The following is a 72,089-nucleotide window of genomic DNA, read 5'->3' as shown; positions in this document are numbered from 1 at the left end:
AGTGTTTAATTAAAAAAAAAAAAAAAAAAAAAAAGGTCTTAGTCAGTTGGTTTTCCTTTATTAATGGTATCAAGACAGTTATTCATTACCCTACTTTCTAGAGACCCAATGGTGAAAGTGGCCTCCCAAAGCAAAGATGATGGAGGCTGGGATTCCAAGAAATGGAACTAACTGAGAAAAAAGGTTGCAAAGCACAGCAAGACTTCTGCTACACTCAGTCCAGACTGCTGCTCACAGCTTCCACAGAACACTGAGCAAAGATAGGGAAATGGAGCTGTACATTTCAGGCAGAGAACAGGAGCAAAAGTTCTGCAGAGCTTGCAAGGATACTATAGATTACTGGAGTGATCAATGGTTTCCAATATGCAAAGCACATCATATCTCTCTGATCTCAATAAATTTAGGGTCTATGATAAATAATGGGTAACTAACTTTGAGATTCACTGAGAGATAGTTTGAGTTGGAGAAAATTTATGTGAATCCAGCAGTAATGGGACTAGAATATTCAGGGAACAAAATGATGAAGGTTGTATAAATAAATAAATAAATAAGACCTTGTGACGTGATTGTGACACCACTATTCAAGGCCAAAAATAGAAAGAAAGAAAAAAAAAGTATGAGAGGAAAAGATGAGGTTTTTGAAATAATTTTAAAATGTAGGGCTTCCTGGTTTTGTCAAATGAATTTAAGACTCTAGTAGAAAAGCTAAGGACCTTGATTATCAAATTGCTTAGGCCGTTTTGGATGATCTTATTCTCAGCACTCATCCTATTAATATTGGGTCTATATTTCCTTTTTCTATTTCTTAACACAGCCTATATCCCCAACGAATTTACCAGAGAAAAAATTTTTAAAGATATAGCAGTATATCAATCAAATTTGTTGGATCTCCTGAATTCACATTTAAAAAATAGTCCTTATGTGTGCACATCTCATGTGTCATTAGTTGATTTTAATACATTATCACTAGCAAGTTCTTCTAGAAGCCATATTTCTGTACTGCTGGTAAACAATGTTTAAAAAAGAAAAAAAAAAAGAAAAAAGCTGAACCAGAAATAGAAAAGGTTAGTCCTCTATTATTCTCTCATCATAGAAAGCATGGGTGCAATTCTTTTTTAATAGCAGAATAAACAGTATAGTGATAATGCTTTCACACTAATAAATAGGTCACCAATGTAAAATAGAAATGTTTCTGATAGTTATTGCCTGGAATGCAGAATCTGAAAAATACGTACAATCTCTAGAAAATGTTGCCTTGTATTTAAAAAAGGAGGCTATCATTTTAACATTTCTCTTAACTTTGCTAAAAATAATAACCATGAAAGAAAGCCTTTTCCCCTACTAACGGGGATGCCAAATGGAAAAAAATAACTAAAGAACCACAGTGACCCCTAGTGGAAAGAAGCAGAACTGTTCTTCATGCACAGTAAGTAGTGAACTACACGGAGCATTCCTGGGCAAAATCATTCTCTACAAATCAAATAGAAAGAAAACAATAGTATTGTTGACTTCAAAAATTAATTCACTATTTATGCATGGATCCAATTTTCTTTGTTACTAGCAGTTTTATATTTTTAGGCGATAGTGCATGTAGTTGTGATCATGCCATACGTATGATTTTGAACACTGAAGTACATTTAATATGACAACTCAGGCATTTCCTTGTTATCCAAAAATCTTCATAAACATCCTTTGTGATGTACCATGATTTATTTAACCCTTTCATTTTTCTAAGAAACTTTGAAATAATTAAAAATATTTTAAAAGAATCACGAATTTGTAAAGGAATCCAAGTAGGATTAGCAAAGCTTTTCAAGATAAGGGAAGTCCTCAGGCAACTGCTTCAAGAAACCCATAGAGATGATTTGTAATCAAAATATCAATTATTCAATGATCCCTACTATATTCAAACTGTTAATGTTAGATACACACTGGGAAGAACCCAACAAAAGAAGGGATGCTGGAGGGATAAGATCAAGGTGACTAAAAGACACATGCATACAAACAATGCAAGGCAGTGCATTGAAGTAGAAATAAATAACACAATGATCCAGGAGATCAGAAAGGTGAAAGCAGCCAGCCTTCCAGAAAAGCAATCAGGAGAGCCGTCAAAGAGATGGACAGCTGAGGAGAAGAGAGAAGATATATTCAAGATACAGTGAATAACAGAAGCAAAATTACACAGGCAGGAGCTCAGCTTGAACAGTTTTCCCAAGGGATGGATAGGAGATGGTTCCAACATAGAACTTAGAAGGAGCACTTCTTGTAACACAAAGGGAAGTGGGGCGGGGGCGGGAGGAGAGGGTGTGCTGAGTATCATTCCTTATCCCAGGCACCAGGTCAGGAGGTTTACCTGCTCATCTCACTTACTGATCCTAGAACTTTGCAATTATGGATGTCATTGACCTCATTTTAATATGATGAAGCTGAAAGTCACAAAGGGAATGATCCTTGGTCAATAGGTAGAAAAAACAAGATTTGGACTCAATCAGCTGTCCTATGTGGACCATATTTTCTAACGTGATCAAGTTTCATCCTTTGCCATCATGTTTAATCTACTCATTTACTTAGAAAAAGAAAACTCTTTTATCATGGAAAGAATGGTAGTGCACTCCAACCAAGATTCTGTATTGGTGATCACAAATGTAAAAAATGCAAGGAGTTCCCGTCGTGGCACAGTGGTTAACGAATCCGACTAGGAACCATGAGGTCGCGGGTTCGGTCCCTGCCCTTGCTCAGTGGGTTAACGATCTGGCGTTGCTGTGAGCTGTGGTGTAGGTTGCAGACGCAGCTCGGATCCTGCGTTGCTGTGGCTCTGGCGTAGGCCAGTGGCTACAGCTCCAATTGGACCCCTAGCCTGGGAACCTCCATATGCCACGGGAGCGGCCCAAGAAATAGCAAAAAAAAAAAGACAAAAAAAAATATGCAGCTTCTGAATAAATTATGATTGCAATTAAATAGCCTAAACTCTTTTCAACTCCTCACACCACAACTTTGTGTGTACAATTTGTGAAGGCTGGAAACTACAATACTGAAAGCAAGGACGCTAAAATCCTTTGTAAAATTGCAGGGAGGGTGGTCTCTCTGTTTCCCTCCTAAAGCAGAGGGATGGAAAGAGTGACATGAGACCAGGAACAGCAAAGCTGTCTCCTGGGATGGCATTTGGTTGTGTTGGACCTGCTCGCACAGAGCCACAGACCCCGATGATATTCCTCTACAGAAGAGAACTACCACTAATAGCACCTCTACCAATAGCCATGTACCCTTCACATAGGTTACCCATTGAATGCTCATACCCAGCTACTCAGGGTCACAGAGTACTGAAAAGCTGTGACCATGCAGTTCAGGTGCTCAGAGTTCTCACATTCAAAACTTAAAGTCCAACAACACAAGGTTGGTTCAAATAAACTTGAGCTCTTTACTTGTATTTCTCAAATATTTTGAGGGAGTATGTAGGTCACAGCAACACTCTTAAAATTCCCCTTTTCTCTTTTTTTACTTCTCTTACCAACAACTATTCCAGAACTTCTCATCTTGAAAATTCTCACAAAACAATCATTTTTCCAAATTAAAAACTTCGCTTCCAAATAGCCAAAGATATCCTGAGCAAGAAAAATGGAGCTAGAGGAGTCAGGATCCCTGATTTCAGACTATACTACAAAGCTACAGTCATCAAAACAATATGGTACTGGCACAAAAACAGAAATATAGATCAATGGAACAGGAGAGGAAGCTCAGAAATAAACTCACCCATCTATGGTCAACTAACCTACAACAAAGGACGAAAGAATATACAATGGAGAAAAAACAGTCTCTTCAATAAGTGGTGCTGGGAAAACTGGACAGCTACATGTAAAAGAATGAAATTAGAATACTCTCTAACACCATACAGAAAAATAAACTCAAAATGGATTAATGACCTAAACATAATCTAGATATTATAAAACTCTTAGAGGAAAACATAGGCAGAACACTCTCTGACATAAACTATAGTAATATCTTCTAAGATCCACCTCCTAGAATAATGAAAATAAAAATAAACAAATGGGACCTAATTAAATGGAAAAGTTTTTGCACAGGAAAGTTCTGCCCATTAACAAAACTAAAAAAAAAAAAAAAAAAAAAAAAAAAAACCCACAGAATGGGAGAAAATATTTGTAAATGAAGCAACAGACAAGGGATTCATCTCCAAAATATATAAATGACTTATGCAGCTCAATATCAAGAAAACCCAAACAAAAAATGGTCAGAAGATCTAAATAGACATTTCTCCAAAGAAGACATATAGATGGTCAAAAAGCACATGAAAAGATGTTCAACATTGCTAATTATTAGAGAAATGAAAACCAAAACCACTATGAGGGACCACTTTACACTAACCAGAATGGCCATCATCAAAAACTCTACAAATGATAAATGCTGAAGAGGGTGTGAAGAAAACCAAACCCTCCTACACTCTTGGTGGGAATGTAAATTGGTTCAACCATTATGGAAAACAGTACAGAAGTTCCTCAAAAAATTAAAAACAGAACTATCATATGATCTATCAGTCCAATTCTTGGGCATTTATCTGTATAAAACCCACAATTTGGAAAGACACATGCACCCCAATGTTCAGTGTAACACTATTTACAATTGCCAAGACATGGAAGCAACCTAAATGTCCATCAACAGAGAAATAGATAAAGATGTGGTACGTACATACAATGGAATATTACTCAGCCATAAGAAAGTATGGGGAGTTCCCATTATGGCTCAGTGGGTCACAAGCCCAACTCGTATCCATAAGGATGCAGGTTGATCCCTGGCCTCACTCAGTGGGTTAAGGATACAGCATTGCTGTGAGCTGTGGTATAGGTCACAGACAGGGCTTGGATCCCACATTGCTGTGGCTGTGGTGTAGGCCCTGCAGCTATAGCTCTGATTTGACCCCTAACCTGGGAACTTCTGTATGCTACAGGTATAGCCCTAAAAAACAAAAAAAAAGGGGGGGGGAGGATGAAATAATGCCACTTGCTGCAACATGGATGGACCTAGAAATTGTCATACTAAGTGAAGTTAATCAGGCAGTGAGACAACCATCATATGATATTTATGTCTTATCTTTAAAAAGTATACAAATAAATCTATATGCAGAATAGAAACAGACTCACACTTTGAAAAACTTATGATTACCAAAGCGGACAAGTATAGGTGGGAGAAGGACAGACAGGGGGTTTGGGACTGGCATATGCACACTGAGGTATACAGCATCACTGGCCAGCGGGAACCTGCTGTATAACACAGGAAACTCTTCACAATATTCTGTGATTTTCTATGTGCGGAAAGAATCTGAAAGAGAACGGATGTGTATACATGTATAACTGAATCACTTTGTTGTACAGCAGAAATTATCACAACACTGTAAATCAACTATACTTGAATAAAACTTTAAAAATGAAAAAAAAAATTATGTTTCAAAGACACTGTTAAGAGGATAAAAACACAAGCCATGGACTGGGAGAAATGCATCCACTGGGAGGAAATACTTGCCAAGCACATAAAACATAAAGGACTTTTATCCAAAATATATAAAGAACACTTAAAATCCAACAATAAGAAAACAAACAACCCAACTAAAAAGGAGGCTAAAAATCTGAAGACATCTCACCAAAAAGATATTCAGATGGAAAATAAGCATATGAAAAGATGTTCAACACTAAATTGCAAATTTAGCTGCAAATTAAAATAAAAATTTACCACTACACATCTTTTTGAATGACTAAAATCCAAAACACTGACAACAACAAATGCTAATGAGGTTATGGGGCACCAGAAACTTTCAATCATCACTGGAGAGAATACAAAATGGTATGACCACTTTGGAAGACAGTTTGGCAGTTTTTTTATAAAACTAAACACTCTTATGATAACATCCCACTCCTTGATGTTTATCCAAATGAGTCAAAAACTTGCATCCACAGGGGAAAAAAAAAAAATCGGGCACACTGGGCTATAGCAGCTTTATTCATAATTGCCAAAAATTAATGGCAACTTGATCATCAATAGATGAATGAATAAAAAAACTGTGGTACATCAGTAGAATTGAACATTATTCAGCAATAAAAAGAAACGAGCTGAGTTCCTGATGTGGTTCAGGGGGTTAAGAATCTGACTGCAGTGGCTTGGGTCACTGCAGAGGTATGGGTTCAATCACCAGGCCAGTACATTGGGTTAAAGTTTCCTGCATTGCCACAGCTGCAACATAGGTCACAGCTGTGGCTGAGATTCAACCCCTGGCCTGGGAATGTCCACATGCCACAGGTGCAGCCATAAAATTTAAAAAGAAAAAGAAATGACCTATCAAATCACAAAAAGACATAGAGGAAACATTGCTGGGTGCAAAAAGGCCAATCTGAAAAGACTACAGACTATATGATTCTGACTACATAACATCCTGGAAAAGGTAAAATTATAAATACAGTAAAAAGATCAAAAGTTTCCAAGGAGTGGTAGGCAGAGAAGAAGGACAAATAGTCGGAGCACAGTGGATTTTTAGGGCAGCGAAACTATTCTGTGTGATACTGTGATGGTGGATACGTGACATTACGTATTTGGCAAAACCCATAGAACTTTGCAAAACAAAGTATGAACTCTAATGTAAACTATGAATCTTAGTTAATAATAGATTATCAGTAATGGGTTCATCAATTGTTACAAACATGCCACACTAAAGCAAGAAGTTAATTATAGGAGAAACTCAGGGAAGGGGGTAGAGTATTTGGGAACTCTCTACCTTGTGAAACAGAGCAGAATCCTATAGTCCTTCCCACCCCATGTCCTTCATCTGCCTTTCGTCTGTAGAAAAATTTTAGTCAAAGAATAATTTTAACCAGAAAAGTGAGAAAATGCAAAAGCAATTGTAAACACTCAAGACCAAATAATAACAGTTTAGTCATTAAACAAAGTTAAGGACCTTTAGTTTCTCCTCAAGGGCCACAGATCATATTCTAAGCCATATCCTTTGCACCATTTTATAGCTACTGAAACCCCCACCAGGTAGAAGAAGTTAACTACATGATAACCAGACCATAGTCATGGCATAAGCTGCCATAATTCCAAGAACTGGCCTCAAAAAAAATGGGTACAAATCAACCCTGGAACTGAGGATTAACTGTACTTAAAATAATCAAGATGGGACTGATCACTGCATGACCAATTTCAAGATGACTGTCAAAGCTGACTGGGCTATTTCTGCCTGTAGCCCTCTCCCTTCACCTATACACCTCTGAAACTCTCTTTTAAAAGTTCTTCTCCCCTGGTTGTCAGTCGGGAAGTTGGCCTTTGGACATGAGTCTACCCTCTCCCCCATCTGCCAAACTCCAAAATAAAACACTTTCCTTTCCACCAACCTTGCCTCTCAAGTATCAACTCTTGAGCAGCAAGTATCTGATTCCTACTTTTGATAACACTTTTTGCTTATTTTTTTCTATAAGCCTAAAACTTCCCTATAAAGTACAGTCCATAAATGTTTTTTTAAATTATTTTCCTCACCACATAGAAGTGGCCACTGGGACTACACCACCAAAGCCTTAACGGTTGTTGTGGGTGCCAGCGGGCCAGTTGACCAGGAAAGATGCATCCTTCTCCTCACCCACATGGTTTTTGACCCTCTTTCTTTCTTCTTAGTCATCATTTTGTTTACTTGGGATTAAAGCAGAGCCCTGTGCTGTGTGCGATGCCCTGTGAGAGGCCCAGAACACAGATGGCTCACTCGTCACCTTCAGGTCATCACCACTTTCCTATGGAGTGACCTCCTAGGACCTCAGGGTCCAGGTCTCTCCAGACCTTTGTGAGTCTTCTTCAAAAGGCTCCACTGGAAAAGGCCTACTTTGGGAATCCCCAAAAGCAGTCCATATAAAGTACAATTGGCCCTCCATTTCTATGGATCCAACCAACCACGCATCAAAAGTATTCATTAAAAAAATTCCAGAAACCTCCAAAAAAGCAAAACTTGAATTTGCCAGCATCTGCAACCATTTACATAGCATGCATATTGTATTTACGGCTATTTACGGAGCATTTACATTATATTAGATATTGTAAGTAATCTGGAGATGATGTAAAGTGTATGGGAGGATGTGCATAGGTTATACACTATAAATGGCAAACATTACGCCATATCATATAAGGGACTCAAGCATCTGTGGATTTGGGTATCACTGTGGGGAGGCAGGGTCCTAAAATCAATGCCCCACACGTACTAAGCGACAACTATACTCAGGATTTTCTGAAACAGGACAGAACTAAAAATAAGCTATATAATAAAATCCTCCCCCAAAAAATCTCTGTAGGAGACTCGCAAGTTAATTTTAACTAACAGAGGGTTCCAAGCCCCAAACCAATATATAGTCATCGGTCATCCACAGTTGAGTTCAAAAGTAACATCTCTTAGGGAAAGAACTCACCTTTTGGTTTTAAGAGTTAAATGTGCAAATAACCTCCTGCTCTGGGTCCCTTATTTTTCAAAGGTCAATTTTTTTTCCTAAAGCTCTAAACACACTTACTCCTCTTGACTTATTATTGTCAATCTGCCAAATCACTCCGGAGTGTTTATAATGCAGTACATACATTTTTAGTTTATCATTTTGCCATCTGTTCATGGAACTATCAACACCAGCACATGCATATACATTGTCCTCTAGTTTTCTACTACAGAAGCAGTAAACACCAGCAGAAGTTTGGCAACTATTAGCAGCAGATGACCTTTTCTCTGATACGCACAGAATACTGCCCAGACAGAACGCACTGGATTAGACAGGAGGCCAAATCAATGGATACAATCCACAGAGAAAGCCATTTTTCTCATACAACCTCAATTAAAATAAATATGTAAAGATGTACAACTAGAATATTTTTAAAAGACATCTTTCCTGAAAGAAATATAGCCATGATACTTCACAGTGATTTCTACAGATTTACAATATTTAGCATGGACATATGCCCTTCATAATTTTCAAATTGTTGACATAGAAGATTTATTTACTTTCACCAGTAAGGAAGAATACAAAATTTACTTAATGTTTCCTGAGTGCCTGTTTTGAGATGATTGCTCATTATATCCTCCTTGTAAACATATGGAGAATATTACAATCCCCTTAAAATATGGCAACTCTACCAGAGAGTGTTCTGTGATAACCCCAATTTAGATTTACATTTCTCTAGGTTTTGATCTTTCACATTATTAAAGATTCATCCCTTTTGCTATTGATTTGATTGAAATTTCATCTGAACTTTTCCGAATTAAAAGCAAAAGTTGATCTAAATAGGGTTGAACAGCATACATTTGTGTGACTGCTGACCTCACTGGCCCAAGAAATAAACCAATTGAGGAGAAATGGTTAGTTCTATGTTTATTGAATCTTGACGAAATTTAAGAAAATTATTACTTCTCTCACAAAATATCACATAAAAATTGGAATATGATGTCTTTATAGAGTAACTGTTCATTTCTTAGGTTAGTTCATTCAGCCCAATAATGTCTGGTCCTAATGAGACCTGCCATGGGGATTTGAACACCAAATGGACCAGCTTGCTTTGCACTAAGAAAAGCTCTCTTGTTTGCTCCCACTAAGCCTCTCAAACATGTATCATTTTTGTTGCCATGGATACCAGAAAAGAAGTATAGGTGGATCTGCAAAAATCCATAATCACTAATCACTTCTGGAAAAATCAACCAGAACTTCAGGTCATACTGAGAAATGATCCACAGCATCATTTTGAATAGAAACAAACATACCTTTCTCCTACACTGAAGTAAAAATTCTGAAAGCTAAAGCTCACTGTGAGATGTCAGGCTCTGCCTTACCCACTGTGTATGCATATTTGTGGAAGAGAGTAATGTCAATCAATACCATAACTATCATCATTTTCAGTTCTAAATCCAACTGGAAGAGAATTATTGCAAAGCATACTTTTTTTTTTCTAATGTACTAGGATCCTATCTTGATTTTAGCCACAGAAACAAAAGACAAAATTATAACATTAGGAGATTCTCTTTATAATCATGCAGGGAAATATTTCTGCCAAAAGTCCTACAGTGTAAAGACAAAAGCAGGTGATTAATATGAAGGCATGATTTACTGAAAATCTGAACATCATTAAATTAATATATATTTTTAAGGCCCAGCCATGAGCCAAGCACTGAAGCTATTAAAGGAAATTCAAAACCTGTCATTTTCAAAAAGCTTACATTCTTCTTAGGAAAATGAGGCATGCATACCAAAATACCCTGTGAACAACAGAGATAATCATTTTCTGGAAAAGATGGCCTGGAAAAGGACTATGGGGATGAAAAAACAGAAAGCTCTTTGTAGGATGACATAATCAAAGAAAAGCTTCCTGGAGATGAGCTAGACATTTGATTTGGTGGTAAGTAAAAGGACAGGTAGTCCCGGTCAAAGAAAGATGCTTACTTTTGTTAGGATGCTGAGGGAAGCCTTTCTGATTAAATAATATTTGAACTGAGACTTAAATTATGATGGGTCAACCTGCAGGCATCAGACAGAGGGAACAGGAAGAGTATATGACCATAGGAGAAAAATAGTTCATGTTAATTTTCAAAGATAGAAAGGAGGCCAGTGTGGTAGGTGCACAGTCACAGAAGAGAGTGGTATGGATGAAGTCAGAAAAGCAGGTAGGGACTGATCCAGTCAACTCTCTTCCACCATGATAAGAGACTCACCTTTTATTTCAATTACAATAGAAAATCAGTGAACTCTTTTAGATTTGGGCAAAGGATTCAGACAGGCAAGTTAAATGATGTCATTTATATCTGTAAAAGATCACCATGAAAAACTGATTGTGGAGGGAAGGGCAAGAACAGAAGCAGGGAGATGGTTAGGAGGGTCCTGTAGCAGTGATACAGGCTGGGACCAGAGAGGTGGCAACAAGAGTGAGCAAAGCAAAATGCCTACAAACAAAAAAAACCTATAGGACTTGCTCATGATTGTGAAGCAAGAGGAGAGAGGACAGAAAGACAGGACATAAGGATGACACGTACGCTTTTTGCTTGTGCAATTTTGATAGTAGTGAAACCTCTTACTGAATTGAGGAAGACTTGGGGCGGGGGAGGAATTTGGTCGAGGGTAGAGTAAATCAAAAGTTCTTTATTAGATATGTTGTTTTTTTTATGCCTATCCTATATCTGTATCACTCCTACATAGGAATTACCTTCAAAACCTTGAAAGCAAAGGCCTAACCACTAAGGTGTTTATTTTTTTTATATAGCAAAGAACCCAGGGAAGGGTTGGCAGTTCAGTATTGAGATAGCTACTCAAAGCCCCCTTTCCTTTCCTGCACAAGTACCAAAATAAGAAATAACTCGTTCTTGTGGTTGCCCCATGATTACAATATATGTTTTAAATGCTACTTATGGTCTGTGATTCAGGCAGGAATAAGAAAGAAACAAAATGAGGAAGGATATGTGTCTATATCAAGACTGAAAATTTCCCAGACATCTCCATCTCTTTGATTGACATCTCCCATGACTACCCATAGCTGCAAGGGACTCTGAAAAATGTAGTTCTTAGCTGAAACACTGTCATTCCAATCAATACTGGGGACTATTGGGGAACGTGGATACTGGAAAGGTAGTCGGGGGTGTGAGCCACAATATCCAAGTGCAAACTGAAAGAAGAATGCTAGTTATACAAGTGTGGAGTCCAGGAAATAGAGATATCAAAAATAGTCATCAACCTATAGAGGATATTTAACCCAACAGAACTGAGTAAAATTAGTTAGGTAGAAAGTTAAGAAAGAGAAGAGGACTCTAGGCTCGGCCTGAAAACCTTTCAACATTCTGAAGTTCAGTAAAGGAGGTGGCAAAGAAGACTGAAAGGAGCAGTCAGAAAGACAGAAGGAAAACAGAAGAATGTGCTGAACACTGCTGAGAGGTCATGTTAGAGAAGTAAGAGGATGGGCCACTGAATTTAGCAACATGGAAATTGTTGGTAACCAAGAAAAGAGTAGTTTCCGCAGAGTCATGAATTCAAAGACCAGATTGGACTGGGTTGAAGAATGACTAGAAAGCAAGAAAAGGGGACTGAGTAGAGACAAGTGTCCCAAGCAGTTTTTCTATTTAAAAAAAAAACAAAAAACAAAAAACCCCAAAGAGATAAAGCAGCAATAGAGGGTATGTAACTTCAGGAGAGGTTGTGAGGATTTCTGTTAGCTTGCTTGCTTTTTTGCTTGCTTTGTAAATGGGAGATGCTAGACTATGTTTCTCTGCTGTTGGAAGACCTTGAATTCCAAGTTGAGTGGTTGGGATTTAATTTTGGAAATATTGCAAGTTTTTAAGCCAGGAAATGACATGATGAAGTCAACGTTTTAGAAAGATTCATCTGCAAAGAGCTGCCCATAAATTGTGTAAAATTGAAAAAGTATACATAGCCATGAAAAATGCTGGATGTCACCCAAAGGGAGCCGACTAATGCAACAGAAAATGGCTTTAAAGAGGCTCCCGAGGTAAGTCAGCTGTGAGTCTTTCAATGGCTAAAGAATGAGCCCCAGAAGGGGCATTCAAAATTGATGCCTCTCCAAACAGCAAAATTTCAGCTTAAAGTCTGTCTCTGAGTGACTGCCATAAAAACTCCAAACACTGTAAAATATCTGAGGAGAAAATATTGAAGTCATCACTAAAATCTGCTAAATATTAAATGGATGAATGTGTTGGATCAGCACTTATTTTTGTTCTTATAATTTATAGAGCTGTGTAAATGTATATGGTACTTTATAGAACATAAAGCACAAAAGACAGAATTCCTGTCCTGTGAAGTTTACACTCTCTTTCAGACATAAACTAAAATACTGGATGATGACCATCAAATATTTTTTTGAGCCAAAGTGATAAAAGACATCAGCACAGCCAACACAACAAATAGATGTTTTATTTTTTTTTCTTTCTTTTTTAGGGCCACACCTGAGGCATATGGAAGTTCCCAGGCTAGGGACTGAATCAGAGTTGCAGCTGCCAGCCTACACCACAGCCACAGCAATGCCAGATCCAAGCCGCACCTGTGACCTACACCACAACTCACAGCAATGCAGGATCCCCGACCCATTGAGCAAGGCCAGGGATTGAACCCGTGTCCTCATGGATACTAGTCAAGTTGGTTACCACTGAGCCACGATGGGAAACCCCAGAGAGATGTTTTCTACATCCCATTGGACAACTCCAGTAAAAAACCTTGTTGGAGACCATGGCCATGTACCGATTTCTTTTTGCCTGTGTTGCATACGTATTCCGAAATTTTTGGAAAAGAAAATGTGTTATTTGCATGGCTCCTCTCTGATACTTCTCCGATAACAATCAGGATTTCTATGATATAGAGTCCCATATCATAGAATAAGAATATTAGACACAGGGAGGCCATAGCAATCAAGAGGCCCAATCAACTCACTTTTGAGATAGAGCTGACAGCCAACAAGGTGAAGGTGAAGTCATTTACACAAGGTCATTCCACTAATTAGCAGATCCGGAACTTGAACGTGAGAACAATGCACAGTCTAGGAGGCTTTCTCCTTTCCCTTCTGAAGCAAATCAGCCCCAAGAAGTTCCATTTGTTTATTTCTCCGTTGATTTTCAGGAAAATCATGTGGCTCTTTTATCATGTTTCCTTTGAAATTCACCTGCATTACACTGTACTTTAGCAAAAGCATCAGGGAAGGAGATTAGGAGCTGCTTTCTAAGGTCCAAATCCCAGACTCTGACAGCCCAGAACCAAAAATTGGCCATATTTAACATAGAGCCATCTCTGACAGAAGGCTTTTTCTCTTTCTTGAGTCTATTTTAATAGCTTTTGTCCCCTCTACAAGCCAGCTAGTGACCATTCTCAGCAGTTATATGTTAATCTACCTGAAAATGCAGAAAAAACTTGCCATTTGTGGAATTTAGGCACCTATAACAACAGCCTACAGAAAACAGCATATAATACGTGGTAGATTAATTGACTGTGAAATTACAGTTTAAGCAACAAAGCTTTTTAAAGTGTTAGGAATGTAAAGAAGCATGTAAACAAACTGATTTTCATTACTTGTTGAAGTAAAACAGTCTGCCTTTTCCCTGTGCCTTCTTTCTTCCCTTCTCTTTATAAATGTCTTACAAGCACTTACTCTGGGATCGTTTCATTTATAAAGCCTTCCTAAACAGCACTCCTTGAAAAGGGAGATTTATTTGTAGAGGTGCTGAATGATTCTTCGCTAAAGTGATCTGCAGTGGTTTCTGTGGATGTTAAAAGCTAATAAAGCACTGTACAAATCAAAGGTATTATATTAATGTTATTATGATGAATAAGAAAGGTGAATAGTCATTATTGATGGGCAGCTTAGTGACTGCCCAGCACTTTACAACTACAAAGGGCAAAAGAGAAAATTAATCCAGCCCAATTCATCTTGAAAACAAAGAAAATGAGGGCTAATAAGGGGAAGTGATACGTCCAGGAGCCCACAAATAGTTAGAGACTGAGCTGGAGACAGAATCTTTAAAGTGTAAAAAATGAGAAAACCACATCCCCAAGGAATTTGTCTTGTGTGATACCCTCACATCTTGGCATGATACCTGCCACTAAACCATACCTGTCAGATCCCTTGGTCTTGCCCAAGAGCAGCCTATGGGTCAATTACTGAAGCCTGTGGGTCAGGTCATTTACTCCTGAAGGTCCAGGACTAAAACTAACCACGAAGAATGGTCAGTCATTATTAGACCCACATTCCCCAAAGCTAAATGTGGGAGAAATGAGGCAACGGTTCTGGAAAAGGAATGCTATTAGAGTATTCTATGACATTTAGCCTATGATCACAGAAATACAGAGAACATAAATGCATTGTTAGATTTTTTTTTTAAATGCTCAATTTTCAAAATGTTCTTTTTTTTCCATTTTATCAGGATTCTACAGCATGCCCAATTTGGTTTTTCTATTTCCAAACTCCATATTGGTGCCCTACATGATAATTATTTGATAGGTACCAGTATAATGATTGTGCACAGTCCATTTGATGAACAGTTTATTTCTGATTGGCTTTACTATCATCTGTTGCCTCTTTTGTATCATCCAGAAAAGGTTAGAGGATGCCAAAATTTTCAACAAAACTGGTGGAATTTTTGTATTGAGAATAAAGAATGCATCACAAATTTAATGTCAAACTATGAAAGATTTACCTCCCTCATTTTAGATTTTTCAAAATATTTTCAACTCTGTGGAGGCTAGTTACAGAGATGGAATTGGGCTCCTAATTCACAGGAACTCATGTAGGATCAAGAAGCCATCAGTGTGTGACTTCCAGTTCTCTTGTGGATGTACGCTAATTGAGAGAGACAGAGCAGGCAATTATAAAGCTCAGGAGGAAGTGATCAGGGAAGGAAGAGGTGGAAGGTAGGGTGTCTCCTGCCTGCCTACCTTATTCATACAATGAACAGTGCAAATGCCCAATACACATGGATCCATTCTCTTTGCATAAAACTCTTACTTTCTGGACTAAGACCTCTTCATTCCAGAGGCACTTTGTTTCCCATTCCAACTATTGACCAGCTTTTCAGGGCTGTCATCATCCCAAGGAGATCACCCAAGTCAGAGACAATCTTACCATGAGGAAGAGGCAGAAAGAAGAAACTGCTCCTTGTGGGTTGTTTTCTCACCTAGGCCCTTGGTCAACAAATTCCACAGAAAGATTTGCTTTTCTCATAGCAGCAGGGTACTTCTCCTAAACAGTTTATACAAACCAGCATGAGAACCCTCATAACGGCAGAAATTATGTTTCTGGTCTCAAAATGAAATCTCTGAATTTGGAAGGGAAGGGAAATGATAAAGCTCAACCTTAAAATGTTTCAACTAGATCAAGTAACAATAATGGTCATTTATTCATTTGCTCAGCAAATACTTAACCGTCTCCCTCAAGACAGATATAATGTAGGCACTGGAGATACAACAGTAAACAAACAGTCCAAGAAAGTGAGCAAATATATAGTATGTAAGAAGGTGATAAATACTACAGAGAAAAAGGACATAAGGCAAGGGAGAGAGGGACCTGGGATGGTGGGCCAGTTTGCAATTTTAAATACGGTTTCCAAGGAAAGCCATACTGAAAAGGTGACATTTGAGTCAAGGCCTGTAGGAGGTAGTGAGTGAACTAGACAACTCTCTGGGACAACAGCAAGAGTAAGAGCAAGTTCAACGGCCCTAAGACAGGAGCATATCTAATATGTTGGAAGAAATGCAAAGGAAGCCAGTGTGGTTGGAATGGATAAAAGGAGAGAACATTAGTAGCTATCAAGGACAGAGAGAGAAACTGTAGGGTGTTAGAAATCCAAGCAAGGACTTCTACTCTGAGGGTCATGCTCTGACTTACATTTTAAAAGGTTTATATTTTTGACTGCTGTGTTGAAAACAGACTGAGTGGGGGTTGGGGCATGGAGGTAAAGGTAGGGAGACCAGTTAGGAATCTATTAAGGAATGTGGCTCAGACCAGGGAGGTAGCAGTAGTGATGGAAAGAACGATGGATTGTGGATGTATCAGCATATGGAGCCAAAAAGATTGGCAGATAAATTGGATGTAGAATGTGAAAGAAAGGAGTCAAAGAGCTGAGATTTTGAACCTAAATAGCTGGAAGGGTGAACTGAAATGCAAAATACTAAGAGAAGAAAGTTTGGGATGGATGATCAGAAGTTCTGTTTGGGGAGTTCCCATCGTGGTGCAGTGGTTAACGAATCCGACTAAGAACCATGAGGTTGCAGGTTCGATCCCTGGCCTCCCTCAGTGGGTTAAGGATTCGGTGTTGCCGTGAGCTGTGGTGTGGGTTGCAGACGAGGCTTGGTTGCTGTGAACTGTGGTGTAGGTCGAAGACGCAGCTCGGATCTGGTGTTGGCGTAGGCCGACGGCTACAGCTCTGATTAGACCGCTGGCTGGGAACCTCCATATGCCTCAGGTGCAGACCTAAAGGGACAAAAAGACAAAAAAAAAAAAAAAAAAAGTTCTGTTTGGGACGTTCTGAATTTGAGTTGCTTCTCAAACATCCAAATGAAGATGCTGGGTGTAAGGATCTGGATATGCAGGTCTAGAACTGGGAGAAGAGATCCAAGCTAGAGATAGAAAAGTCAGTCACTAATAAGTTTCTCCACCCACCGACCCCATTTCCATAGTGTTTCTTCATGTTCAGAACTAGATTATTTCTTCACACCCTTTGACTCAAGGGGACTCTACTTCTACAGAATTTAGTCATTCAGTGTTTGTCCTTCTGCATAAATGTCTTATTTCACTACTCAAATAAGTAACGGGAAAAAGAAGTTATTACTGTTCTAATATTTCTAGAATTGGAGCTTTTAAGTTTTTCTCCATTGGTCACTAAAAAACCTTGAAGGAGACTCTTTGAAAATAAAAAGAAAATAAGGAACTCTGTAGTAGAAATATTATAGAAGATAATTTGTGCCTTCCTTCATGGTAGTTTTGTGAGATATTCTGAACACTTCATTGCTATGATACTGGGAACATTCAGTCGGTCATTTTTTTCTTACATTTTTATTAGAAGTTGCCTATGGACTCAGTTTGCTCAATATAAAAATGTTATGTTTCCTGGAGTTCCCATCGTGACTCAGTGGTTAACGGATCTGACTAGGAACCATGAGGTTGTGGGTTCAATCCCTGGCCTTGCTCAGTGGGTTAAGGATCTGGTGTTGCCATGAGCTGTGGTGTAGGTTACAGACTCAGCTCAGATCTGGCATTGCTGTAGCTCTGGTGCAGGCCAGCGGCTACAGCTCCAATTCGACCCCTAGCCCGGGAACCTCCATGTGCCACAGGAGCAGCCCTAGAAAAGGCAAAAAGACCAAAAAAAAAAAAAAAAAAAATTATGTTTCCTTTGACTAGTTTCTAAAATTTGAGGATGCATTATTGCTATGCTGGCATTTCAAGATCAGTGAAGTCTTGCCCTGGTCACCTCAGATACACACTTGCCTCCCTTTAGGAATGTGATAATCCAGAAATCTTTCCATCTCTCCTCTAAAGAGCTCCTAAATCTACCTGTGATAAAATTGTAAGAAGGAGAATCTCTCCACCCCAGACTGAGATATTATTAAGAAGTCAATAAACTACTATTAAAACCACTATTTTCTACTGATTTTTTCAAAACCTGAGGTTTCTGTCTGTCTTAGATTGAGTACACACAGCACACCACACAGCTCAGAAAATGGCCACACTGTTCAAAAGCTAGAATCTTCTCCTGGACGTAGAGTCAGAAGGTGTCTATTCTGGCCAAAATAATGCCCTTTTCTTGGTTTATATCTTGAAACTTCTTCTATATTCCCCACCTCATTTAATTAAAAACTTAAGTAGACATATTTAATTGGGTCCCTTTCTTTCAAAGCTCACTCAAAAAATACCCCTACACATAAGCAAAATACATCTTTCTAACGTACCCTGATTTATTTTTTATTTAGGACTTCAAAATGACTCCTAGAGCAGAGTTCAGAGTTCTTTTTCTGTAAAGAGCCAGGCAGTAAACATTTTAGGCTTTATGAGCCATAAGCTCTGTCACAACTACACAGCTCTGCCATTTTAGCACAAAAACCCAGCTATAGATTCTATAAAAATAAATAGATATGGCTGTATTCCAACAAAATATCATCTACAAAACAGGTAGTAGGCTGGATTTGGCCTGCAGGCCATAGTTTATTGACCCCCTCCTCTAGAACTTAGGTCTGAGCCTATCTTATTCTTTATTTCCACAAATACAAAATTCTAACTCTTCCAAAAACATATACTGTTTTGGATAAATTAAATTTACAGATGAGCGACTAATAAATAATAAACACCAGTAAAATAATTTATAGTGAATGTAATAGTTCTACTAATAACCTACTATGGGTCCAAAAAAATCATTCATTCAAATAATACAGAGTATCCAACAAGAAACCTCATTCAAAAAACAACAAAAACAAAAACAAAAAAACTTATCTTTATGGTATCATTTGCCAGAACAACAAAACACCACTGCCACTCTTGAAACAGGTTCCCAAATGTTAGGAATTTACCTACATGCTACGGTTTCTACTTTTGTTCAATTGCAACATCCTCAGCCAGTAAAAAGAGATGCCAGAAATCATATTTGAAGATCTTAAAACATATATTCATAGTTTAGTGACCATAGGTAAGGACTTAAAACACCAGTGAGTGCTTCTGATTATAATCCTAAAATCCCTAGAACAAAAGAATCACAAGAATGGACCAGGGTATCAAATTCTCTAAGAGTGTGTGATTCTTGAATGAGCCATTCTAAGTCTTCCCTACTGAAACACTACCTAGGTAACAATGCTCATTTATTTGAGGGTAATAGAGGCTATGGCAACCAAGCTCCAAGACAGCCTCCAAGGACCACCCCCCTTCTTCCTGGTGTAGTCTGTCCTCCACATTGTTTCAGAGTTGGTCTGTGTGACCAACAAAATCAAGCACAAATGACACCATGTAACTTCCAAAATCAGATTCTAAAAGGCACTGCAGCTTCTATCTTGGTTGCTCTGTCTTGCTCAACTCTCTTAAATCACTTGCTCAGTGTGGCCCCCGCCATATCATGGTGAGGAACTGAGCCTCTTGCCAACATCCACACAAATGGGCTTGACTAGCTCATCAGAAGACTGCAGACTGGTCAATAGCTTGACTACAACCTCATGAAAGACTCAGAGCCAGAAGCAGTTAAAAAAGTATGTGAGATAATAAATATTTGTTGTTTTAATATGCTAAGTAATGGAGTAATTAGTTACATGGCAATAGATAACTGAAGGCTAACACATACCTAATATGTAAACTGGTATACACAAAAACAGATTGTGATTCTTTTTCAGTCAGTGTAGAAAAAGACTGATAATATTCAAAAGCAGACAAGAAATAAAGTCTTTTCAGGTGTTACAACAGACCCTAAAAGGTGGCTCATACTGATGAGATCCAGCCATCTGATCTGTGAATCTGAGTTCAAGTGACCAAAATGTAAGGCAATACTTCCTGCTCAGACCCGGCCCTGAAATTCCATCTTCCTTCCTTCTACATAGGTCAATGTGCAGATTTTATTCATTCTTTGTGGCCCAGCTCAATTCCTTCCCAATACTTTTTAAACCAAATCAGCACCAACATGGCTCTGTCTTTTCTCAACATCTATTGCATCTGATTCTATACCACAGAGTTTATGACTGTTAACAAGGAATTAGTTTAATCTCCCTAAATACTTTGAGAACAGAGTATGGTTTTTATAAGAATTCTCTACTTCTCATCTCACCTCCATCCTTATCTCCTGATATTATTCACTTATTAGCAACAAGTCCCTCTCTCACGACCACTTTAGTAATTCTAGGGCATGTTCTATTGTAGATATTATATATGATATTCAACATCAATTTTCAGTCTCATCCACGGTCCCCCCTGGATCCTCGGCCACAGAGGCTGAAAACTACAATTCCAAGACTCCTTTGCAGGTGTGACTCTGGATATAATTTAGGTTCTGCTGGTAACATGCACTTGTGTGAGATCTGGAAAGTACAACAGATGTAGAATACTTTTTTTTTTCCCAGTTGTGATTGCCAACATGAGCATTGGTAGCCCACCAGATTTCAGGCTGTAAGGGGTTACAAAGGAAGTGACTATTGCAGTAGCAGCAGTGTTCTGGCCTCAGGTCACAGCTCAGTCTTGGTCAAAAAGTCCAGAGGCAGCCCCTGCCTCCAGGCATTCCAAACATTTTGTACGCACCAAATTCCTTGTAGTAAATCTCTTTCAGGACAAGATATCTTAAAGGTTTCTATTGCCTGTATTAAACCCTAACTGATATACACAGCATGCAGCTTTTTTTTTTTTTTTTTTTTTTTTAAGATTTGCTGACCATCTGGGTTTTTTGTTTGTTTGTTTGTTTGTTTTATTTTTGGTCTTTTTAGGGCTGCACCCACGGCATATGTAGATTCTCAGGGTATGGATCAAATCAGAGCTGTAGCCACCAGCCTCCCCCAGAGCCACAGCAACACAGGATCTGAGCTTTGTCTGCGACCCACCACAGCTCATGGCAATGCTGGATCCTTAACCCACTGAGCAAGGCCAGGGATTGAACCTGCGTGCTTATGGATGCTAGTCAGGTTTGTTAAACATTTTTTTAATTTTTTTTCATTCATCCACTCAACTAGCCATGGACATTTTCTGAATGAACCAATAAATGGAGAAGAAAAGAATGTCTCAAAGGAAAGATAATGATTTTTGTTTTTTGATAATATGCTTGTGCATTTTGCAGGTGGTGATAACCAACAGACAGTGGACTCTAGGGCTGCAATGAAAGTGAGAAGTCCAAAGCTTCTTTCAGTACTTTGATTGGTGTTAGTGAAATGTCAGGCGAAAGGACACAGCTCTGACTGTTTGTTGATTACCTTAATTGAGTCTGAACAGGAACAAATGCACTCATTACTTTTAGTAAAAGCAACGAGCAATGGTGAAGAAGAGGATGTGAGGGTTAACCCTAACTTTCTGTTTTCAATGCTTTTCAATGGGAAAAAAACCACAGGTTTATTACCATAAAATCTTCAACAGCATTTCAGTATAGTACGTTAAGGTCAATTTAAAACAGAAGAATTATTTTCAAGGCCTCTGCTTGCTTCAGCAAAGTTCAAGAAGGGGAAAAAAAAAAAAAAAGGATTAGCAGAACTTCCTCAAACAGTGCTTTTAAAAACTTGGGCCATCCAAATCACTCCAGCAAAGCCCTTCTGAACTCCAAGGAGGCATGTTAGTTTTCAATCAAATTTATGATAGAATGGAATTACATTTTTAAATATGGTGTGTATACTTGATACTACAGTAGAGCCTCAACTATGATCGAAGTATATGGGACATTTATGCCTATTTTTTACAGCATTTGGATCAGACTTTTATTATTTTAAATGATTATAAATGTGTATGGTAGCTGTAGCTTCATCATATTGTTAATAATGTTAATAGTGCTGGGGCGCCCAGAGCTTTGTAAAGCACATGCCCAAATACCACGTTTCTCTATGTGAAAATATGATTTTCTTCATATATTGTAATGCACTGCAGGAAGACTTAGGCACCACCTCCACTTTCTGGCACATCTCCCATAGGACTTTGAACAGTCTGGGGTACAAAGAAGGGACCTAACATTTTCTTGCTGCTTGACGAAATGCTTCAGTGTGTGTACATCAGTAAAAACACTCTGCATCTGAAAAACACAGGATTCTTGACTTGATAATGTGCCCCTCTCACAACCGTTGTTCATTCGTGTCCTTCTATAAATCAGAGGTTCCCTGACCCTCAGGATAGTCCCTGGTGAACTAGAGGATACTAAAATTATGAGCCTGGTAGAGATTAAAATGGCTTCCCCAGCTAATCTCCTCTTTCTCCAGCTGCCTCTCTTCTACCTGAACCTTGTGTCACTGCTCTCTGAGCCTGTGTGCAAACCCATAATCAGGTCTCAGGTGTCACTGTCTCAGTGGCACCTGCCTCCATTACCAGTCATGCATTAAGGACCTACCATATGCCAAGCTTTGGTAAGGCACTAGAGCACATGGCTAAGAGGACAGACAGGCTATGAAGCTAAGCTACTTGGGTGTTCACATCCAGCTCTGCCTGTTGCTGTGTGGCATAGAATAAGTTACTTAACTTCTCTGGGCCTGGGTTTCATCATTGATATCATGGAGATTAAGTAGTACTTCCCTCACAAGGGTATTTAAGGATTAAAAGAGCCAATACATTTTTTTTTTTTTTTTTTTTTTTTAGGGCCACACCTGTGGCATATGGAAGTTCCCAGGCGAGGGGTCAAATTGGAGGGGCAGCTGCCAGCCTATGCCACAGCCGCAGTAATGTGGGATCCGAGCCATGTCTGCAACCTATACCACAGCTCATGAGTGAGGCCAGGGGTCAAACCCATATTCCCATGAATACTAGTAGGGTTTGTTACTGCTGAGCCGCGACAGCTACTCCCAAGCTAATATATGTTTTTTAAGGATAGCACCTGGTGCACAGAAAATGCACAGTAAACAGTACTAGTCTTGGGGATAAAAAATTGATCAATCCTTCCTTCAGGGAAATCACATCTACTAAGAAAGAAAGATGGCCATCCTACAGCACAGGTGCTGGGACAAAGGGAAGCAGAGACAGCAAAATGTTTAAATTAGACTGAACGTATGGGTAGACTTCCTACAGAAGTCAGTATTTGAGCTAAGCTCTGACCAAAAAAAAAAGTACAGAGAAGACATTCTAGCCAGAGGCAACAACATCACAAAGGCCTGGAGGCAGAGGGCTAAAAAACGCCAGAGGAAAGACCAGAGCTTCAGTGCAGCTGGAGAAGCTGAAGCCAGAGGGGCTGATAATGACAGACCTTACACACCACCCTAAGGGATGTGAACTTTAAAAATAAAGGCAGAGGCAGCACTGAATAACTTGCATTTTGAAAAGATCATTATGGCCTTAGGATAGAAATTAAAGATGTGTCAGGCAGCTCCAAATTTCAAGATCTGCAGAAAAGGGTAGGAAACAACCAGTCAATCCACTTTCTCATTATCAGTTGTCATTGCAACCCAGGAAGGCTTTGTCAAGCATCTGCTCTTTGCTCTCTCACTAAGCCAACCTTAGTACCCTTAATGAAGTTTACTCAAAATAATAACTTTAAAATTACACAAGGACTCTAGATTCCATTGTGAATGCTATAAAGAGATCTTCAGACCATCTGTATTTGATCAGCTCTACTAGAAAATTAGTAATAAGTCAGCCTCCATTGTTCTATTAAATTTCCCTTCATTCATGAAGTGACTCTGCCCAAAGATCCAGATGAGAATCATAACTCTATTTTTAACTTCCTATTCTTCCCAAGTGAAAACAGGTTAATTATATTTCAGAAGTAACCTTTTCCTTCCTTTAGATTGGTAATGGTGTCAAATAATTTCATAATGGATAATAAAATTCCCATTAGTGTTATGAATTATATTAGTATGAATCTTTTCCAAAGTCTTAAAATGTTTTAGCTGATATTTTAACTGTCTTAAAATTATAGTATAAAGTACTTTCTTTTAATTCTCTTATGGTTCAATTTCAGCTCACCCCAAACTGGTGATTTGTTAACTACTGCACTGTATTCAAGTTTTCTCTCTTACAGAAAGTATTTAATAATTCTTTAGCTGATGTGCGTATTACTTTTGTTCCTGTATATTCAAATCTCTAGATTGCAAAAAAAAAAAAAAAAAAAAAAAGACTTAATTGTCCAAGGAGGCTCCTTACAACACAGAATACTCTGTGAATGCCTTTTAGGGCAGTGAATGTTAGATGGTGAAAAGAATTGCTCCCAGAACAAGCAAGAGAATTTAAATGTCCTTTGCTGTGTAATTGTTTCTGTTCTCCCACTACAAAACATAACAAAATATAATCACAGGAGTGATGTTCCATCACCTTTGCCATAAACTATTGGTCAGAAGAAAGTCACAGATTAAAGTCACAATCAAGAGGAAGGAGTTCAAGGGCACGACTAATCAGGGTTCACTTTAAGGATGTATCTGACACATAGGTGCTTGAACTACTACTTTCTTGTATAGGGTACATCCTACCTTTTCATCAAAACAGGACAGAGAGAATACAAATAATGTCATTGCAATTTTATTTGTTATTTGAGATTTTAAAAACGCAGTCATTAACACAGCACCTGAATATCATTTAAAAAGAAAAAAAAATTAGTACAATTAACACACTTCCTCCTGTATTTTGAGACACCCTGCTAAGGTTTTGAGACATACTGCTGAGGTTTAAAAATAATCGTGAAGACATGGCTTTGGCATTTTTCAGAAAAGCAAACAGGATTTTCAGAGTACAGCAGCACTTGCCTCCTGCATATCTTACTCAAGTCAGGCTGGTGGCATTTGGCTCATGAATTCACTGGTTTCTATTGTGTCTACAATTCTACTTCCTCAGTATGCTTGCATTTTCTGTACAAATATACTAGAGGAGGTTCTCAAAGGGGTTAAGCGTCTCAGTGATGAGGCAATGCAGCCCTTATCAAGAAATCCCTGGTAAGATTTTCTTGGTTAAATTCAACCATGGGCCACAGCAGGGGAGAAAGAAAAAAAGAGGAATTTGTTCTTCACAATGTAATTTTCCAGCGTAATTGCTAAATTTCTTAGGAATATTGGCAAGGTGACAATGGCATGTTGGACCAGTTCTGCTCTGGATATACCACAACTGAAATCCTTAAGAAGTTTTCATATCAGAACTGAAAGCCATTCATAGGGCATAGTGTTGATCCTCATTACTTTTGGCTTTGCCAAATGCAATTCAGGGTGAGAAGGGATTGCCAGAGGTCTTATTTTGCAGCTTTTAACATAGGTTCAAAAAAATCAATGCTTAATTTTCACTAGCGCACAAAAAACAATAACTCAGTATTCCTTTACTCTTGCCACCACTCCTTTTCACTCCTAACATTACCACTGGACACATGACCCAGTTAAAGAAATACTCAGAATTACCTGGGAAATCTATACAACGACTTGAGGCAACTGAATAAAACCAAAATAGAACCCCCCAAACATTTACTTCTATTAAAAACTAGAGTTGAAACAACTTTTTGCTTTAATAATATAGATTTTTTTTTAATTGGGAGTAGAAACAGTCCATATATTTTTTGGACAATTATCTTAACTATCTCTATTACTTCACATGTGTAATCAATGGCAACAAGAAAAATGAGCAATATTCCAAAAGGTGAACGTCTCTCCTCCTCCCTTCATTCACTCAATATCAACAAGTCTGCACGGTTCTCTGCTGGGCACTTTAGAAACTACAATAGTGAGTTGTAGAGGTCCCTAGCCCTGCATGTTTATGTAGCAGGATTTACAAAATATGTACTCAATTCTAATTATACTAAATTACATAAAAAGTGGACCAATAACATAATTCCACTGAACCATGTAGATCAACATTTACACATGCACTGTTGGTTTTCAGAAGAAAGACTGAACAAGAGTTAAAGGCATATTCTCTTCATTTATTTATCTCATTTATTTCTTCAGGATGTATATATTATGAGAGACCAATTGTATGTACTATCTTTACTGAAGAATAAATGATAAAATTTTTATTTTACTAAAAAAAGTTGTTCACAAAGGCTGACTTCAGAATGCAGAGTCTATCAAATTATTTACTGCCTATTTATTTTCATCCTCTATTTTGAACTTTTTAAAAAACTAAAAATAGAATCTTTTTTTTGGTCTTTTTTTTTTAAGGGCTGCACCCACGGCATAGTTCCCAGGCTAGGGGTTGAATCGGAGCTAAAGCTGTCAGCCTGCACCACAGCTGCAGCAATGCAGGATCCGAGCTGTGTCTGTGTCCTACACCACAGCTCACAGCAATACCAGATCCTTAACCCATTAAGAGAGGCCAGGGATCAAACCCATGCCCTCATGAATACTAGTCGGATTCATTACCACTGAGCCACAACAGGACTGCAAATCTAATAAAAGAATCTTGCTTTCAAATAGGACTCAATAGTCACCGTAGTCTTTAAAAACAGATAGAGGGCAAAGTCAGACTCCTGCATTCAACTGTCAGATAAAGCTGAGGCAGGCTGGTTCCTTAATTTCATGAACCTGTACATTGGGTGGTGGGAAGTGGGGCATCAAAGAAGGCGCAGGAGTGGGTTGTGAAGAGGCATCACCTTGGAGCACAATACACTGGAGATGAATCTTTTTGTGCAACCTTGGACCCTTCCTTAACTTCTCTTGGACTCAGCTTACTTTCATCTGTATTTACCTATCTCAGAGTTAAGTATCATATGGGATAATGTATTTGAAGCACTCTGCACATAGAGGGGCTTTAAAACTGGCTGCTATTTCTTCACCAATAAATTGAGGGTAATAAAATACCCACCTCAAACATTGTTGTGGAATTGCATTGTTAAATGCCAGAGGACATGCACAAGCACAGTGCCTGATGTTCAATAGATATCAAGAGACAAGAGATATTTACTAAAGGTAATGAGTGACTGACTGACTGAGTGACTGAGTGACTGAGTGTGTGTGTTCATGTACATGTTTGCCAAAGTGAATATTGAAAGAATTAACTATTACGCTGGGAAATGCACAAAATAAAAAGGCTGGTTTTGCCACATGTCCCACAGTCTGTATGGTTGATATAACCTAGTAAGATTCTACTTCATTACCATTGTAAACAATGCCCTGGGAAGCTATGAAGTAGCTGCCATCTAGGAGCTAAGTCTGCTTTCGATTTTTCACTGTTAACAAGCATCTTCCTCTTGACTTCACCATCACACTTTGGCTCTCTCCCTCTCTGTGGGATCCAGGCTTGTCCACTTTGGCTCTTAATCTCCTCAGGTAGTTTTCACTCCCTAAACCTTTCTGAATAACCCAAATTTAAAATAATGCATAAACATTTGTTCATTTGAATAAGCTCTGAGAACTACTGTAACTTCTTTGACATTGGTTTAGGATATTTTGAAACTATTAACAGGTCAGATCACCCTTCCAAAGGCCTCATCTTGAGGGGGTAGCATTCCTCATTAGCAACAAGTATTCTTCCCTCAAGAACATAAATTTTATAGCTGATTGTCAGTGTACTGATGAAATGACCTATCAGTAATGTCAATTTCTTGAAGTATAGACCTGAGATCTGCATTTAATGATTGTAAAAGACTAGAATATCTAATATTTTTCTCTTCTGATATGTAATAAAATATACCCTAATTTATAGAGCTCTGAATGCTACTTCTCTTTGCTTTGGTTCATCCATCAGCAGATACTTAAGCTCATATTGTAAGTATACCCACTATCAAGTATTTGTGTCTATGGATAAGAGAATTTTCTGATCCTCTTTTATTATTATTTTATTGCAAGAACTGTCCAAACTAATTTATGATCTGAAAATAATCTCCTGCCTTTGTATTAGAGAATATATAGATTCTGCTGCATGTTCCACAGGTCAAAAATAGCAATGTCTTTAGTAAGGCAGAAATTCATTTCTTTACAGACAAAGGTGCTGGAGGGCTGGTAGGGCTGCCAAGCTTTGCAGTCATCAAAAGACCCAGAGTCCTTTCTATTACCCCACTGAGCCCTGCCTAGGCTTCTACTCTCATTCACATGGTTCAGGGAAGCTCATCAATCCACCTTCTCAACAGCAGGATAAAGAAAGGGAATGGGAGGAAGAGGCACCCTCCCTTTCTTCAAGAATAAAATAATAAAAAATAAATAAATAAATAAATAAAAGTAAAAAAATCATGTACTCCCCCCCCCAAAAAAAAGAATGATTTCCAGAAGTCATACACATCACTGCTCCTCACATCTCATTGGTCACTGCTGAGTCATGTGGTCACACCTAGCTGAAGGGGAGGTTTGGGAATAGTTATTGTTTCAGGATCCAGAGCCACAGCCAAAAACCAGTGGTTTTATTATAGAAAAATAAAGGAAGGTGAATACTGAATCATAATTTTAGTCTCTCTCAAGACACTTTTAGGAATCTGGTGCTCATGGAAATTAACAATATTATAATAATTATTATTAATAATATACTATTTGTCTTTATTTTAGTACTTCTGAAGTAGCATTTACCTAGAGTGGGGTTATTTAGGAAACGTAGAAGAAGCCAGATTTGTCTGCTTCAGCCTAGGAAGCTTTTCAGAAGAAAGTTTTTACTGATTCAATATTAACACCATGCATTTGTATATATTAACTTCATGAGATGTAACCACTCCTTGCAATAGATAAAGCAGCTTTTCAAGACATAAGTATGATCCAATTGAGAAGCAAGCCTGTGTCTCACCTCTCTTTTTTAAATTTTTGCCTCTGTCCCTGAACATATCTGACAAGGTACAAATGGCACCATTCAGATGAGAACGGAGGTGGACAAAGGGATGACTGGAGGTATATTTCAAAATCCCACTTAAACCTTCTTCTGGTGAAAATTTGCAAGGAAAAGCTGTTCTGACTATGATATATAATCCTTTTTTGGCAAACACTTTAAGAATTAAACAGATTAAACATTTACCCTCTTTAATCTCTTATCAAAAGGAAACTGACAACAGGTCTTAGGCATAGCCAAATTAGGTTTCAACCAGGCAGTGCACAATTCCTGGAATGTTTTTCTTCATCATGACAAAGCCTGGGTTGTCTTGAAGTGACCTCCCAGGCTGTGAATGCTAGAATGTGAGCACCACTATCTGGAGTCTTTAAATTTACGGCCTGAAGGAAAGGGAGTGGTTCTCACCAATAATAGCTACTTCTCATCAAACCAGGTGACACCAGAGAAAGAACATACTTGGAAAATAAAACCAAGGTTCTAAGAGTTTATGTCATCTTGTCAGTCCTGCATCCTCTGCCCACTTTTCAGAAACTAGATGCACAAAAGATGACAATATTGAAAAGCAGCAAAGAATCAAAAATTTGTCTTTTTCCCAAAGAAACAGTCTTTGAAAGCCCATCTCATTTTAGTATATAATGATTTTCGTGCTTTCTTTTACTGCTCTTGGTTTGAGGAGGGTTTTTGTTGTTGTTGTTTGCCTTTTTAGGGCCGCATCCATAGCATGTGGAGGTTCCCAGACTAGGGGTCAAATCGGAGCTGTAGCTGCTGCCCTACACCACACCCATAGCAATGCAGGATCTGAGCCACATCTGCAACACCACAGCTCATGGCAACACCAGACCCTTAACCCACTGAGAGAGGCCAGGGTCGAACCTGCATCCTCATGGATGCTAGTCAAATTCATTTCCACTGAGCCACAAGGGGAACTCCTTTTTTTTTTTTTTTTTTTTTAATATATAAAAGAAATTCTTTTGTTTTCTTGATGTTTTGTCGCTAAAATCCATTTCAGCCATTTCAGGGTATGGTAAACTCACTAAATACTGAAAAAATTTAACAATGAATTACCGCAGTGTTCCATCTTTAACAGCTGAGATGACTGGTACTAAGCCTTGTGCTTATTGTGGGAAAATTGATTCCTTCCTGGATCTTCCTAAAGAAAAACCAGCTCAGCTACTGTAGAAATGCAGCTCCCCATGTACCCCAAGTGGTAAGTCATCTCAGTAAAGCAGGATGTCACAACATCCATTGTTTTTATCCACATGAAGGTCATTTGAAGCTAAGGAAATTACATACTAGAATCTGACTCATCTTCAGAGCAAAAAAGAGAATGTCAATTAAGCAACTGATTTTATTTTATATAACAATATTTGAAATACAGACATGTTGGGTAAAAATCTTATAAAAGGTTGTGTTTTCAAATGTTTTATAGGCTACAAAAATGTTTTGGTCTTTGACTCCAAAATATATGATACATTTTCAACTGGCAACCCAAGGAAAGGAAATAAAAACTGCTTTGGTCTAATTTAATTTAATGATTTACCCTGTAAATACTAAGATGAGTGTGGAAAAGGTGGTGGTGGAGACAATGTGAACATGCTGACGGTGGAAAGATACTGGTTTTTAAATAAATGAGTTGTCTTTGATTTTTTTTTTAATTTGGAAGTTAGGAAAGAGAAGATGAACCAGAAGCAGGGCAGTAGGCCTAGGTTACTTTGAAAATTCATAGGACTCAAATTTTGCATTAGAAACAATTCACAGAGGTAGTAAGCCTAGCCAGAATACGGTCTTTTGAGGGCCAGGACATGATATTTCTATGAGAAAAGTAGATGAAATAGCATGTATACAACAAGATACTAGAAATATCACAAATGAATCTGTGCTAGAATTTTATTTACTAAATGTGTGATCTTGGGCAAGCTACTTGACCTCTCTAGGATTCAGTTTCCAGTCAGCAAATGGGGATAATAATACCTACACTCAAGGGTTGTTGTATGGCTCAAAACAATTAATAAATGTAAAATACTTAGCCCAGAGTAAGCACTGAACAAATATCAATCCCCTCTCCTCCCCTCCCCTATCTTTCTTCTAGCATTCTCATTTTTTCTCCAATCAGGTAAGACTATTTTGATACAAAGATTAAATGTCTTAGAAACACTAATCAAGTATATTGAGTAATCCCACAAATTAATTCAATATAAGACCCATCTTCAAATGTATAACCCTTTGAAAGCCACAGACACATAAGACCTAATAAGTTAAAAGAATAAGACTTTTGCAGAGACGGGCCTCATGCACACCTAAAAATTTGATTGTCTTTGTTCTATTCTATTCAGTACATCGCCTCCATCATTTGTTCAACCAACACCTGCTCTCAGGAAGAAAAATTGATTAGATATTATTTCTTAATAACATATGAAGCTTCAGTCAGAGTTACTAATTTGGAATTAAAAAAGCAATTTTGGGTGTAAGTAACACTTCTATTCTATTCCTCTCCAAGAGAAGAGTGCCTCATCTAATAACCTGTGTCTCTGAGATAAATGAATGCATTAAAGCTCTTAACATCCCTTGATGGACTACAAATGGTCACAATACAGAACAATATTTGAACAGTAATGATTTGTGCTTTCTTCTTAAGTGCAAGCTGATTGCAAAGGCTCCTAGACCACATGAAGTAAATAGCTAAAGGGTCATGAATCCTAATAGCTTCCAAATCAGAAAGATCTGCAACTTATATGCCCTGACTGGAGTGTGAATAGAATGTATAAATATTAATAGGTCTGGCAGAGCCTCTGCAGACAAGCTGTCTAAAATTTCACAGTAGAAAGATTGAAGTTGCAGTGTACGGAGCAGACATGAGGCTCCCACCTGGAAATGAACTGTCAGCATGTGTGTAAATACATTTTTCCTGAAGCGATATTTAACACTCGGTGCTACCCTGACACCCAATATCACTATGCATTGATATTTAACTCCAGTCGATTATTTAAGATTATGAACATGCAGACCAGGTTCATCTCCAGAAACACTAAGACCGAATACCTTGTCTTAGTTTGGGAGTCTCAAAATACAACACAGAAAACACTAAATCCCTGGAATACTCCAAAACGATACCCAGCTCCATCGCCCAATGCCTCTTGGTGCACACCTGGGTTCTCTAACATCCTATTCTCAGTGAACAGGACACATGGGCACTGATTGGTCTGATCAAGACAGAGAGATTTCAGCTTTGCGTTATGAATAATACAGTGAATAGCAATTAATAAACCTTAGTTTAAAAAAAATGATACCGTAAGGAAGAAAATTGGTTTTAAAGTAAAGTTTTTGTTTTTTCTAACCTGTGGCATCCTGGAAAGCATAAGACTTATAAACAGAACCAGATATGCAAATCCTACTTTGTTATTCTAGATGAAAGGAAAGAAAGAACAAAAGCATGATAGTCTTAGGAGCAGTGAAGAAAATTTGGTCAAATTAGAAAACAATCCACAATTTCCATTACTTCAAAATTTATGAGGGAAACAAAAATGCATGGGGATGTTAATTGTTTGTATTGGTTTAAGGATGTTTCCTTTATATTTTCATGAATGGAATAAAATACTGATTTTAAATGTTTCTGACGTTTATCTTGGACAAAAGCAAAGCCAAAAATCTTCCCCCTTCCTCCAAAAAAATGGTATTGATAATTACTTGCCCTCAAATGAGAGAGACAATGAAGCCCTCAAGAAAAAGCAAATACTCATTAGAATTAAAGATTCATATATTTGCTTCCTTTTAAAGATGTATCAAAAATTTATCATCACCAACTTGGGACTCTCAAAAGAAACTGCTTGAGATTTGTTAGATTTTTCACACCAACCAGGCTGCGCAGCCAGATCAACAAGCCTTACCTACCACCTTTTCACACAAAGACAACTTAAAATAATTGATTATTACCCCAAAGTAATTCGAGCTAAAAGCAAAATCTGAATCCAAACAGTAGTCTTAGTGTTACAATCACTATCATCCCCAACTACACTGGCAAGGAAGGTACCATGAGCTGCCATCACTGGGTCAGTTATGTGCTGCCTTTCCTGCAGGGGGAGGTCCTGGAAAACTGGACATACATCAAATTCGATCCTTCTGCTAAGTTTCAAACATTCTGCTTTAATCTCCAATAGATCTTCCAATGTGAATTATTCCCAACACTTCAATTCTAAATTCCTCTGTCTTTTCCCTTCCTCCTCTAGGCTCTCTAATAAATTATGTGAGAACACAAAGAACACAATTTTAAAACTATCATAAAACTAAATAATCCTTTAGTAAAAATCAGCCCTCAATTATCTGCTTGCTACATCTGGAATTTTTTTAAGCTGCTACGTATTTGTGTGAACATTTAGAAAAGACTGGAATTTCATTAGCAATTTTCAATTTCCCAAGAAAACTCCAACACAACTAAAAAGTGAGAGTTGTTCTGTGGAAATGCGACACCAAGTACAATGCTGGGTAACCCATATTCAGCAGTCAGAGTCCTGGCATGATTAGCACCTCAGTTATCCCTAAAATTACAGATTTGTAAGATTAGATCTGTATTCCAGAGCTGTCTACCTTCAGCCTGCAGCCTTCAGATAAAAGATCAGTCCTTAGAAGTCACCGCGAAAGGCTTTATGTGTCAATTATAGCTGTCCAGGGTTGTAACGTCCTTCTGGCTTTTTATATCCCCAGTCAAACTTTATTTTTGAAATACCTGTCTTTATCCCCCTAACTTCTGAAACTTGCCCCTTTCTATTTGAGAGATGTGTAGGGCACAAGTGTCATTTTTATCCCCAGGTTTAGATTTCTTAACTATACAAAGACAACTTTGGGGGTTTTTGAGGGGGTGGGTTTTTTTTTTTTTTGGTTTTGGGGTTTTTTTTTTTGCTTTTTAGGGCTACACCAGCGGCATATGGAGGTTCCTGGGCTAGGGGTCTAATCACAGCTATAGCCGCCGGCCTACACCACAGCCACAGCCACACCAGATCCAAGCCTCATCTGCGACCCGCACTGCAGCTCACAGCATGCCAGATCCTTAACCTACTGAGCGAGGCCAGGGATTGAACCCACAACCTCATAGTTCCTAGTTGGATTCGTTTCCGCTGCACCATGACAGGAACGCTGACAACTTTAATTTCAACTTTATATGTGGCCTCTTTCAATGTGTATTGATACCCTTTTCCCAGATATTGCTAGAATGAAAATTTGTAGATAATATTACACTCGATTTCTTAAAAATATAAAAATCAGTGGTCCAGCAGCACAGAATTGCATTTCTGAAATTTGTGATTGTGGGTCTGTATATCCCAAACAAAGCTTTTCTCATCCTGGGGCACTTTCAAAGCCCGTAGAGAAACACCCTCAGCTGAATCACAGTTGTCAGTTACCCTAAATACTCCTTTTGTAGTTGGTCTTCTCAGCATTGCCCAAAGCAGTACTTTTGCAGAGGGGGGATGAATTACTAACTGGCTGTGATGCATACTGAAAGCATTAAGCACTAACAAGCCCACAAGTTTACCACACAATGAAAATGGTTTAGAAACACTGAACTAGGTGAAAAGCCTACCCTACATGATTGAGCTGAATCTTTGCATATGGAGCCATACAAGGGTCCGCTCAAGTAATGACAGCTGACAAGCTCTACTACTCTGCTTTTCTCTTTACCTGTTTTAAATTGGCCAGAACTCAGAGGAAGGTCTTCTGTACACCCCAAGATATTTTGGAGTTAGGATAGAATTGTGTACCCAGGTGTAGGCAAAGGGCTTTCACAACTCCCCCAGATCAGCAGAGACTCTGGCATTACCTTTGTAGCTGACAATTCTCCTTACAGAACTCCAGAACTGGTACAAAAGTGACCTTACTGAAAACTGATAATAATTGTACATCTCAACATTTTCAGAACCTACTTCAACCAGAGAGCTTCCAAAAGCACTGTGCCACTTTTTATTTTTCAAAATATACATATTAAAATACCTTTTACAGAGTGCTTTCAAGCATAATGTTCAAGCAGAGAAATACACTGGTTTCTCAGAATAAGTCATTAAAATAGTCCTTAAATGTCTAGGTAATGCTACATGGCCTATATTTACATATAAATTAGACCCAGCACATCAAACAAAAATGTCGTGACTTTTAGATAATATCATTAAATTCTGCACAAAAACTTTATATTCTTAATAATTAACATGCCTGAATCTGCATTTACTCCAGTAAGTCATTTTTCAACCAGTTTTGCTTATTTTTTATGAAATATGTCCCCTCATCCTAGGATCTTAAGATATTTTCGCCATATTAAGGTACTTTTGTTATTGTTGCTGTTAAGATACATAAATGGTTTCTTCACCACAAACATGTTCAGAAGAAAGTTCAGTGACTTGCCAACATTAACTAGCGTAGCATCAGACACTGATAAGCACAAGACAGCTCAGTTCATCTCTATTTTACAAAGAAGGAAATTAATGATCAGAGAGAAAAAAATGCTTACTCTACCATCACCCAGCTAAGAAAGAGAACTCCCAGTTTACTCAATTTAGTCAGGCAAAATAGCCAAAAATATGGAAATACAAAAATGTAATACTTATTTCTAAAAGAAACTTGGAATTCTGAACTTTGTCAAAATCAAAGTCACTCATACTAGGTGTGAATAAATGTAGTAACTAAAATAGTATCAAGAGGGTCATCATTAAATTGTCATTACAATAAATTTTAACATCTAATTAATTCTTTTCTCACTAAGAAAAACCTTTTAATTATAGTCACCCTCACAATGTGGTTAAAAATTAAATAGTCTTTCAAAATTATTTTTAATTATATTAGACTAGCCTAAAGACAGTGTTTATTGTGACAGGAATGTTAAAAACAAATTTGGCCCAAAAACAATATGGCAAAGGAAAAGGAACAAGATGGAGTAAAAGGTTCTTAAATCTATGTGGTAGAAAAGGCAATTTAGCAATATGTTTCAGCCCTAAAAATATGCATGCCCTTGATCCAGTAACTCAACTTCTAAGAATGCATCCTACAAATTTGGAGTTGGGGATTAACGTACACGCACTACTATATATAAAATAGATAATTAACAATAGCACAGAGAACTCTACTCAATATTCTATAATTAAACCATACTTGAAAGGAATCTGAAAAAGAATGGATATATGTATATGTATAACTGAATCACTTTGCTGTATACCTGAAACTAACACAACATTGTAAATCAACTATACTTCAATAAAAAATAAAAATTAGAAAAATAAAATGAAATAAATTTTAGGAGTTCCCATCATGGTGCAGCAGAAACAAATCTGACTAGGAGCCATGAGGTTTTGGATTTGATCCTTGGCCTTGCTCAGTGGGTTAAGGATCCAGGGTTGCCATGAGTTGTGGTGTAGGTCATAGACATGGCTCAGATCTGGCATGGCTGTAGCTCTGGAGTAGACCCCCTTGCCTGGGAACCTCCATATGCCATGGATGCGGCCCTGAAAGGACAAAAGACAAAAAAAAAAAAAAAAAATCCTTAATAATCCTAATTCTGAGATGAAATAATTTGAGCACATATATGTTTACTAATGTTTTATTTACAATAGTGAAAACTGACTACAACCTAAATGACAAAACGTTAAGACAATGGTTCCATAAACTTAAGTAGTATATCTAATGAGTAGATCATGCAGTTGGAAAAATGGTAATTAAGTATACTGCATAATAGCATGGAAATGCATATGGTATATGTTAAGTTTTTTAAAGATATAAAAATACACATACAGAATGCAATATAATGTAAAAAATTATGGAGAATAGATTGGAAGGAAATTGACAAAATATAATTGAGTTAATTAGAGATTTTCTATTCTATGTTTAAATATTTTAAAAATTTATAATAATGATTATTTGAGAATTAGAAACCTTTTTGAAAACTTAAAGAAGGAAAGTCACTTTTAGTTCTAGTCGTGGAGACTTCTGTAGTTAGAACCAATCCCTTTGCTGAGGACAACAGAAAAGCTGAATGAAATATAAAAACATCTGCTTGAAGGAATCAAAGCTTTAACAAAATAGCGAACAATAACTGAGCTCAGATCTTGGAAAATATGAAAATCTAAAGAAGTGAGCTTTTCCTTTGGATCAACTTTTGGCTTTGACAAATTCCAGAAAAGCATGCTGAAAGCAAATCAGAATGGATGACAGTCTCTTCACCTCATAGGACAAAATCTAGAGCCCAGACCTGCTAAAAGTAGGAGTTGAAATAAATCCCTAGTGTCTTAGGTTGAGATCCCAAAGACCTGCATCATATATGCATAAGGGAAAACTGTAAATAAGCCAGCCCTCACAAGAGACAAAAACACATCTTTAAATCTTCTACATGGCCCAGAAAAATTTTCAGTTCCTAAAATTGGATTAAAGTGATCCTAAATTACTAGTACCATCAGGCTCCTGGCAAATCTTCTCTGGTCAAAGACAACTGAAATTATCCTAGATCTCAAATTATTTCCACGAACAACTTTAATACAAATCCTACCTACAATAAAGGATTAACCAAACACACAAAGATACAAAACTACATGAACAAAACCAGCAAAAACAACAGGGTGAAACAGTCTTACATGAGTTCTAGATGTTAGAATTTTTAGACATGGGTTTTTAAACAAACCTTCTTGCAATATTCAATATTTCACTTTCGGTAGAAAGTTAAAAACTCAAAAAATGCAGAAAAAATTTTAAACAATAATCAAAATTATGAACTAACAGATTTAATAGCCTATTAGATTCAAACAAAATTTCATGAACTATATATAGTATAAGTCAGAAGAAACTAACCAGAATAAAGTATAGAAGACAAAAGAATGGAAAACATAGGAGAAAGTCTAAGAAACATAGAGAATACATATATCTAATATGCATTTATTAGAAAGAAAAGAGGGAAAGGTCAAAAGCAATTTTAAAATACAATGGCAAAATTTTTCCAAAACTGATGAAAAATATCAAGCCATGGACTTAAGAATCCTGTGAAAAAGGAAATGAAGGAAAACTCAGGATTTTGCTGATTCAGTTGTTACACCAATGAGCTATATGACCTTGACCTTGGGGGGAAAAGGCATTGGATTACATAATTTCTAACAATATATCAAATATGTTTCTAAAAACAGCAATTATTCTCAGTAATAGTCTTTATTATATTGCAATATTACAGGCATTTCAAAACTCCTGCACATAAACATATCCCGTATCAATCAACAGTGTTATAAGCCTAAATTTCTACTAGTCTATAAAATCCTACTATAGACATCCTTTGGATTATCCAACAAAACCAGTTCATTTTAACTTAAAGGATTTTTTTTTCCCTGTCTTTTGTCTTTTCAGGGCCTCACCCACGGTATATGGAGGTTCCCAGGCCAGGGGTCTAATCAGAGCTGGAGCCACCAGCCTACCCACAGCGGCATATGGAAGTTCCCAGGCCAGGAGTCTAATCAGAGCTGGAGCCGCCAGCCTATCCACAGCCACAGCAACGCGAGATCCAAGCCACGTCTGCGACCTACACCACAGCTTCACAGCAACACTGGGTCCTTAACCCACTGATTGAGGCCAGGTATCAAACCCGCAACTTCATGGTTCCTAGTCAGATTCGTTAACCACTGAACCATGACAGGAACTCCAAACTTAAAGGATATTATTAAAATATCCACATGCTATGTGATACATGATATGAGTGAGAGCAACTCCTAGCCTTTAACAGAGATACATATACTGGATTAATTTATTATGACATATTACTATCAACTGACAAAGAATTAGGATAAGGTACACAGAACAAGTAAGTTTCAATGAAAAAAAATCATCAGATGAAGTAAACAATATATCTGGCAACATAAATATAAAAATAGAAATATTATTATTAAATGTTCCAAACCTATCTGATAGTCAATTTAATTACATATAAAATTATAATATTTATCAGTGTCAATTTATGAACAGTACCAAGTTGCAAACATAAAAACTGGAACTGAAATTATAAGAATAATAACGTTTACCACCAAATTTAAATAATAGACAACTTTTACAATCCCTAAATCATCTCATTTCTTAAAAAAAGACAGGAAACAAAAGAAAAAAACAGGCAGAAGCCACAAATAAATAGTATTAATATTCTACTTGCATGCCACAGGCAACATTGCTTTTTTTATGTGTCTACTTAAGTAAGAAATGTGAACCATGAATCTATCATGTTCATGAGCTAAAGATAAGGTATAATATTTCTATTACCATTAATGAAAGCTAGATGACTTTCCACTAAACTAGGTTTAACATTTACTGATCCTTAATAATCACTTCTTAGAGCTGTTATAAATAAGAAACTTATTATAAAGTTGGAAACTTGCTAGAATCTCTTAAATCAATGACTTGAAGGTAATTTTTTAAGAGTTTTTTTTTTTAATTAGGAAAAATAGAAATAGAAACCCTATCTGATTTCTAATAGTTAATGAAATGCAAATTGAATGCTTCTCTCTGTTAAACATCAGAAGGGTCAATGTATAAGTTATTCTCTAATATTCGGATTCATGCTGTGAATTTTAAATTCTAATTCCATAGTTCATTTCTCTCTAATTCACCATTGACAATATCTGTTCAGCCCATCCCTGGAAGAAGGTTCATTTTCTTTGGTGATAAAGGAATTGATATTTGGCTTTTCCTGGCTTCCCTGAAGCACTGCATTTGCCATTTCCATTCAAGGTCCAGTAGGTCTTACTAATTGTGCAAATTTGCAAAAATTAAAAAGCTCTGCAAAACGTTTGGAGTAAGTTCAAGAAAACTGTGTTATCTCAAGCTAATATTAGTATCAATGGAGAGGGGAAAGCATTGAAGCCAAGCAGATAACAAGGTTAGGTTCTCTTACTTTTTTATTTATTTATTTTTTTTAGGGCTGCACCCGTGGCATATGGAAGTTCCCAGACTTTCCCAGGCCAGAGTTGAATCAGAGCTGTGTCTGCCGGGCCATAGCCACAGAAACACCAGATCCAAGGGAGCTGCACCTGCAACTTACATCAAAGATCACAGCAACACTGGGTCCTTAACCCACTGAGTGAAGCCAGGGATCAAACCCACGTCCACATGGATACTAGTCGGGTTCCTTACTGCTGAGCCACAATGGGAACTCTGAGGTTAGAGTCTTTTAAAGTCATTTATGTAGAACATGGTTTACAAAGAAATATCATTTATGAAAACACAAACAACCCTGAAAGATCAGTAATGCAAGCAACTGACATTCAGCAATTACAAACCCAATGCATTTGTTATGCTGCTCTAATTTCACACTTTATTCTAGAATGCTAGAGAGGATTCCAAGTAATGCACTTCAGGGAAAAAAGTCGGGTATAAGTCCTCTCAACTGAAAATATTTACACGTAAAATGAATGTTAACAAATTCAAATCACCACAGGTAAACCCTATAAGAACAGTCTATACGTGAAAGTTGGGGCACTGTACATGTGGTCCAAACCCTTCACTCCTCAGAGGGAAGCCGGGGGTTGGTTCCCCCCTGACTGTGAGGCACCATTCCTAGGGGTAGAGTTTATGGTGAGAGTTGTCTCAGCCTTTCTTACCTGTTTCAAGGTGAGTATTTTCTCAGCCACCCATTGTGTAGGAGCCACTCAGCTTGTTTGTGGATTCCTCTCAGAGGAAATTGATCCATGAATAGCTGTATATTCAGTGAATCCTGGGAGGAAGGAAATTCAAGACCCTCTTATGTTGCCATCTTGGTGACCCCTCTCATTCATCTTTTTATCCATCTTACCACCCAAGAGAGTGTGAAAATAGGAGGTGCTCAATAAACATTTATTTAATTAGAGGAAAAGTTTATCATAAAATGTGTTCAAAATAAAACTTTGAATGTGAAAAATCAAACTGGCCACCTTACCAAACAATCTTCTGATTTTATAGATATAAATCCAAAAAGAAAGCGCTGCAGATACACAAACAGAGGTCAGGTTCCTAGAAAATTCATTTGCATGGAAGAATTCTGCCCCCAACATTGCTGAATAAATGAAATAATTCTCTACTTTAGAAAAATAAAATTTGATAAACTCTTTTTAAAAAATTTAGACAGAGTTTTAGGAATAATATATGCAGCAATTATATGTAGAGAAGTCTGCTCAAATAGTTGCTACCATCAAAACAGTGAGAAGTTAATAAGAAAGTATTTAGACTATACCTACTTTGAACTGTGTATTAAGGGCTAAGCATGGGTAAGTAAATTATTTACGGATAATAGAATGGCCAAATCCACAATATAAAAGGCTTTGAACTCTAATTTCAACTATTAAAAATATGCCTTATACAGAGACATTATTTCTTGCAGAATAAGATTTTACTTTCTTTAGTGGAATCTGTACCATGAGATTTTAGTAAAAAATATCTGTGAAGAGGTTATAAGAAGCTAATATATATATATAGTTCTGAAATATACCAGTAAGTAATGGTAACACTAAAAGAGTTATTGTTTTCACTGAGCTACTTGTGACAAAATAAAAAATAGCTTTTGTTAGTAATTCTGAAGTAGAAACTAAAATCCCAACAGTGAAGAGTTCCTCTATCTAGTTTTTGGTTTCATTTTGCTTTATTATTAAGTGAATATCTTCCATGTTAGTTCCTAGAGGGCATCAAAATCACCTAAAGAAATTGTTAAAACACAGACCGCTGGACCTCACTCCCAGAGTTTATGATATAGTAGATCTCAGGTGGGACCCTAGAATCTGTATTTCCAACTAGTTTCCAGGTGATGTCTTTACTACTTGCCAAGAACCACACTTTGAGAACCACTGTTATGTATATTTGCTAATAATTTATTATTAGAAGGTAATTTTCATAAATATTTTCCAAATTAGGAACACTGAGAAAGAACCTACACTTACTTTACACAAGACATATGTTTAAATTGGTCTACAACATGCACTTGCGTATTTCAAATTCCATCATAACCTGCTGAAAAAGGACAATGTTTATTATTTCATAAAACCTGCAATGGATTCTAGCATAAAGTGAAAAAGCCTCTGCTAAATCAAAAAATCATGTAGTAGAGCCTTTAGTGGAAAGAAATGTACTTTAATTGATTTTATCACCCACAGAATCTCACACATTTGTGGACATGTAGTTATAGCTCAACATATACATGTTGACTGATTAACCAATAATTCCATTTTGTATGGAATGCATAAATCTGGTTTTTAAATCTAGTTCACTTTAGACACATTTTCCTAAAACATTTTCTCATGTCCATTATATAGAATGTCCTGAACTTCAAAGTCATCTCTAACCACCATCTCCTGCGTCCAGCCCTCCCTCTCCCCCTCTAGTTTTACCTTCACTTCGACTACAGCAAAATCTTAAGTTTCTTGGCCCTTCCATTTTATCACATCTTTAAGCTACCTTGGTTTCAGGTCCTTCCTTTCAGCTCCATGACAGATTATCTCAATCATTCCCTCAACGTTTTTCACAATTATTCTTTCTTCTTTTGCCTGAACCACATCCTTTCCAACAAAAGCCCCCATCCTGGATCATGCCAATCATCCAGTGTCCCCATTTCAGCTTCACTACATTTGAAGAAGAAAAATCACACAAGCACTCAGAATGGTGCTTCTGCAAATTTTTCATTTCCCACCTCAACTGGGTGAGCCCTCAATTTGACCAGACCATCCTACACATGAAAGGGGATGCCTTTCCTATTTTCCTGAGGGGTGACTCCTCTTCTACCCTGTCACTCTAAGAAAAGGACTTTGCCTCCAGCTTCACTGAGAAAACTGAAGCCACAGGTCAGTCTCATTCTCAATTTCCTCCTCTTTCTCCAGAACTTCTGCTTTACAGAACAAAAATACTCTTTTTGAGTTCTGTGGTAGCCAACCTCTAAGATGGACCACAATGATCCCTGTCTCCTAATATTCACACCTGTTTGTAGTTTCTCCAGCACTGAACCAGGATTAATGTGTATGAACAGAAGTGATGGTAAGTGATGGTATTACCCCCACATTACATTACAAAAGACACAGCAGCTTCTATTTGGGTTTTTACTTTCTTATTTCTCTTGGATCACTTGCCATAGGTGAAATCTTGTCATGAGCAGCACTATGGGGAGGCCCATGTGGTAAGGAACGTAAGCTTCTTGCCAACAGTTTGTAAGCAGCTACTGCAGCTCCAGTCAAATCTTCAGAGACTAGCTCTGGCTGCCAGCTTAACTGCAACCTCTCAAGAGATCTTGAGCCAGAACTACCCAGCTAAGCAGCTGTCAGAGTCCTGATCTTCAGAAAGTATGTGAGATAATAAATGTTTATCATATAAGCTGCTATGTTTTCAGGTAATTTGTTAACATAGCAGCAGATAGCTAATGCAGAGTCTAAGATTAAACCAGCCTTCAGAGGCATTATTCAGCCATCCCTTTCACCCCATGTGTCAAACTTTTCCATTCAGTCCCCTTCCCTATATGATATTGCTCGAGTTTCCTTTTTCCTCAAAAAAAACAAGCACCACTTCTCTATCCCTTATGCCCACTCTTATTGGCCCTGTACCTCCCTCCTCCTCTTCATAGCAAAATTCCCAAAATAATGACTTGCTACCCACAATTTCTAACTGCCACTCACTCCTCCTCCACCCTCAGTAGTCTGCCATTCATATGCACAATTTCACTAAAGTTTCTCACAGAAGTTTCCAAAACGCTCCATATTGCCAAGGGCAATGGCTAGGGTAAGGAGTTTGGATTTTATTCTAAGGGCAGAGAGAAGGAAACAAGAGACAGCCAAATGCAGTGGTTAGAAGCTCACACTTCAGAGCCAGACTGCCTAGCCGCAGTTAAAGAGAGGGCTATGGTAGCAGCCAGGAGGGAAACGATGATGACTTACTCCAATGTTGTAGCAGAGGAGCTAGAAAGAAACTAAGAATATTTTTGTGGAGACTGACATAATACAACTTGCTGATACATTGCTTATGGGAGGAGAAGGAAAGAAAGAAATTGAAAATGACTTCCACGTTTGGGGCTGGAGCAACTAGTGATGGCTGATGATTTTTATTAAAATGTAATATTGGGGGCGAATAGCGTGGGGGAGGAAGAATAAAAATGAAGAGTTTGGGCATTATGTTTGAGATGATAGCAGACATCCAGGTGAAATATTATGAAATAAAATGGAATATGTGGAATAGTATACTTACAGCTAATAACTCCAGTTCATTTTTAAAATATAACAATTGAATTCAAAAATATGTATCAGACACTACTCATTATGTGTATATTTCAGCAATTGTAAAGAAACTACTTTCCACAGTTCAGCAGTTTTCGAAATTCTTGTTTATGGGGTTTGGCTCGCATTTCTTGAAATTAAGGATCAACTAGGGCTTAATATTACATGAGCAATTGAACATGACAACAGAGTTCAAAATCAGTGACTTAAAAAAGCAAAGTCTCCAGGGATTTTAGGCTTCTGATTAAAATATATTGATAGCACATAATTTAGGGTTAAGTTTAGCTCACATTCTGGTGCCATAACTTTAGCCCCAGAGGAGAAACAAGATCCAGCATATTAAGCATCCATCAGGGAGTCTGAATAGCAAGACCTAATTTGCGTAAGACTTTTCTTAGATCACCATGTCCTAACACTCATACAAACAATTTAAATTCTCTCTTTCAGAATGAGAAAAGCAAGCACAATAAAAATAAAAGAAATAAAGTAAGTTAAAATAATAAATAATGCTAGAAGGAATTACAGTCATAAGAACTACTTAAAGAAAGAGCATAAATAACTTGTGATCATAAATTCATTTAAAAATATCAAAAATTACATTGATACTAGATGGGCACATAGCTAATACAGAGACATCTCTCTACCAACTGAACTAGCCTCTGCAAAGCCTTATATGAGAAAGGTACCTGACCAATTGGAACAGCAGTATACCCTGTATTTGTACACTGATTGACCTTGCACTTTGCTATACATCATTTCACACAACACAGCTATCCAATTCAAGTCATTCAGTCATTCAGCAGACATTGGTGATCACCTCCTTCGTGGCAAGCACAGGACAAGGCGTTGAAGAGAAATATCCAGTCTGCTCACAAAGACCTTACATTTAATGCAACAAGTGCTATCTGTGACAGGATAACTTAAGATCAAACGGGCTCCTACCTCATCCTGCAGTATGGAATATGGAAGAGAAGGAAAGTTGTATACTCATATTTCCCAATAAGATGATTGAGCTGGGTATTGATACTGAGCTAACAGTTTCTCAAAAACTGGAAGAAAAATGTCTCTGGTGAAGAAACACCACAAATGGAAAAGATGGCACCAAGAGGTAGCAGGTCACTGCTGGAAAGTTTGCATATAATTATGCTTAACTGAAGCATAAAATAGCCTAGAGAAACTAGGTGAAGAAGATAAAGAGGAAAGGGAAAGCCATCAAAGTCTTTGTATGGCAGAACAGGGAGTTCATTCTGATCACAAAGGCCACAGGACAGAACCAGACATGTTTAGTGAAAGAGGTGATATGAGCAAACTTCCATTTTGGATACATTGCTTTGGACACTTTGGGGAAGTTAGATTCAAGAGCTTGAGACTCTAAAGGCAGATACCTTTTCTTGTAATTATCATAAAACCCACCCCAGCACCCAATAACCACTTTAAATGTAAATGGATTAAATGCTCCAATCCAAAATCAGAGAGCGGCTGAATGAATTTAAAAACAAGACTCATACATATGCTGCCTAAAAGGGACTCACTTTAGATATAGACACACATACTGAAAGTGGAAAGATAGAAAAAGGTATTCCATGCAAGTAGAAGCAAAAAGAAAACTGGGGTGGGAGTTCCATTGTGGCTCAGTGGGTTAAGGATCCAACACTGTCTCTGTGAGGATGCAGATTCAATCTCTAGCCTCACTCAGTGGGTCAAGGATCTGGTATTGCTGCAAACTGTGGCATAGGTCACAGATGCAGCTCAGATCTGGTGTTGCCACTGCTCCAGCATAGGCCTCAGCTGCAGCTCCAATTCAACCCCTATCCCAGGAACTTTCCATATGCTGCAGGTGCAGCTGTAAAAAGAGAAAAACAAAAAAAAAAACAAACAAACAAAACAAAACAAAACAAAAACATAAAAAGAAAAAGAAGGTTAGGGTACCAATACTTATATCAGACAAAATAAAGCATCACACAATGATCAAGGGGTCAATCCAAGAAGATACAATAATTACAAATCTACACGCACATAACATAGGAGCACCAGAATACATAAAGCAAACATTAACAAACAAAAGGAAATTACAGTAACACAATATACTAAGGGACTTTAATACCCATTTATATCAATGAACAGATCATCAAGACAGAAAATCAATAAAGAAACACTAGCCTTAAATGAAACATTAGACTGGATGGATGTAGTAGATAAATATAGAACATTCCATCCAAGCAGCAGAATATAGTCTTTTCAAATGCACATGGAATAACGTCCAGGATAGATCACATGTTAGGCAACAAAACGAGTCACAATAAATTTAAGAAAATAGAAATCATATCAAGTATTTTTTCCAACCACAACAGTACAAAACTAGAATCAACTACAAGAAAAAAACTGAAATGACACAACACAAGGGGAATAAAAAGCATGCTATTAAAAACCCACTAAGTCCTGGAGAAATAAGAGGAAATCAAAAAGTACCTGGAGACAAATAAAATGAAAACTTAATGATCCAAAATTTATGGGACACAGCAAAAGCAGCTGTAAGAAGGAACTTTTGTTTGGCTGCACCAGCAGCTTGTGAAAAGTTCCTGGGCCAGGGTCAAATCTGTACCACAGCTGTAACCAGAGCCACAATACTGACAATGCCATATCCCTTAACCCACTGAGCCATGAGGGAACTCCAGAAAGAGCTTTATAATAATACAGGCCTACCTCAGGAAACAAGAAAAATCTCATATAAACAATTTAATCTTACACCTAAAGGACTAGAAAAAGGAAAAGTAAATAAAGACCAAAGTTAGTTAAAGAAAGAAATAATAACATAACATTGGGGTAGAAATGAATGAAATAGAGACTAAAAAAAAAAAAAAACAGACAAGATTAGTAAGACTAAGAGCTGATTCTTTGAAAAGATAAACAATATTAGTAAACCTTTAACCACACTCATCAAGAAAAAAAAGAGGGCTCATATAAATAAAATCAGAAATAAGAACTTACAACCAATATCACAGTAATACAAGAGATCATAAGAAATTACTACAAACAATTATATGCCAATAAAAAAAAGGCAACAAAGAAGAAATTGAAAAATTCTTTAAAATGTGCAACATCCCAAGATTGAAACAGGAAAAACAGAAAACATGAACAGAATAATTACCAGTGATGAAACTGATCAGTAATAAATTAAAAAAAAAAAAAAAAGCCTCACAACAAACCAAAATCTAGCACCAGACAATTTCAGATGTAGTAAATGGAAGAGGAGAAATTGGAGAGAACATGTATAAACAACTCTTTGGAGAAGTTTAGCTATAAAGAAGAAAAAAAAAAAAAGGTTTCCAGCTAAAGCAGTATGTGGGGTCCTGGAAGGTTTATTTAAAATGGGAGATAGTTGAGTGTGTTTGTAAACTAATGAAAATGAATCAAATGAGAGGAAAAGATTGATGGTACAGTAACGAGAGGAATTTTTTTTTTTCTGTCTTTTTGCCTTTTCTAGGTCCACACCGGTGGCATATGGAGGTTCCCACCTACACCACAGCTCACAGCAATGCCGGATCTTCAACCCACTGAGTGAGGCCAGGGATCGAACCCGCAACCTCATGGTTCCTAGTCAGATTAGTTAACCACTGCGCCACAATGGGAACTCCAAGCGGAAATAGTTGAAGGGAGAGTCTTTAACAAGAAAAGGGTTTTGATAAGGAATCAAGGGTCACAGTACAGGTAGAAAATATCTTCTTCAAATAAAAGAAGTTTGAAGGAGAAACAAACTTCTATTATTTCAGGAAGGAAGGAAAAAAATGATACAGACATATAAGTTTGGGAGAGAAGGCTGATGAAGGTCCTCTTTGTTGATTTTTGTTTTCTCAGTGAGTTTGAGGCAAGGTTTCTAGTGGAAGTCCAAAAGATTAGATATGAGTCCATGTGGCACATAAAAGAATGAGCTTACTAGAGAGAAGCAGGCACAGGGTGTGCAGAGTTCAGCTTGCATTGAGAATGGTGAGCATAAGGAGTTCCCATTGTGGCTCAGCAGATTAACAACTCAAGATTGTATCTGTGAGGCTCTGGGTCCAATCCCTGGCCTCGTTCAGTGGGTTAAGGATCCAGCACTGCCTTGACTGTGGTTTAGGCTGGCAGCTGCAATTTGACTTCTAGGCTGAGAACTTTCAATGCCATGGATGCAGCCCTAAAAAGAAAAAAATTTTTAAAAAGTGCCTGAGAGTGGTGAGCATGAAGTGACACTTTTTCCAAATTGTCTGTCATGTAGCAACATTTGGCTGTGCAGGCATACACATAGAAGTGATAGAAGGCTGGACCTTCCAGGAGTGTGAATTTGCCAGAGGATAATATGACAACTCCATTACATAAAAATTATGTGATTAAAATTATCACGGATTCAAAGTGGATAGGAAGAGTGGACTGAAGACAAAAGATGGCTGAGAAATAGACAGAAAGCAGGTTAAAGCTCTCAGATCTTCTAAGAATTGTTTTCATGGGCAACTGAGGAGGTAAACAGGAAAAATAAAAACATTTCTCAGAGAATGAGACACATGAATTTACTGTGAAATTCTAATTTTAAAATTGGAGCAATGGAGAGAATGCATAGCTGAGTTGGAGTGGAGAGAATATTAATTGGGGATGAAATGTTTAAGTCATCGAGGATCAGCTACAGGATGCTGAAGGTACTCAAAATTGAGAAAGAGTAGATAAATCACTGTGATCAGGTTTGTATTTTAGAAACACTCCAGCTACAATGAGGAGAATGGACTGGAAGGAATGGAGACCATTGCCGAAACCCTGTGAGATCTTGACAGTTCAAATTAAGATATCAGTAGGAAAGGTGGAAAGAAATGGATGTTTTCAAGAGATGCTGAGATAGTAGAAGGGTTTTTTGGTGAGGGTGGGAATGAGGAAGGAATCAAAGAACCAGGATCAGGTAACTGAGGCAGATGCTAACATAATTCTCTGAAAAAAGGAAGAGCTTCTCTGGAGACCATTTAAACTGAGGATAAATCACTTAATCGGTATGGATACAAATCTATCACAGGGATGAAAAAAATTAATACTAGATATCAAAATTCCAGCTAAGGTTTATAGTTCAAATGTTGATAATACAGTTCAGTGGTTTGTACAGTTTCTATATAACAGCAGCACACAATGAAGGCTTTCAAGTCTAGAGGAAATTTTAAATTATTAATAAATTTGGTCTGGACAAAATTGCTTTGTCTGAAGATTAAAGGACTCCCAACCATCATAAAGATTAAATATTAAAAGAAGTTATTTAAATTTTTTGATAGATGGGTCAATATCTAGCTTTTAAATTTGCATTTAAAAATCAGTTAAGAAGCATAACATCAATGAAACTTGATTGGACTAGTATTTTGGAACTCTCATTAAAGAAATTAGTATTATGCTCCAAACAACTCAAATATTTAACAAATGAATATATGGCCTTATTGTATGTTATGCTTTTTCAATGACATGTCTCTGCTCACTGTAAGCACAGGTTTTAAAAAGAGCTATTTTTGGAGTTCCCATTGTGGCACAGAGGAAACAAATCCAACTAGTAACCATGAGGTTGCAGGTTCAATCCCTGGCCTCGCTCTGTGGGTTAAGGATCTGGCATTGCCATGAGCTGTGGTGTAGGTCACAGACTTGGCTCAGATCCTGCATTGCTGTGGCTGTGGTGTAGGCCAGCAGCTGTAGCTCCAATTCGACCCCTAGCCTGGGAATCTCCATATGCTGTGCATGTGACCCTAAAAAGACAAAAAAATAAAAAATAAAATAAGAATAAAAAGAGCTATTTTTCTTTTTTTTTTTACTATTAGAATTTTTTTTAAGGGCTACGCCCGCAGCATATGGAAATTCCCAGGCTAGGGGTCAAATCGGAATTACAGCTACCAGCTTACGCCACAACCACAGCCATGACAGATCCAAGCCATGTCTGCGACCTCCACCACAGCTCATGGTAATGCCAGATCCTTAATCCACTGAGCAAGACCAGGGATCGAACCCGCAACCTCATGGATACTAGTCAGATTCATTTCTGCTGAACCACAACAGGAATTCCCATATTATTAAAGTATAGTTGGTTTACAATGTTTCATTAAGTTCTGTTATACAACAAAGTGACCCAATCACACACATTTCCCTGTGATGTACAGTAGGCTCCCACTCCTCATCCATTCCAGATATAGCAGTGTGCATCCCCCAAACCCCCAAAATGTCCATCCCTTCCACTCCCTCCCCTTTCCCTCCAGGAACCCATGTCTGGAAGAGCTATTTTTCTTAACAGTTACTTTCATATATCTTTCATTTGCTGAATCTCAACTTTCCGAATATGATGGAAAAGTAAATTTGCATGGTAAGAATTTGTGATTCATTCAAATAAAAACCCAATATCCAGGTTAAATACTGTGATTTCATTATTGCATCCTCCCCTTTTCCAGAATATTTTTATGAATTATTCTTTGTATAATGCTAAGGTACATGATTAATGCAAATCAAAGGTCAGTTTAGTTATAAATATTAATGACCTGCACAAAGTAACTTTGGTTACGGAATTTCATAACAGTCAATTTTGTCAATTCCACATGTTGCTTGATTATAGATGTTTCGATTAGGCATGAGTATTGTTTTATTCTTTTTGATGGAAAGTTAGAAATTACAGTTTTATAATAATTAAATTTTTAGAAATACAACATAATGTAATCTGTGGCAGTTCCTGAAATTCCCATTTGGTTATAAAATATGTTATCCTGTAATAATTAAATACATACGAATTTAAAGGCTAAAGAACAGTTGCTTTATAACATTTACAAGAAGTAATTTATGTTACTGAGAGGAAATAAGAAATTTTTAACATAAATGTAATTAGAATCCATTGAACCCCCTTCCTTAGTCTTTTAAAGATAGATCTCTGTGATACAAATTTTTCAATAGCTATTAAAGAAATTCAGTGCTTTTCTTCCCCACTTGTAATATGTTTAAGGGCATATGAAATTCTTAAGGCACTTTACTTTCAGGTTTACATGACTAATTATCAGGGTGGCTATAACTACTGTAGTATATATATATATATATATATATACACACACACACATATATATATACATATATATACATATATATATACACATATACACACATATATACACACATATATATACACATATACACATATATATACACATATATATACACACACATATATATATAGTTTTTTTTTAACAGAGCTACACATGCAACATATGGAAGTTCCCAGGCTAAGAGTCAAATCAGAGCTACAACTGTTGGCCTACGCCACAGCCAAGGCAACATAGGATCCAAGTCGCATCTCACAGCAATGCCAGACCTACACCACAGCTCATGGCAATGCCAGATCCTTAACCCACTGAGCAAGGCCAGGGATCGAACCCACATCCTCACAAATACTAGTCAGGTTTGTTACTGCTGAGCCACAATGGGAACTCCAGCTTCAATAATTTTAAACTAATTCTCGACTATTATTATTTTATGTAGCTTAACTCTAAACATGGAAGTACACTCGAGAAAATTCTGCAAATAAATATTGCATTTACCATCTGGAGTGCTAACAATTAATAAAAATATCAAAGACTCTATGAAGGCTATAAATAACTAATATTTCTGATAAAGAAAGATTGCCAAATTTTAAATTAATTTCTCCCCAAATAATTAGAAGGTGGTTAATAACAAGTATTTGAAATCGTGCTAAAGTTGTTGTCCATCTGCATCATTCTTACCACGACAGAGCATGAAAAATGGGTAAAAAAAAATTATAATAAGCAGCATTCACTGGGGGCTTGCAATATAGTAGGCACTAGGCTAAGCATTTATTATGTCATATCTTAATCAGTCCTTGTAACTAACCTAGGAAGTGGACTACTGTTGCACCCATTTGAGCGGTGAGGAATCTTTGTATTAGCAGCTGGCCCACAGTCTCCAGAGGGATACTATTTTTGCACCCATTTAAAAGGTGATGAATTTTTGTGCAAGGAGTTAGCCCATGCTTTATAGAGCTGGTCTCCAGAAGGCCATGGCTGTTGTCCTTCAACCCTGTCTCCTCTCCAGGTAGGATAGTGTAGTAGTTCAGAGCACAGACAGCATGCTCTTCCAATTCTTCAGTAGCCATATTTAAAAACATGGCATGCTTCATGTTTGTTAAGGAATTTAGGAAATTGGCTAAATATGACTACATAAGGGCCCCTTCAAGTCTGATCCAATCAGTGACAAGAAATCTGATCCTAACATCATTAATGCTCTTGACTTCAGAAGTCAACAGTAACAAAAGCAGGAGTTCCTGTTGTGGCGCAGTGGTTAACGAATCCGACTAGGAACCATGAGGTTGCGGGTTCGGTCCCTGCCCTTGCTCAGTGGGTTAACGATCTGGTGTTGCCGTGAGCTGTGGTGTAGGTTGCAGACGCGGCTCGGATCCCGCGTTGCTGTGGCTCTGGCGTAGGCCGGTGGCTACAGCTCCGATTGGACCCCTAGCCTGGGAACCTCCATATGCCACAGGAGCGGCCCAAGAAATAGCAACAACAACAACAACAAAAAAGACAAAAAGACCAAAAAAAAAAACAGTAACAAAAGCAGAGTGACAATCAATAAGAGGCAATGGGAAAACTGCAGCCATGTTTTCTCATAAGCCTTTATTCTACTTTGTGCCCCTGGTGCTCAGAGCCTCTAACTGTCCAGTCACACCTTTCCACAGATGAATACAGAGACACTGATTCCTGAAATCCAGGGAAAATAGGCCCTCTTTTACAGACTTTTTCCATTATATTCAAGAAACACTAGGGATTTCTCTAGCTTCATGGCTGCTACTGTAAGAGAAAATCCTTTGATTACAAGTTAATCACTAAAGGGATGTTGCCTATAAGCTTAAATTATACACAGTGGCCCATCTATGGGAACCCTGCCTCCCAGGGAACAAACACTAAGCTAATATACCTTTGCTTAGCTCACTGGAAACATCCTGATCAGTCCCACCTATGAATGACTGCAGGAAGAAAGAAATTACTACAGCCCCTCTGGAGGCCAACCAGAACCAGGAAATGCTTGACTTTATTCCCTCCCTCTTTGGTGTAAGAGGAGCCTGAATTCTTACTCAGACAAATGTTTCTTTGGGACACAAGTCCACCATATTCTGAGTCAGAATTTTTTTCCAAATAAAGTCACTATTCCTTGCCCCAACACCTCATCTCTTCATTTATTGGTCTGTCATTGGGCAAGCAGTATGAGCAGTTACTTGGACTTAGTAATACTACTTTTTTCTTTCTGTCCTTATAGAAAGTTTATTCACTTTTGGAGTCAAAAAGCTGGAACAAGATTTTTCTGTGCAAAACACTACCAAGGTTTTCTTTTTTTCTTTTTTTTTTCTTTTTTTTTTTTGTCTTTGCCATTTTCTTGGGCCACTCTGGTGGTATATGGAGGTTCCCAGGCTAGGGGTTGAATCGGAGCTGTAGCCACTGGCCTATGCCAGAGCCACAGCAGCGCGGGATCCGAGCCATGGCTACAACCTGCACCACAGCTCAGGCAACGCCGGATCATTAACCCATTGAGCAAGGGCAGGGATCGAACCCGCAACTTCATGATTCCTAGTCGGATTCGTTAACCACTGCACCACGACGGGAACTCCCTACCAAGGTTTTCTAATGAGCAACTCCAACTCCAGGTAAAAATATCTTCCTCAGCATCTCTGGTCAGCATGTCCCAACCTACAAGTGAATCTTGGAGGAGGCAAATCAGCCTAGAGAGAGAACCAACTGAACATAGACCAGCTCTAATTATTAGCCCCTCATTCTAGGCAATAATCTACTTCTCTTTTACTTCCAACATCTGTACCCAAGCAAATCCCTTTCACAATCAACTTGTCAACTTTTGAAGACAGCAGTCAAATCTGCTTTTAGTCTCAAGTGCTCCAACTAATCCCCAATTCCTTCAAACATTTCTCAATAGGCATAGACAGCCAGATCCTCTATCAATTCTATGATCCTATTCTGTCAATGATCTTAAAATGTATTCCACCCCAAAAACTGCTCAGAATGCCACAGACATCTTATAATGAGAGTCAAATACAATGGAGCCAATACTACCTTATGGTCAGGATATCATGCTTTCATGGGTGCAAGCTAAGACTGTACTGAGTTTGGGGCAGAAAAATCTCACAACTCAGGCATTGAATTAGCAAAGTGCAAACCATGGATTCAGGTTAATGATTTTACAGTTACTTCATTATGTATATCATATGCATTATCAACAAACTAAGCATCCTCTAGCTCTACAGCTTTACTCAAAATTTACTTTCCCATTATTCTTCCCTATAAATAACTAGACTCCTTCCCTGTATAAAGTTAAAAGTGAGCATATATTGAGCTTCTATTATGTGCAGGAACTGTGCCAATCACTTATGTGCCTGATCTCATGGTGTCCCCACAGGATAAGGACTTTCTCATCATACCCACTTTTCACATAAGGAAAGTAAAGCCCAGAGGGATTAAGTGAGTTTTCCAAATCACAGCGCTAGGCAAAGCCAGGATTTAAACTCAGTTGTGTCAAAGCCCCAGAGGTTCCACTAATCTTGTTCTTTCTATGTCACAACCACACTGTCCTCAAACATATTCTGTTTTACAGTTGCAGCTGCTTGTTTTCTCTCTGACCATTAAGTTGCAGTGTAGAACCCTTAAGCTCCATTTGGCAATATACCAATCTCTTCTCTGAGCCTCCAGGAATTATGTAGAAATAGCAGGAAGCTAACCTGGGACAGAATAAGCTACCACTACAGAATGAAACCTCAAACTGTTTCATAGTTTAACTACATAGTTAATCCATGCAAAATTGAACACAACAAATTATAAGCATAATAGAGAGAGATGCTTATATAATTAATGCCTATTTCTCAGTCCACAAAAATTCTGATTAAACTAAACAACAAATGGATCAGTGAAGAAATCAAAGAGGAAAATAAAAAAATACCTTGAGACAAATGAAGACAAAGACATCATGATCCAAAATCTATGGGACACAGCAAAAGCAGTTCTATGAGGGAAGTTTATAGCAGTACAATATTACCTCAGGAAACAAGAAAAAATTCAAATAAGCAACCTAACCTTATATAAAGCAACTAGAGAAAGGAGAACAAGAAAGACAAAAGTTAGTAGAAGGAAAGAAATCATAAAGATCAGAGCAGAAAAAAATGAAATAGAGACAAAGAAAACAATAAAGATCAATGAAACTAAAAGCTGGTTCTTCGAAAAAATAAACAAAATGGGTAAACCTTTAGCAAGACTCATAAAGAATAAAAGGGAGAGGGCTTAAATCAATAAACTTAGAAATGAAAAAAAGAAGTTGTAACAGACACCACAGAAAAATAAAAGATCATGAGAGACTGCTACAACTATATGCCAATAAAATGGACAATCTAGAAGAAATGCACAAATTCTGAGAAAGATACATCCTTCCAAGACTGAACCAAGAAGTAGAAAATATGAACAGACCAATTAAAAGTACTGAAATTGAAACTATGATTTAAAAACTTCCAAAAACTGAAAGTCCAGGACCAGATGGCTTCACAGGCAAATTCTATCAAACATTTAGAGAAGAATTAGCATCTATCCTTCTGAAACTCTTCCAAAAAACTGCAGAGGAAGAAACACTACCAAGCTCATCCCAACACTCATACCAAGCTCATTAGTATCAGGCCACCACCCTGATACCAAAACCAGATAAAAACACGACAAAAAAGAAAATTGCAGGCCAGGATCACTGATGAATACAACACAAAAATCCTCGACCAAGTTCTAGCAAACCAAATCTAATAATATATTAAAAGGGAGCAGTCCCTTCATGGCTCAGCAGTTAACAAACCCTACTAGGATCCATGAGGATGCAGGTCCATGCAACATGATCAAGTGCGATTTATCCCAGGGATGCAAGGATTCTTCAATATCCACAAATCGACCAATGTGATACACTACATTAACAAAGTGAAAATTTTAGAATGGACAGGCAATGAGGTACCACTGTATAGCACAGGGAACTATAACCAGTCTCTTGGAATAGACTATGATGAAGATAATGCAAGAAAGGGAATGTGTGTGTGTATGTATGTGTGTGTGTGTGTGTACATATATCATACATAAAAAACTAGGTCACTTTGCTGGATAGCAGAAATTGGCACGTTGTAAATCAACTATATTTTAACTTTTAAAAAATAATTAAAATATTTTGTCCCATTCTGTGGGTTGCCTTTTAGTTTTGTTAATGGTTTCTTTTGCTGTGCAAAAACTTTTAAGTTTAAATTGTCCCATTTGTTGTTTTTTATTTTCATTATTCTACGAAGTGGATCTGAGAAGATAGTGTTGTCATGTGAAATTTACCAGCAGCTCTCACAGGGTTTTTATTAACTGTTGCACTATTTTGTGTCTGGGGTCAATTTATGTTGTCTATCCACCACTTAGTGGTCCTCTTGGGAAGCAATGCCTCCTTTCCTTGATTCATATTCTTATGAGAGCCACTCATATCTGAATTCTGAGCTTGTAGTTTGTCTTTCATTCTGGAGAGGAAAGCGGTGTCATGAGGAAAAGGTAAAAAAAAGTTTATGGCATATCCCACTGTAAGTAACAGCAGAGATTAAAAAATTCTTAAATACCAAGAGATGAGTGGAAGGTAAGAAAATCTTAACTGCCTCTTGATTTAATTCACTTAAAACAGCCTAAAGCTATTAAATATCCCCAGGCAGGCTAAATTTTTTTCTATCTGGATAACCAGTGGCTAGTTATGACGCCCAAACAAACTTTTAAAAATAGCATTCTAATGGGCTTCCTACTCCCATCTACCTCCAACCTGCAGACTTCACCCTAAGTTCACCCTAAGTGAAACAAGAATTTCTGCTAGGTCATAGCCAGAGGCCAAAAAGTCCCTAAGATTGGTGGAAGTGAGAATTTAGCCAATACAGTACACCTTATTTTCTGTGTGTCATAATATTTATATTCATTCAGGACTGTTTCCTTCCTGTCACGGAAGTGTCAAAGCCAAGAATTCATTTTATTAATTCGGTGTGATCTGTTTTTCATTTTTTTTCTCTCACCTGAAACATCTGCTGTCAGTTTATATCGTAACTGCCATGTAGAGAAAACTCTTGCCATTTATAGAATATAAGGAAGCCATATCCATGGTCTTATAAAAATAAGCCTCATTTTTACCCACTTGAATAATCTTCTACCTCACTCTAGTAACTTGGCAGAAATAGAGCATAAGAGTATTGCAATATAATCAGTTGATTAATACTACTTGGGGCCAACAAAAGATATACTGTTATGCTTCTTTCACCTGTAACACATTAGGTTTAAGCTGTAGAATATGAACTATGGCTGCCTTTATACGACCTATCTTTATACCACCAAAGAAACCCATAAAGATAAAGAATGACAGCATCTGAAAAAGTTAGCATTTCCAAACCTACCTGTCATTCTACATGGCAGATGAAACAGAGAATCAGACTAGAATGGAAGCCAGCAGACAGAAGAAAGGAATTGGGAGGAAAATCTGATGTCCCTCATTTCTTAAAAAGAATGGTTTTAATATCATATGGTCTCATGTTCATTACAAAGGAAATTAGAACATATGCCTTCACACACCAAAAGGGAGGAAGGAGAAAGAGGAGGAAAGCAGAGGGTAGAAGTGACTGGAAAGGAAATCTGGAAAGATATATCACAAACATTCCCCGAAACAATGGATGAAAACACAGCCTTATGAGTAACAATGATTTTTCAGCAGCCTTGCTGTTGCCATATGAACTGCTGTGATTTGTGTGGGTATTTACTCAGGCCTTATTTTTGAGCAGTCTTGGCCTATGATATTTTCCATTTTAGAAAGCTGGAATAAAGTCTGAGTTTGGAAACCAGCAAAAAACACAGCACATTGTATATCCTTTCCCATTATATCATTAAAGTCATAGAGACTAGCAGCTGCTTATTCTTTTCCCCAAGACAGCAACTATTAGAGCTAAAATCTGCAAACAAATGAAAAACACACACACACACACACACACACACACACACACACACACACACACACACACACACACACTAGATTTTTATGGCAAAAGGGACAATCTTCAGTGGGAATTTTTTTTTTTTCTTTTTTTGCTTTCTAGGGCCGAATGTGGGGCATATGGAAGTCCTCAGGCTAGGGGTTGAATTGGAGCTGCAGCTGCTGGCCTACACCACAGCCACAGCAACGCGGATTCCAAGCCATGTCTGCAAACTACACTATAGTGCACGGCAATATCAGATCCTTATCCCAGTGAGTGAAGCCAGGGATGGAACCTGCACCCTTATGGATACTAGTTGGGCTCACTACCACTGAGCCACATCAGAAACTCCTTTTTTTTTTTTTTTAAGAAAACAAGAAACATATATATGTTATAGCTGGATACAGTCTTATGGACATATGGTGGTTCTTGGAAAAATATGTCTGCTCATTCCTTTCTAATGAGATCTTCTGCATCTATCTTCATACCTATGTGGTCATCTAACAACTTCTTTTCTTTCTCCTTTTCAGTGTGCACAACATTTATTTGAGAAGTTATAGTCTAATTATTGTGGCAAAACTAATTTAATATTATGTATCAAAATGTGTACTCTACTAATGTGTACTCTCTAGAATTGATATGTTCACATTTTATAGCTTGGCTTCTTTTAAATCTTCAGTAGCTAAACCTGTTATACAAAAGCAATGATTCTTTGCATTTTCCACCCCATTCTTTTATTAGTTGTCACTTTATTCAACACTCTGATTACTCCATAAATTCAATAAATTGAAGTTATTTATAGATAGATTTTTTCATCTAATAAAATATGTATATTCCAACATCTTAAATTTAGAGATACATAAAAACACATCAGCAAGACTGTATAGCCCAGCAGAAAGACTTTGGAGCTGAACAGTATAGGCATCACCAGTTCTACTAAAATTAGGTAATGTTACTAAAATTCTCTAAGCCTTTGTTTGCTAAGGTATCAATATTATTCTGCATATTTTAATATAAAACATATTAAAATAAAACATTAAAATATGCAGAATAATGTTTACATCTTAAAGTATTATAAAATATTAGTAAGAAAATGGAGTTAACATGCTTCATAACAGTATCTGGCAGAGCAGTTGTTCAATAAATATTTATTGAATGAGCAAATGTCACAACCAGTTACAAACCCAAGAGAAATGAGTGCTCATTTCCACAAAATATTTCCACAAAAAGGTACTTAGCATCTTTATTCAGAAAAGCCAAAAACTGGAATCAACCTAAATGTCTATCAACAGGAGAAGAGATAAACTATTTGGAATTTTTAAGTGTCAGAGTAATATTTTGGGTATTTTAAGCAGGCAAAGAACTACAGCATTTTAATTGCTGTACATAGCACACGATACCAAATTGCCTCACTTCAGTCTTCATGCTTTCATGTACAAAAGTCCAATTAGATTTCAGAATTATGGTCTTGATGAAACCTCAGCTGCATTCACTCCTGATTCCTCTTCACCGTGAAGCAACATGCCCAGAGTTACACAGCTATCAGCAGAGTCAAGGCAAATACCCAGGTGGCAGGACCCCTAATTCAGTCTCTTCCTACTGCATGTGTCTCTCTGCACATGCAGGACAACACAGAGCAAAGAGCTCTAGAATCAAACCTTGGTTCCACCGCTGATAAGCTGTGTGACCTCTATGTGGCCTCAATCTCTCTTAGCCTGTGCACCTCCTTCTGTGTTGCAGAGATTTAACAAAACCTACTTCAGAGACTCACTGTAAGGGTAAATGAAATAATGCAAGAATCATTGGCATAATAATCACCAGTAAAACTCAAGTGTGCTAAATCCTTTAAAATAAAATCCCACCTGCTATCAAGTAAGATGGGCGCTGAATCACAGCCAGTTCATGAAAACCCATCATATTTTAAGATCAGAAAACTCCATAGCGTTCTACTTAAAAGTTAAACGTATTTACATAAAAGTTCTCACTGTCTCTTTCCAAGAAAATATCCCAGCTTCTTCTAAAAGCAAGTATCCTTCAATGAGTTTGTAAATATATTTTATATCCTAACTGAAAGAGTTGGTTTATTTCTTTTGCAAAGGAATGAATTTGCATTTTTTTTTTTTTTGTCTTTTTGCCTTTTCTAGGTCCACACCTGTGGCATATGGAGATTCCCAGGCTAGGGGTCGAATCGGACCTGTAGCCACCGGCCTACGCCAGAGCCACAGCAATGCCAGATCCGAGCCGTGTCTGCAACCTACACCACAGCTCATGGCAACGCCAGATCCCTAACCCACTGAGCAAGGCCGGGTATCAAACCCATAACCTCTTGGTTCCTAGTCGGATTCATTAACCACTAAGCCACAACGGGAACTCCTGAATCTGCATTTTAAAAGCCATACTATATTAGATTATATAGAAATATATGGAATTTGTACTTTTATCAAGTAATTGAGCTTAATTAATGTTTTGAAAACTGAAGCTGTTTTACTAAGAGAGATATGTGGAACTGGTAGGGGATGGAAAAGCACTTTGAAAAAGTCACCCAAATAAAGTATATGTGTGTTTGTTGTGTGTATAAAATATATATATGTATATGTGTGTGTATGTGTATACATGTATCGGGCATGGGCATGTAGCTTCATGGTGAAGAAGAGTCAGGAGTGAATGCAGCTGAGGCTTCATCAAGCCCATAATTCTGAAATCTAATTGGACATTTGTACATGAAAGTATGCCAACTGAAGTGAGGTAATTTGGTACTGTGTGCTATGTACAGCAATTATATATAAAATTGTCATCTAAAACCATAAATGAAATTTGGCAGCAATGCACTCCCCCCAGCAAAATGCGGTTTTTCATAGAATCAGAGACCCTATGAATGGTTCCATTTCTTTGCAAACTCTACTAAACAAAACCTAAAGCCAATTGGTACACAGGCCAATCCTGATGTTTCTGTTGAAACATCAGAAATGGCACTGTGTATTGTATGTTATTTTGGAGCTTGTGATGGGAGATGGAATGGGGTGGTGAAAATCCCTACAAGTCTAAAGGGCATCACCAGGCATGTGTGGTCCTATGAATGGACCATGTCAATCCATTAAGAACCAAGTGCTTTTCTTGTCAGAGTATAATTTGATGGTGATGAAGGCTTTATGTGTCCTCTGTTGTTTCTGAAAAGAAATAGGAAATATACTATTTAGATTCTAAGGCAACTAAAATAGAGGCATTTGTGGCAGATGGGATTTTTATGAGCTGTTTGTCACCATATACCAGTCTTGTTAAGAAGCAATCGTTTTCTGCTTCATTACACTAAGATAGCTCTGTTTAGGGTTCCACTCAGCTGTGAAATGATTTTAAAACTCCTGTAAGGAGTCTAGATGGTTTTTTTATATATAATAAAAGACTGTTGAGAAAAAATGTACTAAAACACAAAAAAGTGGTCAAACGCACTATTTTTTATGTCAGGGAAATAGAGATATGCTGAATCTCCTACTTATGCTTAATCTGCTCATTTATGCCAACAGAAAAAACTACATAATACTTTTATTTTCTTCACCTAAGAAAGGTAAGAGCTCCTTTTATGTTTTTACAAAGTCTTCAAGGCATATATCATATAAATATAAAGGGAAAAGTACTTGAGCAAGGAGCAGTTTCAGCTTAAAATATGTAAAAAGAAAAACAAATTTAGTAAATGCAAGAAGTATATTTCTAATGGCTTTACTTTCCTCAGAACTAATCCACTTTTAGGTTTCTTTTCATATTTGGTCATGGTTTTAAAGGATTGACATTGGGGCCAGGAGGAGATGAAGGTTGTTTTGTTTTGCCACCATTAGGCATTTGGAACTTCCCAGTCTAGGGTTCAAAGTGAATCAGAGTTGCAGCTGCCAGCCTACACCACAGCCACAGTAACACTGGATCCAAGTCACGTCTACAACCTACACCACAGCTCATGGCAACACCGGATATTTAACCCACTGAGAGAGGCCAGGGATCAAACCATCATGGTTACTTGTTGGGTTCGTTACTACTGAGCCACAGTGGGAACTCCAGAAGCTTCTTACTTTAAAGATTACAAATTTATCTTGTCACCGTTCCTGGCTCTAATCCCCTCAGTGTAATTCAGGGAAGTCAGGAGGGCTTGATTCAAACCCCGACCCAGCCACTTACTTATGTTACCCTGGGTACATGAATTAACCTTTCTGAGCCTCATTTTTCTTATTAATAAAAAGAATATTGGCAACACAAATGTTGCAGTATCAGATGTTTATTGCCCCAATGATGCTGCATAAGAAATAACCACAAAACCTCAATGGTAATATTTAGCTTATAAATCTGTGAGATTCAGTCGATTTAGGCTGAACTCAATCAGGCTTAGCTGTGCACATTTGTGTGTCTACAGTGTGGCTGGCCTGCTCATGTCTGTGGGTTGGCTCTGCTAGGGCTTGGCTTGCTGTTGGCTGATCTATGACAATTTCAGCTTACAGTATTAGGGCAATCTTGCCCTGCTTCATGTGTCTCCCATCCTCCAGGCAGCTAGCCAGGGCCCATTCTCATGAATAGTGGTGAAGGTGCTAAGAGAGAACAAACCCAATTACACAAGATATTTTTCAAGCCCTTGCATGCACCACATTTGCTTACCTCAAAGGACCGAAGCAAGTCACATGGCCCAGGACAGAACCAGGTGGGAGGGTTCTACACAGCGGTTTGGCAAAAAGTGAAGAACTGGGCCATTAACACCATCAATCTGCATACTTGCTGATGTTTATAAAAACTGAGGCATCTTATGAGTGTTTATGAAGCCACACGCATAGCACTTGGTACCCAGCAGGCACTCAGTAAATGTTAGTTTCCTTCCCTCCTAAATGTTCCCAGTCTTTCTAAGCCTTTCCTCAATTAATCTCCTAAGATTTGTCTATTCAAAAGACCAAATAAAAATAAAAATTATTATATAAAGGACCTGTAATTTTCTCTTTCTCAAACCATGGTACTCAGCCTCAGGGAGACAAGAAACCATGCGACACATCTTAAATATTTTATGCAAAAATTAGGAAAACAAAATATGATTTTTATGCTGAAATACATTCAGGTAACATATTGACTGCTTTGGGCTCCACTGGAAGTGGGTGGCATGTAACATAGTCTCTTTGCTCTGCTCTTTGGGGTGAGGTACTTTGGGGGAAAAGTCCAATAATTTAGAAAGATGAAACTCTAAGGTTTGAGCCCATTCTGCAGGGTCTGATGTTTCCTATAAACCTGCTGCTTCTGAGTTTTTTCCCTGAAATCTGAAGCTCAAACCAGTAAAAGAGGCTCTGAAAAGAAGTCAAATAGTAAAACAGGAAAAGCACACCATATTTATCTTGCAAGCAAATAAAGTTGGCTAAGCAGGGGGTAGGATTCTGGGGACAGCCTATTTAGAGGAAAGTGGAAATACTTCTTTTCTCAGAAAGAAGGAGCAAGCTCACCAAAGGGCAGATGATGGATTCTCTAGTCCTACAAGCTGCTGTGGGAGCTTCTACAGTCCCCAAGAAGCAGCAGAAAACTGCCTACTCATTCCACCTCATACACACCACTTAAGCTGGTCCTTGGTAGAACCAGACCCTTTTATCCTTGGATGGAAACGTTTTGGCTTCAAATGCTTTTTTGTATGAACCAAAAGGCAAAGGTGAGGTGCATGACCAAGCACTTCCGGAAGCAGGATACAGCCCAAAGCAGCCCCTCCCCATTCACCAACAACCCAGTCTCTTTTTAGGCCCTCTTCTATTATTAACGTACCTGTGAATTCTGGAATTTTACTTCATAACATCCTGTTCTAGTTTCAAGGAGGTAAGTATTTTTTTATTTATAGTCTTTGCAAAAAATAGATGCACTGGGAAAAAGCACCAAATAACTTTGCCTATGCTTTGCCTGGATGCCAGAATAAGCAGTAAACTCCAAAGCTAGAATAAAAGAACAAAATTAGCCTGGGAAGAGCAGGAAGGAGCAATTAAAAGGCAAAAGTGTAAAATGACTAATTAGAAAAATGGAAGACAACAAAATATATAGTATTTACATCTAAAAGCTAGTAATTGAAAAGACAAGTAAAATAGAAAAATCTCCACAACCATGGAGGAAATCCAGCTTGCTAGCTATACTGAGAATCCAGTTCATCATGCATTAAATATCAAAGCTCAACAGACATTTGAGGAAGATTGGGAGCACAAAAGAAAAACGACCCAGGGAAGAGAAGAAATGTATTATTTATTAGTAGTGGGAGTATAATTAGTATCCTCAGAGATATTAGTATTCTCAACTGGGTTATGAAGAGAAATGAACAATCAGGAGCAAGAAAGGGTTCTTAGAGATGAAAAACAGGATTGCCAAAGTAAAATATTTCAATATATATGGCATAGTCTGATTTTGTTAGTAGTATATATATTTGCATGCAGGGAAACTTGAAGCTCATAACCCACACTGTTGACAGAAAAGTGTCTCTGAAAACTGGAATAGGATTGGTGGCCTGAACAGAGGATAAACTTTCACTACTTAATACGGTGCTTAAGAACTCACTCTACAGCAAACTTTCAAGGTCCACACCCCAGAAACCCCATTTAACTAGATGTGTAACTCTAAGCAAACTACTTAACACACACACACAAACATACACAGTGGAGTATTATTCAGCCATAGAAGGAAGGAAACATGCCATTTGCAAGAACATGAATGGAACTTGATCTCATTATGCTTTGAGATAAGTCAGACAGGAAAAGACAAATACCTTATAATCTCACTTACATACGGAATCTGAAAAATCCAAATTCACAGAAACATACTAGAATGGTGGTTACCAGGAACAGGGGTTGGGGGAAATGGAAAGAAGTTGGTCAAAAGTTGCAAACTTCTAGTTATAAGATGAATAAGTTCTGGGGATCTAATGTACAGCATGGAGATTACAGTTAATAATACTGTATTATATACTTGAAAGTTGTTAAGAGAATAAATCTTAAATGTTCTCACTACACACACACTCAAAAAGTGGTACTTATGTGCCTTGATTGAGATGTTATGGAAGTGATCATTTTGCAATATATAAGTGTATCAAACAAGCACATTGTACACCTTAAGCTTATGCAATATTATATGTCAGTTATATTTCAATAAACCTAGGGAAAGTGTAGCTTCTTATATGTCAGAGAGAGAGAAAAAAAAAAAATCTAGCTGACAAGATTTTTAGCTGGGAGTTAGCTAAAAACCTAACTCCCAGTTTTTGGTTCTGTCATAACCATAGAAATCATGCCCCTAAGAAATGACATTTCTCAGGAAGCCCTCCTACATCGCTGGTGAGACTGTAAGTTGGTACAACCACTATGGAAAACAGCCTGGAGGTTCCTCAGAAAACTAAATATAAGCGTTCCCATCATGGCTCAGCTATAACAATCCCGACCAGTATCCATGAGGATGCAGGTTCAATCCCTGGCCTTGCTCAGTGGATTAAGGATCCAGCATTGCCATGAGCTGTGGCATCACTGTGAGCTATGGTATAGGTTGCAGATGCAGCTCAGATCTGACTTGGCCATGGCTGTGGCATAGGCCAGAGACTACAGCTCTGATTTGACCCCTAGCTTGAGAACTTCCATATGCCATGGGTGCAGCCCTAAAAAGACCAAAAAAGAAAGCAAAATATAGAACTACCATATGATCCAGCAACCCTACTCCTGGGCATATATCCAGACAAAACCTTCATTGAAAAGGGTAATATGCACCCCTATGTTCCCTGCAGCACTAGTCACAATAGCCAAGACATGGAAACAACCTAAATGTCCCTCCACAAATAAATGATTTAAGAAGATGTGGTACATATATACAATGGAATACTACTCAGCCATAAAAAGAACAAATATGGATACACCTAGAGATTCTCATACCACATGAAAGAGAAAGGCAAATATATGATATCACTTACATGTGGAATCTAAAATACGGCACACATGAACTTATCTACAGAAAAGAAACAGACACACAGACATGGAGAACAGACTTGTGGTTGCCAAGGGGGAGGGAAAGGGAGAAGGATGGACTGAGAGCTTGGGGTTAGTAGATGCAAACTATTACATTTAGAATGGATATGCAATGAGGTCCTGCTGTATAGCACAGGGAACCATATCCAATCTCTTGTGATAGAACATGATACAAGATAATAAGAGAAAAAGAATGTAAATCAATAAAAATCATTATACAAAAAAAAATGTATACATGTATGTGTGACTGAGTCACCTTGCTATGCAGCAGAAAATTGATAGACCACTATAAATCAGCTATAATGGAAAAAATAAAAATCATTATAAAAAATAATAAATATATATATATATATGATGGGTCACTCTACTGTGCAGAAGAAATTGACAGAACACTATAAATCTACTATACTTTAATTTTAAAAAATTAAAAGAAAAAAAAGAGAAACTGGATCTTTCTAAAATGTGGCTTAACCTGACAGCCAAATAGGACTGAAAGAGCATCTGCAAATACCCTTCAGATAATTACTACATAAAATCAAGTTCCTACCAAGTTCATATGTGGTACTAGAGAGATTCTCCTCACTTTATGCAAAATTCTGATAGTTCTGGATAGTTGCAATTATGTAAATCTAGCACATTTGAAATACGCTATGGGAGTTTGAATTTTAGATAATCTTATAGTGACTCTTTTTCTAAAGCAAATTAGTAACTCCTAATTTTATTGTTTTGTAAAACCAGATTTTGATATGTGACATGTTTAAAGTGCGATAAATCTATAATTCTGCTTTATAAAGTGTATAATCTTCTGAGACTGCAAGCATCCACATTCATGATTCTACGAGACATGCATCCTCATGCCTTGGATTAAGCAAATGCAGTTTTACACACCTAATTAAGGGAAGAGATGGTGGCCTGTTCTTTCCCTTCTTCAATCCCACTCCACCTAGGGACTCTAGCGCTTGAGGAAATTATACAAACATTCCTGTTTCTCTGCCTCACATACCCAAAACCAAATCCAGTAACAGAATTAGCCTCACTCTGCTCAGACTAAATATATTCTCGCTTTTTAAAAACTGGCTCCCTTACTGCTTGTAAGTTTGTATTTTTGAGTATTAAAGGAAAAAAGTCCTTTATCAAAACCAAATCTCCTCTCACAAAAAAAAAACAGCTATGTGTACTCTCCATTTAGGCACAAATCAAACTTTTTTTTTCCTTTTTTGGCCACACCTGCGGCACATGGAAGTTCCCAGGCCAGGGACTGAATCCAAGCCACATCTATGACCTACACAACAGATACAGCAACAATGGATCCTTAACCCACCTGCACTGGGCCAGGGATTGAACTGGCAACACCACGGAGACAAGCTGGATCATTAACCCACGGCGGGAACTCCAAAGCAAACATTTTTGGATCCCTAGTCAGTTTGAGGGCTGGTGCCAGGCTGAATTGCTGAAACATACTGTGTATATGTTTACTATATCCTTAAAATTAAATCACAACAGGAGTTCCTGTTGTGACTCAAGGGTAAGGAACCCAACTAGGATCTATGAGGATGCAGATTCAATCCTTGGCCCTGCTCAGTGGGTTAAGGATCCAGCATTGTTGTGAGCTGCAATGTAGGGCACAAACATGGCTCGGATCCAGCGTTGCTGTGGCTGAGCTGTAGGCCGGCACCTGCAGCTCCAATTCGACCTCTGGCCTGTGAACCTTCATATGCCACAGGGGTGGTCCTAAAAAGACAAAAAACAAAACAAAACAAAACAACGACATTCACTTAATTCAAAAGCCCTAGTCAATGCAACTCAGTATGGTAACTCATTACAACAAACATTTTGAAAATGAATTTGAGCTGGGAAACCCAATAAAAAGGAAACGCAAAAAGGTCCAACGTGGCAATGGAGAAAAGTAGAAAAAGGGTCACAAATTACAAAGGCAGAAGACAGCTCTTTGACGTTTGAGAAACCCCTTCTATTTTGCCCAACGCCTTACAACCACCATTTCAGACATCTGTGGGTACTGTTATAGGAAAAATAAAAAGTCAGGCCTCTTTGTACTATATGTGTTGTGATTTTTTAATAAAATGAACTGGCTTTTAGTTTTTACATGAAAAAAACATTTTTAAGCCTTAGAATCGGGCTGGCTTAAAATCTCTATCTGGTATATGGCAAATGATGCCTCTGTGAGCTGACCTTGATTTTGATGTTGACTTTAAAAAATCATTATGGGAAGAAGAGGACCTAAAGGAATTCCTTCCAACATATTAATAGCTCTCACCAAGACAATTAGGTCATGACTGAATCAAGTCAGAAGCACTTCCATTTCTAGATTATATCGAATTTTTTAAAGAATTTTTCAGTCGTTCTATTTGTAGAACACCGTCAAATGCAAAGCATGACTCCCTCCTCAGAAATTGAGCTCTTTTGGACCTTTCAGAGAGTCAGGGGGCCAGAGACAAGTTCTATCCTACTGCATCTCTGCTAAGCACTTCAGGTGGGAAATGACACAGCCATGCATGTTTTAGGAAATAATTCAAATGACAATGTAGAAATAACGAGGTTCTGAACCAGGGTAGTATCCATGGGAATAGCAAGAGAGAATGGGTCGAGAAATATGAAGCTGCAAAATGAATGTGGTTTCTTCACTAACCGGATGCTAGAAATAAGGGCCATGATAAGTTTCTAGGTTGACTGAATAAAGGAAAAGAAAGATCAGACTTAAGGAAGGAAATAAATTCCACAAGGACATATTGCATTCAAAAAAACTTTCAGCACATATAACAAACAATTGGAAAATCAGATCCAGAGTTCAAAAGAGAGAAAAAAATTCTGAAAAATAAGATCTGAGAGCCTTACATGGGTACCATAAAGTTCAACCCAGGAAGAAATAGGAGATCCCCTTAGGAAAAGAGTGGGGAAGAGAGCTTAGAAATGGCTAGATGCAATGAGCAGGCAGGAGAAGATAAGCCATTCATCTGGTCACTCAATAAACAGTTTGAATGAAACAATCTCTCCCTTCTACTTTGTGGAGAGAATTTTTTTGGTGAGTAGGTGGATTGGGAAAGACGACACAAAGTTTTTTGTCCTGCTTTGAGAATGGTGTAGGATAAAAAAGAAAGGCTGCAAGGCAGCCATAGGCAGATGACCTTAATGAGTACAGCAAGTCTTGTAGGGACTACATCAGAAGTCCTTGCACAGGGTTGAATGGAAACTTCAATCCCAAGGATAAGGGAAGGGGACACTCTGCCTCTCCAAACTGCCCCACAGTGGCTGAACACCATTTCTTATTCTCTTCTCACACTCCAAGGCCTTCTTCCAAAGACCAACAAAGCTTAGATCCGAACATTAGCCTTCTTTCAGGCAAAGGGGAATATCTACTTGTTTAGGATCATAATCACTCAAAGTAATCACACCAATGCTTCCTGCAATGAATGTACACACAAAACACACATAAAAACATACCTCTGCAAGTATGTTCACGGATTCCTTCTTGGCCTCATGGAAGTTTCTGGACTTTCTTTACACCGCCATCTGTCCCCCACATTGCTTCTTTCTCTTTCTCTTCCATCACTGTGGCTTAATTCTAACACACCCCATGCCTTTTGTCTCCTCAAGTATCTGAATGGCCATCTTCAAATAAGTTGTTCGGTGGTTGCCTCTGCCTTTCTGTCTCTCCATTAACACCTCACTCCTGCTCTTGTTCCTTTTTCCACGCCTACATTGATCCTAAAAAGCAACAAGATAAGGGTGTACCATTAACACATGTGAAACTTACACACTTCAGCCAGCCAAGGCTGTCAGGAGAAGGGTGTCTCCTCTGACAGCTGCAAGGAGGTTAGATAGAGTAATAATGTGGATATAAATCCCCGTCTTAAAAATTCAGAGTGCCATTGTGGTACAAGCCAAGGAAACTCCAAAAATACATCAGAAATAAGCAGCCCTTGGAGAGTCTTACTGCTTTGAAGATATACATAATTTCCTGAAGTAGAATCTCCCTATTATGAGCTAAAACATTAATTCCCATTTTTGCCAAGTGTTCAGAATCATCAGGTCAGAATAACTACTTTAAACAAACATTCATAATGCTTTCATTATTTTATGTGTGAAGAGCTATTCTGATTCAAATATATGTCCTATAACTTTGCAAAGTATTGTTTTCATCATTACTGTTCTTGTGGTTTTACTACAAAAGCTCATTGTTGCTGATCTATGGCATTTTTCTTGTCATCAAATTATTTGCTAAATCTATCTAATCCTTTTGCCCTCTGTATAATATTTCAATTTAGAAAGAAATATCAATATGTTGTCCCTTGTGCTGAAAATACTTTTACAATGACAAATCTAATGGCATAGTCAATCACCCTATTATTGTTATCAATATATCTTGATCCAATGGTAAATGTCTAAGAAAGCTAAAGTCCTGAGGAAAAAAAGTGAGGTCATCCACAGGGGATACATATATAGTGATTATTACTGGGTTCATGTTTTCAATTTAATCACTCTCCATGATCCATTTGCCCTTAGGATATTACTGTTGAAACAAAATTATTTCACTTATACTCCTGTTAATGGGAACTGTAATTCTAGTCAGCAGTCCTTTGTGTTACAAAAGACTAAACTTCTTACTCATCACTCACAAGGTTTAGAAATGCATTAAAATTCAAATAAAATTTCTCTTGCAAGGTAATGGAGCCTGTGACCCTTCTACGATAAACTATAAGTTGGGGGTGCATATTACAATTGTTCCATCATTTGCTATTTCTAGAGGTAAAACATAGAGTAATATTAAAATATCCTGCTCTCTGTATTTCATGCAATGCTACCTAATAACACATCCTTTTGTTTTCTTGACAGTGATTTAAAAGTGTTACAAACCTCTCCTATATCCAAGAAAGAATATTTTAATAATCTCCTTAATCTTCCTTAAATCTCTCTAGCATGATGTTCCTCAGAATTGTTCTTTACCACAAGACAAACTAAATAGGTCTCCAAAAGAAGTCTAGGTAATCTTCTATTTCTCTTATTCTTCTATTTACCTTGCTTCTACAAAGCAAATGCTATAGGATTACGGTTGAGTAAAATAAGACATTTTTGAAGAGGCTTTCCTACTGTCCCAGCCCATCAGCCAGAACTCGGACACTTTTCTGTTAGATGTGTGCCCAAAAGACAGGATTCCGAGTCCCTAAATCCAAGACCATCTTCTGTCATGACAGACACATGACAGTGACCTTGTTCCAGCACTGTGGCCAGTTCACCTCCACATTTTCCCAAGACACAAGCAAGAAGACACTCTAGGAAAATGTGTATTGTGGCCTGACACCTGTACTTACCACCCTCTAGCCATGGTGAAAAAGGCCAGGCCAGCTGTGGGCCTCAGACTCTCTCTTGCCTTTGGCACAGCTCTGCATGACAACCAGCTTCCTCTATCCCCTTCCATCTGGGCCCCACCATGGTCCCGCTTCTTCCCCAGGGTGCCTCCAGGTTACAGGCATTCCTAGCACCAGCTTCCCAAGGTAAAAACAAACAGAAATACAGATAAGTGAATGTCTTGTCTCAGGCCCTGATCAAAGCACAATCAAACTGTCCTCTTTTGGCTTCCTTTCCTCATATGTTGATCCCCAATCCCTGCTCTGACCAGGTCTTCCAAGTCTCCAACAATATCCCAATGAAAAGTACTTCCTGACACATCTCATCACAATTTTACCTCATTACTCCTGCTTATAGAAAGAGAGAGAATTTTAAAAGGAGGGAAAAAAATGAAAGGAAAGAAGAAAATAAGGAAGAGAGGGAAGGTGCATGGTAAAAGAATGTGCTGAACACCCTCCTGGTCCAGCATCCTCAGATAAAACCAGCCTTGGTCCTCAAGCATCTTTCATCAGTTGGGATGAAGCTGCTAGCAGCTGCAGCAGAGAAGTTTTTTCTAGGCTGGGTCTATGGTTAGCTCCTTTGCTCACTAAATATGTCCGATACTTTTCAGCTATTTTTCATCAA

The 72,089-nt window shown here is 37.8% G+C and overlaps 1 long non-coding RNA gene across 1 annotated transcript; it reads right to left on the bottom strand.

The window, feature by feature from the left end:
- LOC110260855 lies at positions 40,445 to 71,589 on the bottom strand. The gene is made up of 3 exons (XR_002344375.1): positions 71,429 to 71,589; positions 69,561 to 69,824; positions 40,445 to 40,564 (listed from the first exon to the last, which is right to left on the bottom strand). It is a non-coding gene; the product is annotated as an uncharacterized LOC110260855 (long non-coding RNA).

The sequence above is a fragment of the Sus scrofa genome, chromosome 5 (assembly GCF_000003025.6).
Source record: "Sus scrofa isolate TJ Tabasco breed Duroc chromosome 5, Sscrofa11.1, whole genome shotgun sequence".
Lineage (NCBI taxonomy): Eukaryota > Metazoa > Chordata > Mammalia > Artiodactyla > Suidae > Sus > Sus scrofa.
This window is presented reverse-complemented; position numbering and strand designations above follow the sequence as displayed.